The sequence below is a fragment of the Heloderma suspectum genome, chromosome 5 (assembly GCF_057233095.1).
Source record: "Heloderma suspectum isolate Gila_16-S chromosome 5, 16-S_ref, whole genome shotgun sequence".
NCBI lineage: Eukaryota > Metazoa > Chordata > Lepidosauria > Squamata > Helodermatidae > Heloderma > Heloderma suspectum.
The window spans coordinates 117,875,794-117,947,882 of record NC_139462.1 but is presented as its reverse complement, the minus strand read 5'-3'; positions in this window follow the sequence as shown (position 1 = coordinate 117,947,882).

Below are 72,089 nucleotides of genomic sequence, written 5' to 3'. Positions count from 1 at the left end.
TAATAAAGTTTCAAAAATATGCCTACAGACCAGAGGATGGGTCTGGAGGCACATATACAGATCTCCAGCTGAAGTCAAGCAGGCCTGGCCCTATAAGCTGTCCGGATGGAGTGGAGACCATCCAGGAATCATAGAAAACCATTCTGAGTTATTTAGGGTGCAATCTTATGCATGTTTAGACAGAAAAAGGTCTTGCTAGGGCATGGTGTGAGTTGGAGGTCTTTTTCTGCCTAAACATGCATAGGATGGCACCCTTAGAGAATGATTTAGCATCTTTGTGGGGATGTGGTAGATGTGATTGGGGTTGTGCTCCTTAGGGAGCCATCACTGCTCAGCTCAGATTTGTTTGACCCATTTGCTCCATGCTGTGTTGGTCCTGTCAGTCAGAAATGAGCGTGTACAAATTCCTTGCAAAAATCACATCTTTTGCCCATGTTTTGGGAAATAAACACAGCCTCCTATTCTCTTACCTGGAAGAGGAGTTGAGAAGGCCCAGGGCTGCCACTGTGAGACTCGGGTTTTCATGAGAAATGGAAGGTAAGGAAGGTAAGGAAGCTCCTGAAAAGGAAGGAAAACAGGTCAGAGGGAGAGAAGCAGCTCAAGTTCTGAGGGTAATGTGACCTCAGAGTATGAAAAGGATTATAGTGAGCTCTAGGGATGGATGGCTGAGTCTATTTCTAATCTACGTCAATTTCATATCTGTTCATTCCTAAATCCAATCTGTCCCATTTACACAATAATGCATAATTTTAAAAATCTACATGGAAATCCATATATAAATATTGAAAAACATATTTTGAATGCAAAATATGTAAAATAAGCATTTCGAAACATATTTTTTACCAAAACATGAATTTTAAAATGCATTTTATTGAGCCAAGAACTACATCACAGCATTCGAAGAAGTGCAGGGAAGTGGAGGGACATGACATCCCAGTCTGTACATTAGGCCTGGAGGCACAGATAAGGTCAGTTCACATCAGAATCTGCAAAGATCAAATTCTTCAAGTGATGTGTGAACTTATACTAGGGAGCCCATAAATAATTTGAGCTTTTCAAGCATTACTGTCCAACACTTGAAACAACCTGGAGTGGTTTTCTAAACATTCAACAGGAATGGTCAAATAGTCCAGAGAGATGAAGTGAGGCTGCCACTTCCCCTTCCCCAAAATGGCATACCCCATGGAATCAGGCATTCTGGGAAATCTAATATGATGCCTACCATCATGATAGATCTCCAAGAGCTCCTATAAAGTTCAGCACCCCTCAAAAACTCCAGATGAAATGTGGTTTGCCCCCTCTTTTGCCACAACTCTTCCCCCTCACCCCTAAAATTTGTGCTGAATTTTTGAAAGTTCAGCCCAGCACTAGTAATTAGTACAGAATCCCCATTTACATACCAACATCAGCTACGATCCATGGAAAGTTAAGTCACTTTGCTCTTTCCAGTCACTGGGACATAGAAGTGCTCAGCTTTGGCAGAATCATGTCCATTGTGTCTTCAAGCAGGCACTACCAAATCCACCCAGTTCTTAGCACTTTTCCTTCAAGGGCAGGGGTGCCCAACCCTTTTGAGCTGCTGGGCACATTTAGAATTTTGCAAGTGTGTCATAGGCACTGTCACAAAATGGCTGCCATGGAAGGCTTGCCCATTCACAAAATGGTGAACTGGTAATGCTTAAAAAAAAAAAAAAAGTAACTTGCCACAGAATCTAAGTACAACATAGAGAATTGGTCTGAGCTCCAAGACACAAAAAGCACTCCTTTGAACCCATAGTTTTCTGCTCCAACAACTATACATAGAAGGCAAAGTGATGATGCTCAGAGAAACACTAACACACACCAACCCCCAAAGCCAGGCAAACACACACACACACAGCACAGCTAATCCCTCACTCCCCATTAACCTCTCTAGCCCCCTGGGAACCCCCTACTACCACCACCCCACTATTGGCTACAGTTGCTAGGCACAATGGGAGTTGTATGCCAAACCATCTGGATGGCCACAAGTTGCACAATCCTCATGGAATGCATTTGAGAATGGCCATAATGATATAGAGAAAGTTCCTTACTTAAAATCAAGTCAGGTATTTCACTCAATTTCATTCCCATTATTTTGCCCAAAATTCTGCTTGTAGCAATTCCATTTTTGAAAACGTTAACATCTTATCTATAAATACAAATACCTACTTTTCATTCCCTGATGAAATATGTATGAGCAGCAGAATTCTCCTTATCAGGAGAAAATATATAATTTAATTCGGCATTTTTTCCTGCTTTTGCAACACGTGAGTAATTGGCAATTGAGGAGCAAACATCCCTCAGAAGGTTAGCCCAGATAAAAACGTGCAAGTGTTGCTTCAGAGCAACTGCCAAGGTCCATGGTGAAACTACATAGAATATTTCTGTTAACATATTTTGTCTGCAGGGGTGTCTGAGGGGGTAAATGTGTGCTCACCCCAGAATCATTCTCACCATCCCTTTCATCACCCTGCTTATGGGGGATGTACATACACAGGAAAAATATCTGTAGTTAAAGGGCAAAGCAAGAATTAAAATGTACTCTGCAAACGTTAAATAATCACATGCATTAATTGGTACAATCTATCCCGTTCTGCATTCACAGCTGTGTATGCAGGAGTGAATCCCCAGAGGGCTCAATTATGTCCTTTAGCTCCCTACCTCCTCCTGGGCATTGGCTGGGTATCCACAGTGCCATGCTCTATACAGAATGTTCAGACACTACCTGGAATGAGAGGCCCATCCACATCTCTCATGATGAGATCCACCCACCTCACTCCTCCCCAAGATGCACAGGCAGGCTACTCATGCTAAGAGCACAATTTGCCTGTGCTCATCGTCCTGGACAGAAGTCACAGGATTCATATATCATTTATGATATATACAACTTTTTAAATCCTGCTTTTCCATCAAATGCCCTTCCACACCTGGTTGTAGGGATGTACGAAACACTTACCTGGTTTCGTCCAGGGACATCCGTGGTGGTGGGGAGGCGCTCTGTCCCTCCCCCCAAAATCCTCGATGCGGGGGGAGGCGATCTGTTCCTCCCCCCAGGAATCCTGACCGGCCAGCTCCGCTCCATGGCCAGGCCACGGAGCCGCTGGCCAGGCCAACCCACAGCAGGGCCTCCAGCCGCTGCCGGGCTGCTGCGGACACAAATGGCGTCCTGAGTAGGGGATGCCATTTGCGTCCCTATGGTAGCCCGTGATAGGCTACGTAAATATTTATGTAGCCTATGACGGCTAAAACGGGAACGCAAATGGCTGCAAAAAAGGCCAATGCTCATTTGCGTCCCCCAGAGTGCAGGACACGGAATACTGGGCTCAAGTTACAGGAAGCCAGATTCCGGCTGAACATCAGGAGAAATTTCCTGACAGTTAGAGCAATATGACAATGGAACCAATTACCCAGGGAGGTGGCGGGCTCTCCCCACTGGAGGCATTCAAGACGAGGCTGGACAGCCACCTGACAGGAATGCTCTGACTTGGATTACTGCATTGACCAGGGGGTTGGACTCGATGGCTGTGTAGGCCCCTTCCAACCCCACTATTCTATGATTCTATGCCTACTCAGAGGTCAATGCTACTGAGCTCAATGGGATTTATTCCCAGGTAAGTGTGTATAGCAGGGGCGCACAACCTTTTTGCTCCTGAGGGCTGCATACACACACACACACACTTCCCCACAACAAACACTCTCTTACACACACACATGTGCACTTCATCCCATCTTTTTTCGCATATATTGACTTTATTCCCTTTTAATTTATTTTATACCATCCCATCCTTTTTATAAAGAACATTTCATCCTGGCTTGGAAAAGATTGGCTGTAAAAGACTTCCCTGAAATTTGGCCGTAACTATATGGTTCTACTATTCACATGAATATTATGGTTGTGTGGGAACGCAACATGGAGAAGCCAGGATGCATATGAAGGGGGTCTACAATTAGGCCTTGCATCAGGATTTGGCACTGTCAGGCAGTTGTCAACGACTGTAGGCCTCAGAAGGGCCTACCTCCTACTCTGGTGTCAACCCCAAACGCAGGCTATAGTCACCCAGGCCCAGCACTCCTCTCAGCACTGGATCCTGGATAGTTATGTTCTGCCATTTTAATAATTCCTCTGGAGTAATACTACGTCAGGGCCCCAGAGGCATTGTGAGGAAATTACAATGGTGGGTGGAAGCAGCGGCACTTGCTGGCTATGCTGGAATTTTTTGCTGCTGCTGCCTCTGCCCGATTCCAAGTTAAGGTATGAGAGGGGGGTGCCACTGGGAGACCCTCCGGGGTGGGGGGGCTGAAACTGCTGCTGCGGTACTGAGGGTCCTGCCAATCCTGGCACCTGCTCTGATTGAAATAACACTCTTTGCCTTGGTTGACCAGTTTTCCTGTGTTCCGCTGAAATGCCCACAGACCAGATCTATATCTCAGGTTTTGTATCTATGACCCATTCTTAGTTGTTACATTTTACTTTTCACCATTCCTCGAAAAATATATCCTGGTACCAAGTATGTGGTTATTGGCTTTTAGCTCCAAGTATGTGGTTATTGGCTTTTAGCTCCATTATAAAAAACAAAGGCCTTTTCTTCTTCCACTGTACACAAGCCACCTGGCAGCACTATATATCAAGATGATTCCGTTTCCCCTTCAGTATATCAACCAAGCAGAGTAGTTTCTTTTTTTGGCACTGGATTTTATGTGACATAGGTAAAAAATATTTGGGTGATAATATTAAACAAAGTCTTCAGTAATCCACGATTGGAGTAAAAGCTCTAATAAATCAATTACTCCACCAGTTTGCCTGACACGTAGGAAGGTGTTCGATTGGAAAGTTCTTTGTGAGGCTTAGTCAACTGCAAGAGCAGTAATGGCTTCCATTTACTTGGAATACTGTAAAACTGATGCGTTGTACCATAAAGACATGAGGCATAGAAGTTCTGCAGAGTTTTATGTTGATAAAATTCATTACACTGTAATTCCACAAAACTGGCATTTATAAACTAATGTCTTTTCTAATGCACTATGCTTCTTTCCAGATTTAAAAAAAAAATTAGATCTAGACAATCAGTTCCTCAACTTTCAGAGCTGATTGTCTATAGATATAAAAATACTGCACACAACGCATTATGGATGGGTTCCGCTGAGTCTGATTTGCTACTGATCCATTACAAAGGGATGATTTAAGAGCTCATCTAGGTGCTCAAAGTCAATTCATTTTTTAACAAATCAGAGGTCTGTAGGCCCAATGTACTCTTGAATCTTATCATTGTCCAGTGGAGGCTACTATCCTACCACCCACACTCACACACACACACAGCCACTGAAATGACATGGCATCATGACATCACGACATGGACAGCTTCCAGAGGCTTTGCACAGTAAATGGCAGCCTGCTGGAACAACGACTTGCAGCTCCATCACTGCAAGCGGTGACAGTTCAATGAGTTATAAAAAGAACACCAAACCCACTCCCCACTTCCACCACGACCCATCCAGGGAAGCCCCTTCCAGGTTTGGAAGTTATGAGAATTTATCCTACCCTGTTGAAATTTACTTTCTTTTCTTTCTCCTTACCCACCCCATCTTTTTTTCGGTGAAAAAAGCTGTGCCAAAAATTTTGGCACGGCTCTAGAGGTGCTCCCATGTCGCCATTCATTGATCTTCTGCTGTAAGCTCCATGCAGAACAGCAAGTGACTTTCCACACTATTTAGTTTATTGCACATTTTGTGTGCAAACATCCTGCGGTGTTGCTTCCACAGCAGAAGGTGTGACATAGCTGTGTAAGTGGGGAAGGGGTGGGTGGGTTCAAACTTATAAAACAATCCAGCTTCTGTCTCTGCTTCCTCCAGACTCCACTGAGACCCCTTCCGCCCAGAGTGGGCCCAGAATGGGCCACTCATTGGCAGGAAGCCTAGCTGATCACTATGCTCTGCCCAAGGCTGCTGCTACAAGGACTCCCTTCCTTGGGAAACTGGCAGTTTCCTCCTTTCCCTCCTCCCTGAAGAACTACCCTTTTGCTCCATCAGGGACTGAAGAGCAGCAACAAGACAGAGCGGTGGGAAGCACTCAGAAATGCCAAAACAATAGATTTAAAGAGACCACGGCTGCTTCTCCTCCCACCCCCCATCTCAAAATGCAGAACTAGAGTGGAGAAGGCAATCCTCCACCCAGGCAGAGAATTAGCCAGTTGAAAGCAAGCATAAGACAACAGCTTTCTCCTCACACCAGTGCCTCTCCAAACCCCTTATGACTATTACCAGTTAACAGCTTGGTTAAGAAAAAATTATATTTATTTTCAAAATATCAGAATTGTGCAAGTAATATTGGAAATACTACTACCCACCCCCCATGCCACAAAACACACCTGTAGATTGGGCAGCTGCTGCATTGGAAGCCAGAATTTCGGCTTGGGCTTGGGCTGGTCTAACTGGCGGCGGGAGGGGGAGCAAAGAGGAGTTTGGAGGCAGCAAAGACAGACGTGGAAGTGGCAGCCCCATATATCTCCACTCATTTTAAGTCCTGATTCCACAGCACAATAATGTCCTTCAAGAGAAGGGGGTTCCTCAGGGTAGACTCTTCCAGGGAGATGGCAGACAAAGATGGGACAGGGATACTTCTTCTCTTCCCAACAGGCAACCAAGTGAGACAGAGTTGCAGGTGGTAAAGCAAAGGGCAGGGAAAGAGGTATGCAATTATGATATATAGGTTCACTTTCTTGTACAAGACCACACACGTCAAAACCACATTGTTTGGAAAGTCATAAGAATGGTACTAAGACTGTCTATACTTACAGTGATTGTGCTGGTCTTCCATTCTTCTCTTTTTTAATTCAGATCTTCTGCAGCCTGGAAAAATATATAAGAACCATGTAGATAACATAAGGTAAAGGTAAAGGTGTCCCCAACCAGTCGTGTCCGACTCTAGGGTGTGGTGCTCATCCCCGTTTCTAAGCCGAAGAGCCAGCGCTGTCCGAAGACGCTTCCGTGGTCATGTGGCCGGCATGACTGAACACCCAGGTGCACGGAACGCTGTTACCTTTCCCGCCGAGGCGGTACCTATTTATCTACTTGCAATTTCTTGCTTTCGAACTGCTAGGTCGGCAGAAGCTGGGACTGAAGACGGGAGCTCACTCCGTCACGCAGCACTCGGGTCTCGAACTGCTGACCTGCCGACCTTCCAGTCTGCAGTTCAGCGTCTTAACCACTAAGCACTAAGCCACCACGGCCCCTTGTAGATAACATAGGAGGGCACAATTAGTTGCCCCATAAAAAGAGAGTGCACAAAGCATGGCTATTGCAGAGGAAAAGCTTAATGTAGAAACATCCAAGACTGCTGTTCATGATCAGAAAACGAAAAGGGAAAAATCTCTGTACCTCACTACACATCTCCAGAGCAATTCTATAACCATACGTATTATGTATTCATTTCTTTGAAGCATTTTTATTTTGTGCTTCAGCTGAAGAGGCCCCCAGAGTAGCTTACAAAGATCAGAAATAAGACAGTCTTTGCCTGCAGGCTTACAATCTAAGAGACACAACACAAAAGGAAAAGGAATTGGAAGGGAGGAGGAGGAAAAAAACGAACTCCGGTACTAGGCTCTTAATTAACACCAGTAATTCAGTCAGCCATGAAGCTGGATCCAAGCACAATCAAAGGGCTGCTGCTTCCTCTCCTTCTGGTGGCACCAATGATGGCAGCTGGTAGCTGGAGAGAGAGGGGCCTCATCTACATGGCACCGCTTTCACCCTTCACTCTGTTGCAACTGCGCAGCATTTCAGCTTTGAATTAGCTTCTGCTGGGGTACACTTGTGCTTTACTGCGGGCTTCCCCAACTGACTCTGCCGTGCCCTCTTTTTTTGCCATTATACTTTAATGCACAGCTGTGCAGTCCTGTGGGCATGGCGGGGGGTGCAACACTTCAGTGGCTATTCTGTATTTTAGGGGTTCTCTTGTGCCTGTCTGCCCCTTGTTAGGTAAAAAGTGGGTATTTTGTGCTCCTTCATTTTCATGCCATCAGTTTGTCAGTTCCCCAGCCTGAGACTCTTGCGATGGCTTGCATTCACAAGGCGAGAGCAGTATGTGCCTACCCATCACTCCAAAATGGATGGTGGCTGAAGCAAAGCTGGTTTTCCCCCAAGACCTCTCCCCCCACCCCTTGGGCACTGAGCCCAAAATCCCCCATTGCAAAGATACAAAGCTGCAAAAATGTGTGGAAGTGTGATTAAATAAATGAAAACGCCTCTCTGTGCCTCTGTAACTGTGCAGCTGCGAAGGGGGGAGTAAAGGGGCGTCACAGAGTGATGCAAGCGCTATGCATGCCTACAACACACCCACTGCAAAATGCGAAGTTGGTTTGGGGAAGGGACAGATGGCTTGCAGCCGCAGGAAACCCGCAGCAAACAAAAAACATCGCAGCAGAACGCTTCCTTGGACATCTGCATTTTCCAGGAGAAAGCAATGGATGGCTGTGAAGAGGCAACTGCGTCATCTGACCCGAGGGACCTTGACTTGTAGCCACCCTGGAGTAAAAGGCTTGTGTAGATGGGGCCAGGGCGCTCCGCTGAGCTGTATCTAGGGATGTACGAAAGTCACTTACCTTTTCAAAGGGTGACATTCGCGGTGGGGGGGAGGCGCTCTGTCCCTCCCTCCAAAATTCTCTCCGGCCGGCTCCGCTCTGTGGAGATTCCGCGGAGCCATCAGCCAGGGCCGCCCGCAGCCGGACATCTAGCCGCTGGGCAGCCTGCAGGGACGCAAATGGTGGCTGCCGTAGCTGCCGCCATTTGCGTCCCTGTATTTTGCCGTGATAGGCTACGTAAATATTTACGTAGGCTAAAATGGCAAAAAAAAGGAAACGCAAATGGCAGCCGCCGTAGCCGCCACCATTTGCGTTCCCTTAGTTAAGCCGTGATAGGCTACATAAATACTTACGTAGCCTATCACGGCTTCCGCAGGGATGCAAATGGCGTCCCTGCGTTAGCCGTGATAGGCTATGTTGTAGCAGCCAGGGGTGCCATCGGGGTGCCCAGGCCAGTAGCAAAGTGCGTGGTGTAAAATTCCTTTTGTGTCAGGTCAGTGAGACCCCTTACTCGCTGACCAATCCCCTTCCCTCTTTGTGTCCATCTTCATCTTAAGAGGGAGGCTATGGGAGGTGGGGCGCAGACGGCAGCAGGTAGGTGCTCCGTTCCGGGCCCATTTCGCAGGGCGGGGGGGGCCTTCATCCCGCCACGGATTTCGGGGGGCCAAATACACTGGCATTCGGCCTCACTGAGATCTGTGGCGGAATTCTCTGACATCCCTAGCTGTATCCAGGCATGGTGGAGGGGTGTCTGACTGCTGTTTCCTCTCCCTCTGGTTGCCTGAGCAGTAGCAGTTGGCTGCTGGAAGGAGGGGTGGGGGAAGCTGGAGAGAGGGAGGACTTGCTGGGGCTGTATCCAGGCAAGTACTGTTTTATTCTCCTGCCTCTCCCAGTCCCTTTCTAAGATTTCTCCTGTGTCATCCATAACATTCCATGCTCTTTCTCCGCATCTTTCCTTCAGGCTTTGTAAAAGGGATCTATTACATTTTGTAAGCCACTTCTCCCTGGTTTCCAAAGCCTGCAGCAAGCAACGCTGGTCCCAGGCACATAATTGAAACCGTTCCCAGTTACTGTATATCTACAATGACACATTCTGATTAAGGCAAACCCTCATGAATAATCACTGGTAGGGACTTGTTCATCATTGTCACAAGTTCAGAAAAGCAATGGGAATTCAACTGCCTTCCTTGATCTCCATGTCTGACAAAGATGACAAAGTTTCTCATTCCTAAAAATAATTTACACCGCTCAGTGTGAATTCTGCAGTGCAAAATCTGCCCAGGTGACACTCAGGTAGAAACATTATGAAAATGTATTCAGGCTGTATCATTAGTATTAAGATGAAGTTATTTTCACAGCGGCTCTTCAAACTTGTGGCTAAATCACTTTCCTGTATTAATACAGCATTGGTGGTGGGTTTTTTTCCTGAAATATCTGAAAATATCAAGTGCAGAAAGACATTTTTCAGCCCTTTACATCTTCAGTTGTGTGTGTGTGTGTGTGTGAGAGAGAGAGAGAGAGAGAGAGAGAGAGAGAGCAGTAATCTTTTAATTTGATGAATCTAAAATTAGGTGGATCCATCATTTCCTTTAAACAACACTGTGATTGTACCTCCCAATATGATTAGGGTGCATCTCTCTAGGAAATACAAATTATGGAATTCACCACAAGATGTGGTGATGGCAATGAACTTAAGCAGCTTTTAAAAACAGATTACACAAATTAATGGAGGATCAGCCGATTGTTGACCCTTAGATCTGATAGCTAAACTGAAGCCCTGGCTTGGTTCAGATGATCATCTAAACTAGGGATGGGCAGACTCCAGCATGCGTGCTGAATTTAGCCTGCTGGTCCTCCCCATCTGAGACCCCTTCCCTCTCTGACGCCCCTCCTCCAAAGCTCTCACCTCTCAGAGAAGAGAGGGGAGTCAGCCTTGTCATGTGCTGCTGCTTCAACCACTCCTCGCTCTCTGAGGCAACTGCTCAGTCCACTTCATTTGCCCCACATCTTTTCCTTTACATACACAATGCGGAGAATGAAAGCTGCTTTTGACCAAATAAGTTTTCAGTTACATGCAAACTTGGGAAACTACGGTTTATTCTAACGCCAGTTAGCTAACAAACCAGGATATCAAACCTTTGGGCCTAGCTTTCTACAAGCCTTTGGCTGACCAATACTGGAGAAAGAATGCTGGACTAAATGGCTCATTAGTCTGATCTAATCAAGGCAATTCTTCTGTCAGCACGTTAGCTTACTGTCCACTGCTTGTTGTTACCTGGCTTTGCACTTGAGAGTAACAGTCGGAGGCTTGAGGAGACTTTGCCTTCCTAACTAACAGTAAACTATCAGAGTCCCAGAGTGCATCTTAAAAAAAAAAAAAAGTTCTTATGATGCCCTAACTGCTTCCTGGATTGTGCATGGCTTGGAGAATGAGGTAAGCATTGGCTAGCTATGCTTTCCCTAATTTCCCCTGCTTTGTAACCTCTATATTGATATGCAGCAGCAAAAGATACAAATATATCTTTTCCATTTACTCCTCTTTCATGCCATCTTGCCTGACTGCATCTGTTGTATTTCTATAATATGGATTTTATGGTAGTATAAACATCAAACCTTTTATCTAAGGTAACTGCTTCCCTGGGCCTGCGGCCTTCTGAAACCTCTTCCTCCTCGGTCCCTAGGCCATACCATGCTACTGCCAGCAGTGTTAGTGCTGGCAGTAGACAACAAATTGGAACATGGGGGGAGGGGGTCAGTTTTGGATCTGCTGCCCCAGGATAAAGACCCCAGCTGTGTCAACTTGGAACTGGCATAGCCCAGTTTTCTCCATTAATTTCAATGGGGGAACAGATCCTCTAAAAAGCCCAGTAAAGCTACCCCACCCTGGTCAGCATAAGCCATTAGGGCTTTGGAAGTGGCAGACAATTTGCCACTTCACTCCCTACTCCACCCCACTTAGAATTGGTCTTGTGATGTAGGACTAATTCATGCTTTTCTAGTGGGAAAAATAGTTTCCACCTGGCAGCAAAACTATGGTGGTTTTTTAAAAACAACAACAGCAATCCATATTTATTGAGTTTTGTTAATACATGCCAATAAGTACAGCTAATCCAAAGGAAAACAATGAACCAACCAAGCAATTAACCCTGGCAGAAACTACCCTGGTAAATGCTATGCCTACTCGTTGACAATCCCACTTCTTCCACAGGCCCAGGCAGGTAGTAAAAACAAGAAGTATATCAGGTCACAAGTTATCAAGACTTGCTGTAGGAGAAAAGTTAAGCCATTGGCCCAAATTAACAGCTTCTAGAGCTTGTTTTTTTCCCTGTGCAATAGCACAAGATGGTGACACAGCTCTCGGGTTTTGCTCCCCTGACATGATTACATATTAGTCCTTTAGCAGGAGGCTAATTATATGTATTTACAGAAGGAACCACGGAAAAGGTGAGGCACCTTTTCTGTTTGACAAGCCTCACTGACTTTCTGTTTTGTTTTAAAAGAACAAAATCACTTTCCTACTAGGTGCATAAGCTTCTGATGCTGCTAATAGATAACTTAAGCTATTAGAAAGTCTGCAGTCTTCCATTAGCCAAATTCTTGACTGTTCTACAGTAGGTGTGGGAACTACTAAGGTCATTCATACTCGTTCTTTCTGATGAGGACCAGGTAACCATTGTTTATGCCTCTGTCTAGATTGCTGCAAGAGATTGTCCTTGAAAACAGCTGGGAAGCTTAAGCTGGTGCAAAATGTGATGGCCTGCTGCCTAACAGGGACAGGCAACTTGGGACATATTAGACCCATGGTCTGAAGTGTGCATTGCCCTCCTCTTCAAGCTTGATTCAAGGTGAGGACTGTAATCTCCAAATACCTAAGTGGCCTAGGCCCACATACCTGACAAACCACATATTTCCTTGTGGTGCCCCATTACAATTTTGAAGATGCACCAAAGACGCTCTCTTAATGAATGGTTTCACTTTTGTGTCAAGGTCAGTCAATAAAGGACAGGAAGCGATATGTCCTGGGTAGTTACACCCCAGTTATAGAACTACATTCCATTGCAGACTTACCTAAGTCCAAGTCTCAGCACTAGATATACCAGTTTGAGCGGTGTTTTGTAAGTTGAGAAAGCATGGGGTAATTTAATTGATTTTCATGACATTCGTATTACCTTTTGCTGATTTCCACCCTCCTTTTAATACCTACCTTGTGCCTTTGGGATGGGGTGGGCTTTAAATCTAAATAAATGATGATGCGAGTACTGATACTTTTCCCAGAGTAATGACAGCAAACAGATGAAACCTCGCAGGCTATACTGGGTCTGCCTAGAGTGAAATATTGCCAGGATATTTATTATGAGTATTTTTATACCACTGTTCAATCATATGCCCAGGGAGGTTCATTTTGTAAGCCACCCTGAGCATTTGATTGAAGGACAGTATAAAAATACTTCCAATAAATAGTAAATGTCCTTGCAATATTGTATTCTAGGCAGACCCAGTACAGTTTTTGAGGTTTCATTTGTTTACAATTTGTGAAGTTCCTTCATTTGTTGGCCATGAAACTTTGAAGTTGTTGCTTTTTTACACGAAGACAAAAACCTGCCAGTGGCACTTGCAATACATAACTAGTTTATTATGAGAGAGCACCTGTATGGAGAAAATGCATGTTCGTCAGGTAGTTAGCAATACTTTTGAAAAAGCTGGAATTCAGCTCTCCAAGACAGCTGGTAAATCACTTTCCCCTATTAACTGGTGACATTTGAGTTAAAAGTAATGAGACGTATGTCTGCTACAATGTAGCATCCGTTTATTCTTGGAGATTGGTTTTTCAGTATATATGCCATTTCTACAAGATTCTTGGCAACCTTACAACCACATAACTATGCCTTTCATTAAAACCAAATGATTACAGACAGCCTTATTTGATCCAGTTTGGATGGGTTATTCTTCTACATCTGAATATCATCTTCTACTCTTTACTCTCTTTCCACTCCTTGGCTTTCCTGAGAGATGTGAGATAAGAGAAAAATGATTTTATAGCCTTTTAGCTGTTAGTATAACTGAGGATGTGAGAAAGAGAGAATTACATCAACACATTTTTGTCATCCAAGTTGCTGTGAAAATTGAGAATACATTGAAAACTGTGTAATGCTCAGTATGTGGCACATTAAAAGCACAGATCTGAAATTTGCCTCTAATACATCATAGGTTTAATGTGATTGCTCCATAGTTCCTTTCTGAAGGGTTATTCTTTAGTTGCCTTTGTTTTAAATCCTTTTTACCTCAGCAGGACTAGGTACCTAGACAAGGTCAACTTTATAGTCCCTGTGATGGGTTGATGCCTCACAAGCATCAATTTCTATGACAATAGACTTTGGTACATCTATTCAATAAATGTGAGTTTTATTAAGCAGCTTTTGGGCTTTTAGGCTATACCCCCCAAATCTCCCAAAGATCCCGGATTTACATAATGAAGCAGGTGGTTGTGTCCTGACACATCAAATATAAAATCTGTCATAAATGTAATGGGACCTTACAGAAATCAGACACCCACAAAGTGCCCCCACCCTAAATAACTTTCCTAATCAAAACTCCTTTTTTACATTAAAGACCCTTTGATCACCTCATATGGTAAACCTCTGCTATTTGGTGTGGAAATGTTTTTTGACTTCTAAGACCTGACGTGATTTTAGTGACCTGCTACAAGTCAGTTGCCAAGCACCCCACATCCCCACCCCTATCCCCCTGCAAGCACGAAATCTTCAGTTTATGTCTTAAGGGTTATGGCTGAAAGCAATGTTGTTTTGAATTGCACTGTCACATAAAATAGACAATTTGACATGAACATGATCAGCCCTACATAATGGTCACAGCTGACTTTGCAATTGTGAAATTGGCCTTCACCATAGCCCCAGCATTGCATATCCAAATGTCTGTCTGTGGTTCTAGAATATAGAAGAATATTCTAGGGTCCCCTATTAGTATTCCTCTCAGCTCCTGCAGATACTTAGGTGATGATGTGATAGTTTCATTATAAACTGTCTGATAAGAGCTTGATTCAGGCAAAAATAATACAGCAGATACGGTATTGAATTATACTCTTTAGATCCATTCCAAACAGGTTTCAGACCTGGGTATGGGATGGAAACAGCCTTGGTCATCCTGGTTGATTATTTACACCAGTGAATGGACAGGGAGAGTGCAACCCATTTGGTTTTTCTGGACTCTCAGTGGCTTTTGATACCATTGACCATAGTATCCTTCTGAATCATTTATCTGTGTTGGACTTAGGAGGCAAAGTATTAAAGTGGTTCCAGTCCTTCCTAGAGGAGCAGTCTCAGAAGGTGGTACTGCAGAAGTGTTGTTCCACCCCATGGCCGTTAGCCAGTGGGTTGCTTGCTACAAGGTTCCATCCTGTCCCCCATGCTTTTCAATATCTACATGAAAGCACTGGGGGAACATCTGGAGGTTTGGGCTGAAGTGTCATCACTATGTGGATGATACTCAGCTCTACCTCTTGTTTCTGTCTACACATCCCAGGGAGGCTGTGGAACTCTTGAACCAGTGTCTGGAGGCTGTTTTGGGGTGAATGAGGGTGAACAAGCTGAGACTTAATCCAGACAAGACAGAGGTACTATGGGTTGGTAAACCAGCTATTCTGAATGGAGGCTTACAAGTGGTCTTAGAGGGGGTTGGACTCCCCCTAAGAGACCAAGTGCATAGTCCGGGAGTTCTCCTGGACTTTGCACTAACCGAGGAAGCTCAGATGGCTGGGGGTACAGGAGTGCATTTTACCAGCTTAGGCTGGTATGCCAGCTGCAGCTCAATCTGGAGAGGATGGACCTTGCCTCAGTTATCCATGCTCTGGTGTCCAGGATAGACTACTGTAATGCACTGCACATGGGGCTGCCTTCGAAGATAGCTGGGAGACTTCAGCTGGTGCAGAATGTCACTACCTAAGTGCTGGCGGGGGTGAGGCAGTCAGATCTTAAATTGCCTATACTGTGCCACCTGCACTGGTGCCAGTGTGTTTTCTGAGACCAATTTAAAGTGCTGGTTCTGGCGGTTAAAGCCTTAAATTATTTGAGATCAAAGTATTTGGAGGACCAACTTCACCCATGTCAGCCTGCCTACACTTTCAGAACAGCAACAGAGGTGCTTCCCACTTGCCCACCTAATGCCCTCAAGGGTCTTTTCCGCAGTGGCCCCACACCTCTGCAATGGGTTGTCATTGAGGGTCCGTCAGGCCCCAACACTGCAGGCATTTAGGAAGGCTCTGAAAACCTGCTTGTTTGCCCTGGCTTTCCCCCGATTGTGTGTGTGAGTTTATTGTTGTTTTTATGAAATTGTATAAGTTATTTTATTGTTCTAAGCTACCTTGGGAAGGCTCCTGCTCTGACAGGTGGCCTAGAAATATTATAAACAAACAAACAAGCAAGCAAGCAAGCAAGAAAGAGACACGTCTTCAGTCTGATCAGCAGAAGATAGGTGGAACTGGAAAGTAAGTCTGAAGAGTCATGACACATTCATAGACCTATCCAGTGTCAGGCCAAGACATTTTGCTGCCTGAAGCAGAGCTCAAATGCCCCCACCCCTACACACACATGCATGCAAGGCAACAATTGTGTCACCATAGAGACATCAATTCCTATCTTCCCCTATCACCCTAATTGTGCCACCTGAAGCAGATCCCTTCACCCTGCTGCATAGCAGAGATAACCATGGATGCATCTTGTCACCTGACTTCAATTTGCTAAAAAATATGAGTGGAATGGGCAAGACAATTAGTTCATTGCCACTTTCATGCCAAACAATATCTTTTCCTTCTCTTGAATGCACCTTTTTCCTATTTCTAAATTGTAAAATATGTGGCCAATGTTAAACTTTTACTAATATGTAATACATTAACTCAGCGGGTGGTATAAATATTCAGACACATTAGTAGCACATTAACCCAGCACTAAGCTTTTGTGATCTTCTGAACCCCCTTTCTGGTTCTTGTCCACATAGATTTTGTTCCTTTGGGGCAGATTTTTTTTTTCTCTTTTGCAATTCTAATACCACATTCTTGGTGTTAACAAAAGTTATGAATTCAAAGCAGATCCACTGAAACCAATGAGACTTGAAGATCACAACCCATATAAAAGTTATCAAGGAAGAAATGTCAGAACATGGTAAGCTACATTTTAGAGATGATCTTGAATTATTCAGTTTTTAGTTATTTGGGGGGGGGGGACTGCAGAAAAATGTGTCCCGTTGTCATCTATTCTTTCAGCACTCCTTGCAAAAAATGTCTGCTTATCCATTTACATTGATCTGATCTAGCTTCAGTGAAGCCATCACATGATCCAGTTTTTTTGCCTATGGTGCTGTGATATCACCCATTCACTGAGAAATCTGTGTTTGAGCAGGATGATCCATGTGGCTAATCCATGAAGGAGGAACAGTGAGGGGAACAATGGTGCTGAACAGGGTGGAAAGAAGATGAATATTTGAATAATGTAAAAGTTCAAGGAAAAACACTACCCCCACCGAAATGGATAGTTTCCATATGAGGAAAAAAAACCCAAGTGTGACTATTTGCTGTAGTTGTAATAAATTCTGACACTCAACCTGAACTCCAAAGCCTACACTAGATTCGCAAATAGTGAAAAGCAAAGATAGCCATACTGGTCCATGAGGGGGGGCGGGAATCCTAAATCCACAGTTAGATAATACTTCTATTAGGGCCAACCAAAATGGCACAAAAGATTGTGCAAGCTTTTGAGTTCTCCAGAACTCTTAATCAGGTTAGGTGGTAAAAAAGCAGGGGATGGGGGAAGAAGAAATATCCAAACTTTAGGCCAGATGTTGTGGCCATGTGTCCTACAGTTTAGACACAGACTTCTGGACTGAGCAGTAAGTAGGAAAACTATATGATCTGCCCATGGAGAAAGATGCAGCATTTCTGTGCTGCATGTTGTGTGAGTTGCTGTGTGTATGTGTGTATGAAGGAGTGAAGTGTGTATGTGTGTGTGGGCGGAGAGTAGAGTGTGTGTGTGTGTGTGTGTGTGTGTGTGGTTTGGCCCTGCCCTGAGTGTAGCCCTTGCGGGGTGGGATTCCCCACCCCTGCACTAAAGGCACAGATGTCCTGACCTATATCAAATCTAGTACCTTAGTGCTAGTCACATATGTAAAAACAGTGGACAGTACAATGAAAATTACTTATGTCTTCCTAAACGTAGTGATAAGGTGAATGTAGTTCCCTTTTGTAGTGCATATACTACCATTATCTTATGATGGATTGTCTCTATATATTACTTAGTAGTTTAAAACACCAGTGAAACTAATAAAGGCAGACCATTTCATTTTTCAAAACCATGTATGTTGGCTTCAAATGATGTTGGCTTTCAGCAAAGGCTGGAAGATGGGGCTGGAATGAAATGTGTATTCCACTACAGGCTGCATGGCAACGTTTCTTTGGTCACTTTTGTACCAGTGTGGCTGCCACCACTTCCATCACTCACATGCAAATTGAGGGGGCAAGTGTAAAGAAACCTACCTAGTTCATTCTGACAGTGTGTTTACATAACAATGCAGGGGATACAACTGCCAAGGAGTTGGGCATTGCTTGTACATTAATACCACGTTATGAATTTTGCTATCGTGATCACTGCAAAGAAATAGCCTAAGATTTAACAAAGGGATATTAATGATGGCTGGGAATGTCTCCCCATCTTTTGGAATGTAATGCCTACAAGGCCCTGGGAAGACAACACCCTCCCCTTAGAGGGAGGGGGCAGACAAACTGGAGTCAAGTATGCAGTATCAGTTCAGAGGGAATCAGAGGTGGCTGAAACTGAATCATCTTTTGGGTGCACCAGCCCTCTTTGTGGCCCTGATGCAGTATTAGAGGTCGTGCTACCTACTTACAGGAGACGTTTGCCTCCATTACACTCTGTTTGAATATTTGTAAATAAGGTAAATATTACAAAGACACCAAAGGTCTCCAAAGGAAACCAACCCCTGTAGTATTGCTACTGGAACTTCACACCACTCAGGAGAACCGGGATAACAATACCATTAGGATGAACAATGTGAGCAGAAGTTTTTTACACACCGGAGCAAGCATGATGACAGCAGCAATCATATTGTTTCAAGCCCATATAAAGAAGGTTTACATTTCATTAATCTTTGTAATAGCCTATTGGATATGAAGCTGAGAAATGGTGACTAGCCCCCGACCACTGAATAAATCTGGTTGAGATGAGAGTCTGGTGTTTTCTGTGCTAACGCTTTTACTCATACCAAGAATAACGGCTGAAATGCTGTTTTCAATTTGTTACAAAACAGGCTGTTGCTTGCCCAAAGTCATTTCGACAAAGAGAAATATAGAGAAAAGCAGGGGAGGGGGGAGGTTGACTTTCGTGTTTGAGCCTACAATTTTCATAGATTTTAAGTCTAACAATAACAAAAGAAAAAAGAAATCTAGCAGAGAGAAAATAAACACTACTGCTCCCTCTTTGATTTGGGTTAATGTACATAGAGAAGCAATTAAAAAGGGCTTAATGTAAATTGGTTTTCCAAGTGAATGATGGTTTGGATAGCGTTGGTTGGATACATAACATTTATCCCTTGGGTTAATGATCACTCACTTCCAATTCTCCTTAATCCTGTTACAAAGTTAATAAATATTTCTTTTGTCCCACCAGTCTCTCCCAGCATCCTTTGATGAGGAGCTTGGCTCTCTGGTGTTCCAGTAGCTCTGTCTTCAATAGACCTCTAGCTGCTGCTTCTCAAAGGCCCCAGCAAATTTCAAATGTGTTAGTTGTGTTCAGTCATACCCCCACACTTCTCCCTCATCTCCTCAAAAAGGGAAAGACAGAAATATAATTCTAAACTATAGGACTTCCAGAAGCTAAGACACAATGTCTCCACAATTATGGAAAACTCTAGATATTCTTGGAGAAGACCTTATGCAAGATGACATTGGGAGCGGGTTGGCAAGAGAAAATGAAGCATGAAGGTCAACTGGCTTAGTGACTGGGGCAGAGTAACTAGGAACATTGTTAATTAAAGGGATTCAGTTGAGATGCCAACAGATTTCACCTATGCAAACATTTCTGGCAAATGTTGGCATAGTTTGCTCAGATGAAATCTGTAAGAATCTCAAGGGAAGTTACAAGTTCAACAACAATATAAAATTTTCATTTTTTTCTAAACTGAAATGACGTTTGAAGGTCAAACATCAGTTGGGATCAATGGTGCAGCTGAGTAATTTTAAACCCTGGACTTATTGGTCTTATGGGTGGCTCCTGTTAGACAGCCGTTTTGTATCACTTCAGTTGTGAAGCACACAGCTAACATTTCTCTTCTCCCCCCTTCCCTTCCCACCCCCACCATGCCATGCTTAGAAAGTCTTCTACATTCCTGATAAGTTAGAGGGGGCGGGGGGGGAACCCTTCCTGACAACCCTGATAAAAAAGAAATACTCTGAGCATGTCCAGTTCTGCATTTTAAACTCTCCTACATGACAGCATCATTGTAACTACAGGAACAAGATGGAGTTTTGCTTCTCAACCACATACATGCTGGGCTGGCTGCCCCCTAACTGTAAGAAGAAAGTAAGGATGCTGTGGTGAGCAACATCAGCCCCAGTGGGCCCCGGGATGCCCATGCTGGCCCACATGCTGATACTGATACCAGGCCAGTTTGCTATGCCTCCCATCGCCTGCTGCTCTCTGAGAGGTCATTTGGAGGGGTTGTGGGGCCCTGGGCTTTGGCTTGGAGGTCCAGCCTGGCTGCACCATTGGTTGGGATTAGAGATCAGTGAGTTCCCCCCCAGGTATGGCTGACACCATCAAGCAGCCGTACTCTTGGTGGGCCAGCTCACATGATCACCGCAGCCCACCATGGCTTATTTAAGGGCTGTTTTGGGGTTATGCTAGGGTTGTTTAACCCTCACGGAAGTCACTCTTACTGGGTTCATACAGCAGCATACGCCATGGTGACTGCCGCCATGGCTTGAATGTTCAAAAGGGCAGCTGACACACACACCACAATCCACCGTGGCTTAAATAAGTGGGTTGAAATGATTGTGCAAACCTGGTCTGTGTCTCTATTTACCATGGACAATTCCAGTTGTCTGACACCCATCCTTGGGAAATCATTGTCCCTATTTTGCCTCCTGGAGAGACTTTGGAGATGACTTTTTAAAATGTTGTTGCTGTGATCTTCTAGAGTTGCCATTCTTCAGGTTCGAGACCCATCTCTCAAGTCTCTCAGTTAAATCCCGGGATGAGGCAGGGCAGGAGCATGTAAATGCAGATACATGAACACGCAGGCATTCCTGTCGACCATTTAATGGGGTACTGCTGATGTAGTTCATTTTTGACTGTTGATAATGTATTATAGGACAACTATATTTTTAGTATATCTTTAACCAATAAGCTTTTAAATTGGTGCAAGACTGGGTATGGAAGAGGAAATGAACACAGAAAGTGAATAGCAGCCTTCAGCGATCTCTAATGGGGGCAGTTGAAGTGTGTGCCGCTGTTTTCATCTGTTATATGTTGGAAGGTAGGCAAACATTAGAACAGTATTGTAATGGGTGTGAAGGGAAAACTGGGCTCAGATGTTAAGATCCTAACCATTTTCACAGGTGAACATTTCTCTGCCCTTCTCACTTAATTTTGAATTGCACCAGGTGTCTGAGATCTGCCATCCTGTGTCCTGCATAGTCATTTCTAGTAACTAGTGCCTCTTTCAGCCACTTGTTCATCAATGTCTGGAACTACACATTATGCGTGCCACAGGAATGCAGCCTAAATCAGCATCCCTGTGTTGAATTCTTCCCCCTCCCTGGATACATAGGAACACTTTACCCCATGACTTGACATCATTGTGCTTTGAGCTTCCCTGCAGCCTGCCCACCTCCAGCTACTTGTCTGCCTCCTCCAGCTGCGTTCACTCATGCGGAGCAGGGCCAGAGAAACTCACACTGTGATGTCAGAGTGTGTTTCTACACATTACAAGGGAAAGTCGGTCAGTCAATTTTATTGTAATATAGCAATTAGCTATAATACACCAAGAAGACAACAGCAGACAGCAACCAATGTTACTCCCCCCCCCGCCCCCAAACAACTAATTTTCTTTCACATAAGCCCTTTTAAACTCTGCATGCCTCTTCATGGCTCAGACAAGAAACACCCTAGGTATACAGAGGTCTTCGGAGCCAAACTCTATTGTTCTTAGGGATGCCCTTTAGATGATGTCCCATTCTGCTAGGGGAAGAATATTTAACTGAGCCCAAGAAAAGGCTGTTCTCATTTTAATATTAGGTAAATCAACTGGATATCTCAGGGATATACAATAAAGAGGAGTTAAATAGTCACACAGCTTAAGCTGCTATAACAACACAGACATATCTCTATCATGACGTATGGATAATAAAAAAAGATGTAGAAAGCCCCATCTTCAAAACAATCAGCTGTATCATTTGAATCGAGGATGTTCAGCCCATGTCCACAATTTCAGTCAGTATAAATTCTGATATCTGTTTGAAAAAATGTTCAACCAAAACAACAAGGCTAATTTAAGAGCCTCAGCCTTTATCAATATTTCACCTAATTCAGTGTGAATCGCTTCTAATTTAATACAGGCTGGGACTGATAATAATCCACATAGAATTTTATTTGGGGCCCTTTCAAGTGAGTCCACATTAGACACAGCCCATAGTGGGACCCCATAAAATAGCTGTGTCCTTATACAGTTCTAAGGTAGGTTAAACCAGTTTACCTCCCTCTACATGACAGCATCACGGATGCAATGAATATGAACTTGAGCACGCTCCGGGAGAGAGCACAGGACAGGAAGGCCTGGCGTGCTATGGTCCATGGGGTCACGAAGAGTCGGACACGACTGAACGACTGAACAACAACAACAACATGACAGCAACACAACCATCCATTAAGTATGGTATCAGCCAACGCACTTGAGAAGACAACGTACCTGAATAATGGAAGACAATCTCAAGGTATATAAAGAAGGAAACGTGTTCCAAAGTTTTCCCATCCAATGTTCATTTCTATACCCATTTGGATCTACCAAATACCATTATGTTAAGTCTTGTCATAATTGTTGGAAAGCTCTTCATTCTGACATTATTGACTAAACTGCTACAACAATCTACATAAGCCTATCTGGGCATATCATATGAAAACAGCATCTGCATTGAAAACTTATTCCCCACCTTAACTGGGAAATTAGTCACCTTTTCAAAAATCTACTACATCATTTTAAAATAAATTAAAAAGAAGAGGAGCAAACAAACATCCTTGTTATCCCTTGTTGTGACTGGCACAGTGTTATACAGTTGCCTACCATTAACAGTTCTAATTTGTAAAGATGTCCCAGAGTATAAACTCCTAATACAGTTTAGTAACTGCACATCAACATCAAGACCCAAAGATTCTTATTTATTCCACCAGCAATGCCAAGGAATAGAATCTAAGGCTGCTTTTAAATTGGCAAAAGCCATGAAGACATGCGTAACAAGACTGGCAAGATATTTATCTAGGATGTATTTCAGCAGGAAACAATGATGAAGGGTTGACTGTCCAACACAAAATTCAGCCTGTTCCACACCCATCCACCAACTTTGTCAAGAAGATATATAGTATAGATCTTCTGCACAACACCTAACAGACTAATAGGCCTGTAATTAGCATTGGCTCCTTTTTTAGAAGTAAGAACCACAATATCTAAAGATCAGCCAGGAGGGGGGAATACCTGTTCTGTCAATAAAACAGAGTAAGGATGCAAATATAAGTGCCCACCGATGTGATAAAGCAGTAAATAGATCAGGCAGAATACTTTTTTCCAGGAACTTTCCTGTGTTTTAACCAGAGATCAGTGCTTTATCCTTTCTGTTGTAATTGGTCCCTGACAAGTGTCTCAGTTATATATTTAGACATTTCATAAGTTATTTGGTGATCAGAATAATTAAATACATCCCTAAAGTAACCATATGCTGCAGGGATTAAAGACAAGCACTTTTATGACAGCATCTAAGGATTTTCCCCATCTGTCTTTTCAAATGCTTACAATCCCCATCAAACCATTAATTACAGGTGAAAGGGAAAGTATTTGAGAAAATATGCCATTTTTTAAAATACCATGGGGACTGAAGCATGAGTCCTGTAAGCCAAGCAATAACTCCCTTCTGTCTGTGCCACTTGGGTGGGAGCGGGAGCCAGGTAAATACAACTGGGAGCCTAGCACAACAACTCATAATCCTCCTGATCTGGGAAGTCAAGGGATATGGTTGGGCCAATCTGGTGCTAGTGACAACTATCGAGACTGGCTGCTGCCTTTCTCAGCCCTAGGCAACTTGTTGCTGGAATGACACCCGGTTCTTCCTCTGTGCACCAGCAGCCTACTAGTCTTTCACCAGCTTATTTCCAGCCTGTCTGCCTGAAACCTATCTCTGGATTGCCTGTCGGTAGTCTGCCTTTGGTCTTCTACCTCTTATCTGGATGCCCTCGAGCCTGACAGCGTAATGTGCAAGTTCTGGCAAAAATGTATTTTTAAAAAAAGAAAAGAAAACATGTTCATTATGCCACTTTCCATACCATTTATGCAATCTGCCTCTAATTTCCCCCCAGTTTGCATTTCCTTATCTGTGGCTCTCTTCTGAACTTTGCTACCTCATTTGTTACACCCTGCATGCTCCTCTTTTTAATCCTTGATTACTTTTTGCATACTCCAATTGCAGAGGCCTCTCTGAGCTCCTAGAGTATTAATTGCTGGTGTTACTCTGAGAACCCTTGGGCACAATAGCATTTTATATTTTCTCAAGTACAATTGCTTTTGCCCTGTTGCTCCAACTAAATTTCACTCCTGATTCCCTGCCTAAATACCATGGAACATGGAACAGTCAGAAGTGCTGTTCTGAAATATTTATTTCTTCATTCATTCAATCTATCAGTCATTTAAAAAATAATAATAATGCCCCACTCATTTTCAAAAGAAATCAAAGTATTTTACAACAGCAAACTCATATCTGCAAATAGCACTATCAAAACAAAAACAAAGAACAGCACCATAAAATAGCAAAAGAAACAACCATATTTAATAAGAAGAAATCACAAAAAGGCCAGTCTGTATTTGATGTATAAAAATATTCAGTGTAGGGACTAGGCAGGCCTCCCTAGAGAGGACATTTGACAAGATTGGCACCACAACTGAAAACGCCCCACTCTTTGCAGATGCCCACCATACTTTAGCCAGTAGCAGAGCCTCAGATGCTGAATGGTTCAGGAACAGCATATAGGGGAAGCCAGCTTTCAAGGGGCCCAGATCCCAAGCTGTTGAAGGCTTTAAAGTTAAGGGCCAGAACCTTAAACTGGGCCTGGAAACAAACAGATAACCAGTACAATTAAAATAGTACTAGGTTGATATGGTCCAATTGGGAGTCCAATTGACCATATCAGGTCAATTGATATGGTCCAGCAATCCAACTGGAAGAAGGGCAGTATATAAAGATTTTGTAAAAAAAAAAAAAAAATCCCATTCCAATCATTAGTATGGTAGCAGCGTTTTGCGCTAATATATACATTTCCATTTTGTTTAAACTTGGCTGGTACAGATAGGATTGTTACCTGTTCATAATTTTATGGACTGTCATATTGTGAGAACTCTGCCTATAATAAATAGAAGATTTATTATGGTTATAGTTTGTCTGTATTTTATGTGAAAGCAGAAAATATCCAAAGACGTTTCAGCCAAAGTAAACCTGCTTAAATTTTCCCATTAGAATCACAGAGATTTAAAAGTGCTTATTCACTTTTTACTAACTGCTGCAGTCTGATACTATATATATTTACCCAGACATATGTCCCATTATAATCAATGGGTTTTATTACAGGTCATGTGCCTAGGACTGCAAACTTAGGCTGGATTGTGCCCAATGTTTATTGGGAAAAGTGCCTCCTGCAGACAGCGAAGACCAACAAGAAATACACTTTTTAAAAAATATAAAAGGTAAGTTCTTTTGTAGAAATATAATGCATAGTGTTGCTTTGTCATCCCTACTCTGAAACCTCAAACTGTTGTATAGTATAAGAAGAGGCTATGATAATTTAAAGAGAACTCTGTCATGCTAGAAAATGTTTGTTTCAGGTACCCACAGACAGATGCCACCAGCAATTTCAGTGCTACTTGAACACCACCATTCTTCTCTCACCCGCCCCCAGAAACTTCTGTGTTCTTTTTGCTACTGTTAGAAGAAGCCAGTCCCTCCTTGTTGGAGAGAAGTCAAGGTGGAAGGGGCGCTGTGGCAGTGGTGTCAACAGTGCTGTAAGGATGCACTCTGGAGGTGTTTGTAACTATTCTTTTTGAAAGCTGCTGCTACAGTCACCTGGAGGCTTCTGTTTCACAGGCAGCTCTGGGAACCAGACACTTTATGTCATTTGTTTTCCAGCCCTTCGGTTGTAGCCTGTATTAGTCCTACTCAGAGTAGACCCATTGCAATTAATGGGACTTAAGCTAGATTAACATTGGCTACAGCCCTTTGTCTATTTTTCCCCATACATGCTGGAAACTCATGAAATGCCCTGCACTTTTGGCAACAATATGCTGCATAAAATGTGTAGCGATCTCAATAAGCTTAATTTTTATACTTACTTCCTCGTTGTAAAATTAACACTTTATTATTATAATGTTTTCTTTATTTTCTTAAAAGCAACAATAATTTATTTCAGTAAAATCAACACAAAAATATTGAATAACTCTGAAACGATAATTAAATGTTTGTTTGTTACTCCAGCAGACAGCATGCTCATCAACTGAATCAAGGACCAATGGCCTGATATCCCAAAACAAAATTCATTTTGTTTGTGAACTGTGCCCTATTTCTTAAATTATGTTGTACTTTGCTGCCTTGTTTTCAGCCCATGGCCTAATAAGGTAGATTAGCTTTGCAAGGAAACATCATGATTTCTTATATTCCATCTGTTTATTTATGGCGAGATTTGAAATTTCATTCTCGTAGTTACTAGTAGATTTAGTTGAAATGGAAATCTTTTGTAAGAGAAAGGAAAAAAGAAAATTCTGCATCTTGCTCTCATCCTAGTTAACACTTCACTATTAGGAGATTTTTGTAAGAAGAAAGGAAAGGGAATATGACGCATCTTCACTATAGATGCATAATAGATTATCCCAGTTTTCTGGCTTTGATCTCCATAAAATCACCAAGGCCAGATAATGCCCTTCCTTTACATCATATTCTTCCTTGCATGGAGTCCAGGGTGGCTACTGATCCATATAAAAACAATACAACACGTGAATACCATTAACATCATAACTCTAAATGTACAAATACACAATGAAATGCAATAAAAACGATGGGCAGTATCCAATTCGGCATGAGCACTAACGGAAATTCTGCTGCACTAGCGTAAGTGACCTCTAGTGCAAAGCCAATAGCATTTGCGACACAGTCTTTCTTCAGGGAAAACAGTCATGCCAACAAATGCTACTGGCGTTGTGCTAGTGGTTGCTTTTATCCTGTGTTGAGACTTCTCCTTCATGGACATTTGCGGGCTCTTTACATGACGCAGTGATCATCCCAAGCATCTCCTGCACTAAATGCCCTTTGTTCCGTTTTTAAATAGATCACAGATAATGAGCTATCAAATTACCCCATTGTGTTCTGCTTGAGTTCCCTCCGTGAAAAGAGGAAAAGCGGCAAGAAGAGGAGCGAGATCAATGAAAGATAATGGAAGACTCAGCTACGGGGAGAAGGAGGGGAAAGGGGGAAAGGAAGTGTGTGAAAAAGGGAGTTGTGATCCTGCATTTAAAACAAAAGCAGAATGCCCTGTTTTAAATGCAGGATTTTAGGCTGGTTTAGAGATACCCATAATTTATGTTACCACTAGTGCCAAATTGATAAAGAGGTGGCTGTAGGGTGGGGCACTGGCCCATTTGATTCCCCCCCTTTCCCTGACCTCAGGGTCTCTCCGTTGGGCATTGTGCCAAAGAAGGCAGTGGGTGAATACAGGCTGATCCACAACCTGTCCTTCCCCAAGGGTGGATCGGTGAACGATGCCATCCCTGAGCACCTATGCTCGGTCCACTACACGTCCTTTGACACGGCAGTATCCATGGTGAAGGTGCCAGGCCCCGGTGCCCTCATAGGTAAATGCGACATTAAATCTGCCTGCCAATTTGCCCCGATGACTTCGACCTCTGGGATTCAGTTTTTTAGGTCAATTTTATGTTGACAGGGCCCTACCTATGGGATGTTCGGTATCCTGTGCTATGTTTGAAAAGTTCAGTTCCTTCTTGGAATGGGCCTTGATTGATAAAACTGGGTCCCATAGTGTCATGCACTACCTGGATGACTTCCTAAGGCCCACCCAGCATCCCCAATGCGCTCAGCTAATGTGGGAATTTTCTGCCCTTGCTGATGAGCTGGGTGTACTACGTAAATATTTACGTAGGCTAAAATGGCAAATCAAAAAGGGACGCAAATAGCGCCCGCTACACTATTTGCATTCCCCTTTATTTTCACCGTCATAGTATATGTAAATATTTACGTAGATTAAGACGGCAAAAATAAGGAACACAAATGGCGGCGGCTGTAGCCGCCGCCGTTTGCGTACGCAGTTTTTTTTTTTTAACCCACCCAACCATGATAGGCTACGTAAAGATTTATGTAGCCTATCACGTCGTGTTTTTTTTTTTTAACCTAGCCATGATAGGCTACGTAAATCTTTACGTAGCCTATCATGTCTTTTTTTTTTTTTTACAAGCCTGGAAATGGCGGCGGTGGCAGCCGGTCGGAAGACCAGCCGCCGCAGCCGCCGCCGCTGGAGCCGCCGCCGCCGGAAATCCGGCTGCGGATGGCTCTGGCCTGGCTGGGCCTGGCCGGCTGCTCCGCGGAGCTGCCGCGGAGCACAGCCGGCCGCGGAGGATTCTGGGGGGAAGAAATGGAGCGCCTCCCCTCCGGCAAGGATTCCGGGGAGGGACGGAACGCCTCCCCCCCATCAACATAAGCCGCGAAAGGTAAGTGACTTTCGTACATCCCTACTTATTTCTGAGGCCAACCCTCCTCACCCACTTGGGTTCTGTGGCTCGAGGGGGGGTGACAGGGGAAGGTCTCCCAGCCCAGAATTGGGTATGTCTGATTGGGGGCGATGGTGGACACCTCGCCCCAGATGACGAATGCCTCACTCTTTACCTGTGATGATTGACTTGTTTGCTGCGTGCCCGCCGGTGCTTCCTTCACAGATTGTAATCTATCAATAAATGTGGCCCTGTTTTATCCCAAATTTATTTGTGTCGTCACATCATTTCTCCCCCCTATCCACCCGCAACAGACGTTAAGCTAACTGGCCTGTAATTTCCCAGATCCCATACACAGACTGCCTACATTTAGAAAGAAAGGTCTTTGGTACAGGGACTCTTTTTTGCTACTCTGTAAAATGACATACCTATCAATGACATTAGAGAAATGATAAATTAATAAAAATTAAAATATGCTTCAGATTTTTGAATAGTAATCTTAGCAGATAATTAAGGATGGACGAAAGTGCCTTACCTGGTCCCGCAGCTGTTTTCGGTGGTGGGGGGAGGTGCTCCGTTTCTCCCCACGAAATTCTTGGTGGATGGGGAGGCGCCCCGCCCCTCCCGGCCGAAATTCAGGCCGAGGGGGAGTGCCCCGTCTCCCTGGCCGCAAAAGAAAAAAGTTAGGTAAAAAAAAAAAACGTAATAGGTTGTTGTTGTTGTTCAGTCGTTCAGTCATGTCCGACTCTTCATGACCCCATGGACCATAGCACGCCACGCCTTCCTGTCCTGCGCTCTCTCCCGGAGTGTGCTCAAGTTCATATTCATTGCATCGGTGATGCTATCTAGCCATCTCATCCTCTGCCGTCCCCTTCTCCTTTTGCCTTCAGTCTTTCCCAGCATCAGGGTCTTTTCCAGAGAGTTTTCTCTTCGCATTAGGTGGCCAAAATATTTGAGCTTCAGCTTCAGTATCTGTCCTTCCAATGAGCACTCAGGGTTGATTTCCTTTAGGATGGACTGATTTGACCTCCTTGCAGTCCAGGGGACTCGTAAGAGAATTCTCCAGCACCACAGTTCGAAAGCAGCAATTCTGCGGCACTCAGTCTTCCTTATAGTCCAGCTCTCACAGCCATACATTACTACTGGGAAAACCATAGCTTTGAGTAGACGGACCTTTGTCGGCAAGGTGATGTCTCTGCTTCTTACTATGCTGTCTAGGTTTGCCATCGCTTTCCTCCCAAGGAGCAAGCGTCTTTTAATTTCATGGCTACAGTCACCATCTGTGGTGATCTTGAAGCCCAAGAAAGTAAAATCTGTCACTGCTTCCATTTCTTCCCCTTCTATATGCCAGGAAGTGATGGGGCCAGATGCCATGATCTTCGTTTTTTTAATGTTGAGTTTCAAACCAGCTTTTGCACTCTCCTCTTTCACCCTCAACAAGAGGCTCTTTAGATCTTCTTCGCTTTCTGCCATTAGGGTGGTATCGTCTGCATATCGGAGGCTGTTGATAATTCTCCCAGCAATCTTAATTCCGACCTGTGATTCATCCAACCCGGCGTTTCTCATGATGTACTCTGCATAGAAGTTAAATAAGCAGGGCGACAATATGCAGCCTTGTCGTACTCCTTTCCCAATTTTGAACCACTCGGTTCTTCCATGTCTGGTTCTTACTGTTGCTTCTTGACCCTTGTACAGGTTTCTCAGGAGACAGGTAAGGTGGTCTGGTACTCCCATCACTTTAAGAATTTGCCACAGTTTGTTGTGATCCACACAATCAAAGGCTTTAGCGTAGTCAATGAAGCAGAAATAGACATTTTTCTGGAATTCTCTTGCTTTCTCCATGATCCAGCGAATGTTGTCGATTTGATCTCTAGTTCCTCTGCCTCTTCTAAACCCAGCTTGTACTTCCGGTAGTTCTCGGTTTGCGTACTGCTGAAGCCTAGCTTGTAGGATTTTGAGCATCACCTTGCTGGCATGTGAAATGAGCGCAATTGTGCAGTAGTTTGAACACTCTTTGGCGTTGCCCTTCTTTGGAATTGGAATAGCGTTGCCCTTATTTTCACCATAGTCTACGTAAATCTTTATGCAGACTACCCGTGCCCAAATAAGGAACACAAATGGCAGCGCCCATGGGCGCCGCCATTTGCATATGAGCTTTTTTTTTTTTCCAATGTCAGCCGTGATAGGCTACGTAAAGATTTACGTAGCCTATCACGGCTGACTTTGAAAATCTAGCTGTGATAGGCTACGTAAATCATTATGTAGCCTATCAGTTTTTCTTTTTTTAAAAATTTTACTGGGAAATGGCGGTGGTGGCAGCCGTGCCGCCGCAACGCCGCAACACTGCCACCGCAACGCCACCGGGACCCGCTGCCGAGAGGGACATTCGCACGAGGTAAGTCCCATCCCGGGGGGGGCGGGGGGTGTCGGAGAATTTCCCCACCAATTTTGGGGGGCCGAATGCGTTGGCATTCGGCCTCCCCGAGATTCGTGGAGAAATTCTCTGACATCCCTACAAGTATCCTTGCTGATATTCTTGTTTTATTTATGTTTTAACTTACAATGTTACCTTAAGAACATCCCCCTGAGTAACAAATAAATATTTATGATTCAACAGGATGAATATTTTGCCTTCAAAGAGCAGTTAATGGGCTCTGCCAAAATGAAAAGTTGAAGATAATTGCTCTTCAAGTGCTATTGTTTCTGAATATATAGAAAGTGTTTTGATTCTAGAACCAAATACACTGGAAAGGCTATTGAACACAAAAACGTAATGTAAAGGGCTCTGTCTTAACTGAATACTGATGGCGCATGACTTGTAGTCAGGTAAAAATGCAGGCAGCCACATTGTTCCATTACAACAAAATCCAAATGGCAAAAAGCAGAAAAGTTGGTCTTTTCAGCAGGCCCAACAACACCTCTTTCTCTTCCTGTCCCCCTTTTTGTATAAAATCCAGCCAGAACAATAGTTCTCAAATAGTGAACAGTGAGCTCTAAAGCTAGCTACTTTGTGGCTTTGTAGATGGTCCCAATAAAAGTATTACGCCTCTGATGCTGTTTGCAATGAGGTATTTAAGAAATTAGTGATGCTTCTCTAATAGGAATGTCATTTTCAAAATATTCTGTACTGAAAAGTCAGAGCTACTTAAAAAAAAAAAACACTCTTCAGGCCTTGCAACAAAGATAATATTTATTTAGAAAACACATGACATCATTCTAAAAGGCTAGTGATGAGTATTGTACATGTGGCAAATAATTACAATTTTCTGAAATACTGTAAGCATTGTTGTTAAAAGCTCTCTTTACATCTATCCAAATTAAAATGTTAAAAATTCATTGAACTGTTACTAACAGCTAGATCTAATTTTCTGTTTTGATACAACAGGCAGCTTAGAAGTCATGTTGTACCTTATGTCAGGGTGGAAACTGAGCCAATAGAGCCCCAGAGCAGTTCTGATTCTGAGGAGGAACAGCAATCCATGGGAGAGGAGCCCGCTCATCCCTCACAGGCACAGCAGCTGGCAGAGATTCCTCCTGCCGGCATTGCTGAGATAGATAGTGACCCTGGCCACGAGAGAGCGCTGGAGGGGGGCTTGCTGGACGCTCGGCGCAGACGCAGGGAGCGACAACAGATGGAAGGCGCGGAAAGGAGGCGTAGCACTCGTTTGGCGCGCAAGCAACGGTCGCGTCCCGAGGTCCCAAGGGAAAGAGGGAGGATCTCTCCCTAGCCCATAAGTTCAGGGTCTTCCCGTGGTTCTCCTTCAAACGGGGACCAACTGCCTTACCTGGAGCTTAGGCTACTCTGCTATCTTTCCCCAGTGCTGTTCCTTGCTATGTCGCTAGTGATTAGTATCTGAAAGAGTCATAAAGGAATAAAGGAATAAAGTCTTGGAAAGACTGCATTTGGTGGGGACTGCAAGAGGCAGCTAGGGTGCTCCTGACACCTTATTCCTGTCAGAGGTGAAAATATTATTTAAATAAAAAATGGGTACAGCTGTAAGCATGGGGAAGTTCAAGTTAGTGGGAGCTGAGCAAGACCTTGTGCAATGGGGCTGCACTCCCATGCAAACGTCAGAGTGCATTGCACCCAAACTAAAAGTAAACTAGGGGCAAGACATGCATAATCCATCTGGGGCTCTTTTCCTATCAATACAGTATCTAACACCTCACTCAGAAGAATGTTTTTAAAATAATAAACACAGCTGAAATGAAATGTTATTCCCATACACCTTTCCTTCATTCAATGCCTATGACACTGTCATCCTACGTTCCCCACCCCGCATGTTCATGTGTGAAGCCCGTGGGCAATTTGTCACCAGAGGAGGCCATTGTGTCCTTCCTCTGCCCCTGACAGCCACCCTTTAGACAGCTGCCTTTGGCTTGCATGCTGCACACCTGTCACCCAGGTTCTTGCCTGCTCTCAGGCCTGAGCACAAGCAGAACTATGGGACTGAGGACTCCTTCACACTGAGCTTTTATCCTGCGATTGAGATTGCTCCCTCATGGAAGTTTGCAGGCTCTTTACATCATGCCGTGATCATTCAAGGTGTCTGCTGCACTAAATGCCTGTTGTTCCGTTTTTAAACAGATCACAGAGCTATCAAATTACCCCCTTGTGTTCCGCTTCAGTTCCCTCTGTGAAAATAGTAAAAGCGGCAAGAAGAGGAGCAAGATCAATGACAGATAATGGAAGACTCAGATACAGGGAGAAGTATGGGGAAGGGGGTGGGGGAAAAGGAAGCATGTAAAAAAGGGAGTCATTGTGATCCTGCATTTAAAACAGAAGCAGAAAGCCCAGTTTTAAATGCAGGATTTTAGGCTGGTATAGAAATGCCCTGAGAAAACTCCCTAGAGAAAACTACCAATCCCATGACCCCAGCTGGAATTTCTGCTTCTGATGAGGGGCGCTGCTAGGTTCTTAAAAGATGCAGGGCACAGGACCATAATACAAATTTTCGCATATATATATATATATATATATATATATGTCTAAGCGCACATCTAATATATGTGTGTGTGTGTGTGGTGTGTGCAGACAGTGTGCTTGAGTGTGTGTATACATTACATACATACATAAGAAGTGTGCACTGACACCCCCCTCCCTTCAACTCAGACCCCTATTCAGCATTTTGGAAAACATCCCGCTTCTGCTCTGGCCAGTTTGTAGTCAGACCACTTCAGCTCAGCACCAAACTTGAGTCAATGTTTGGAAAAATGAGTCTTTATGCTTCCTGTTGACCACCATTTAGGGATGGCGGAGAATTCCGCCACAGACTCCAGTGAGGCCGGATTCTTTAGAATCTGCCCCCCCGGAGTCCATGGCGGAACGGAACAATCCCCCCCGCCACCCCACGAAACCTCCCCAGGACAGAACCTACCTTTTGCCGGCCGGCCGCAGGTGCAAATGGTGGCCCCGGTCTGCGGCTACCATTTCCCTCACTCCGTTAGCCATGATAGGCTATGTAAGTATTTACATAGCCTATCACGGCAAAGAGCAGAGACAGAAATAGCGTCTGCTAAGCCATTTGTGTCCCTGCGTTGCCATGATAGGTTACGTATATATTTACGTAACCTATCATGGCAACGCAGGGATGCAAATGGCGGCCACTATGGCAGCCGCCATTTGTGGCCATGGCCCAGCAGTGGACAGAGGTCCAGCTGTGGGCGGCCCTGGCCGGCGGCTCCATGGACTCGCCGCGGAGCGGAGCCAGCCAGGGAGGATTCCAGGCAGAGGGATGGATTGCCTCCCCCCAATGCAGATCCCCGGAACGGAGCCAGGTAAGTGATCCGCCCACCCCTACTACCACTAGGGATGTCAGAGAATTCCGTGACGGATCTCGGTGAGGCCGAATGCCAGTGCATTCGGCCCCCGAAATCTGTCACGGAACGAAGCCCCCACCCCCCCAACCCATGAAGGGCGCATAGGACGAAGACCCCACTGCCCCCAACCCACAAAAGGCGCGCGAAACGGAGCACTTACCTGCTCCCATCTGCGCTGCTTTGCGAATGGCAGCCGTCCTGCAGCCACCATTCGCTTCCTCCTCTTCATAGCCGTGATAGGCTACATAAATACTTACGTGGCCTATCACGGCTAACGCAGGGATGCCATTTGCGTCCCTCCGGAGGCCATGATAGGCTATGTAAGTATTTACGTAGCTTATCATGGCGGGGGGGGGGAGCCCAGCGTACGCAAATGGCGGTGGCTACCGCCATTTGCGTATGCTGGGGTTTTTCCCCCTGCCGTGATAGGCTACATAACTATTTACGTAGCCTATCATGGCTCAATACAGGGACGCAAATGGCGGAGGCTACAACAGCCGTCATTTGCGTGCCTGCAGGGCTGCCCAGCGGCCGGATGTCCAGCTTCGGGCAGCCGGGCAGGATTCCGGGGGGGAGGACCAGATCGCCTCCCCCCCGTCGAGGATTCCGGGGGGAGGGACGGAGCACTTCCCCCCCACCGCAGATTGCCCGGCGCGAAGCCAGGTAGGTGTTTCGTAAATCCCTAACTACCACTGGCCATTTAAAAAAAACCTGTAACTTTTTTCTCTTGGTCAGAACTGGATGATAATTTCAGGCATAGTGGCCCCCTAGAAGGAGATTACACCTGCCCAATGTCAGAAAAATAGGTGCAGGGTTTATATTTTGATTTTCTTTTAAAGGGAACTACCAATAATATTTTAATTCCTTGGAAGAATTGGATAAAAATTTCAGGATTCATTGCCCCATCAGAGGAGATCACATCTGCCAAATTTCAGAATGATAACTACAAGGGTTTTTGTGCAAGGGTGGCCTTGACATTTTGAGGTCTCCAAAAGAGGACATACTTATCTCCCTATGTTCCTTGTGGACCATTGTTCTGAAAATTACAGACAGCCTACAGTTGTCCCTAAGTAAGAAAACAGCAAAGGTTCAGAAGGAGAGGTGCAGCCGTTCATGTGGAAGGGAAGTTCTCCAGTTTGGGGGAGGGAGTGATTTGCTTTCCCTTCCCTTCACCCGCTCCCCAATAGTTTTTGGGTAAATCTGTATGAAAATGCACAGGTCATTACAGGTGTCCCCCAGGCAAGAAACCTGCAAAGTTTCTGAAGGATATACATGCATGCAAATTTAGAATTACTAGAATGTATTTACATTTCACCAATGTTAGCAGCAGGGGTAGGAAGGTGCTATTGCACTCATGTCCTGCTTGTGGGTTTCCTATAGGCATCTGGTTGGCCACTGTGTGAACAGAATGCTCGACTACATGGACCTTGGTCTGATGCAGCATGGCTCTTCTTATGTTCTTAAATATAGAGTGCCCTTGAGCATGTGCAGAATGTTTTTCTTTAACCACAGAGCACTTACATTTCCCCCCTACCAATTCTATTCCCCTCCATGCAACCATCCCTCCTCATCCTACCATCCTCCAGCAACTCTTCATAAAAACAGATGTCTTGTTTTGTGCAACTGCTCTCTACCTCCTCCTTCTTATGCACAAGCTCTCATTGTATCTTCCTCCTCATAACTTCATTTGTGCCAAGACTTCACCAGGATTCAGCCAATGAGTCTGTTTTTAAAACTAGGGCTAAATTTAGGGGTGTACGAAACCTCACTTACCTTGCTCCGCTAGGGTCCACAGGGGGGGGGGAGGCGATCCAGTTCTCCCCCCAGAATCCTTGATGGGGGGGAGGTTATCCGTTCCTCCCCCCCACCCCCGGAATCCTCCCCAGCTGGCTCCGCTCCGTGGCATGTCTGCAGAGCCGCCGGCCAAGCCGATCCGCAGCCCGGCTGCTGCGGACACAAATGGCGTCCTGCATAGGGGACACCATTTGCATTGCTGCTGTAGCCATGATAGGCAACGTAAATATTTACGAAGCCTATCACGGCTACAGCAGGGACGTAAATGGCATCCCTGAGTCCCCCCTAAATAGGATGCCATTCACGGCCACACACCAGAGCAGTGGCCAGCAGTGGCCAGATCCGGACTGCCAGAGGCAGGTAGGATCCGGTCCGCGGGGACTTCGTGGAATGGTGGGGAGGATTGCTCCGTTCCGCCACGGACTCCTCACTGGAGTCCATGGCAAAATTCTCCACCATCCCTAGCTAAGTTATGGAGAACCTCTGAGCATGTACTAAGTAGCTTTTCCTCTCTACTGAAGCTAGAGTTCATGCAAAAAAAATCCAAACCCACAAATGACAAAACATGCATTGGACTGAGCTGAAAGGGTAGGCAATTCATTAGACGGAATTGGGTAGGCACTGTATTAAGCTTGCAGTACCATGCTCACAACTCAGGACTTATTTCTGAGTAAACATGCAGAACATCAAGGTGCAAACCTCCCTGCCAAAGTAACTTGTGCTGGAATCCTATGCACACTTTCCTGAGAGTAAGCCTCATTAAACATAATGGGACTTCTCAGTAGGCTTACATAGGATTGCATAAATTAGCAATATTTATCTCCCCTCCACTTAAAAAACAAACTAAAAACTCCTATTTATATTTTATTAAAGATTTCTGTTCATAGGAACACAGGAAGCTGCCTTATACTGAGTCAGACCCTGCCTGGGTCCATCTAGCCCAGTATTGTTGACACTGACAGGCACAGCAGCTCTCCAAAGTTTCAGGCAGGATTCTTTCCTAGCCCTACCTGGAGATGCTGGGGATTGAACCTGGGACCTTCTACATGTCAAGCATGTGCTCTACCACTGAGCTCCAGCCCTTCCTATTGCTGGATAATGGCAACTGACAAACAAAACAGCCCCAGATTTGTTTCTCTGCAACCATATGAACCCACTTTTCTCAAAGACTTGAGTGAGGAGAAGGAGAAAAACCAACCCTATTGTCTGTTTGTATAAAGTCAAATACAGTTCAGAACTTCTCTTGCCCACCAGAGAGAATTCTCTTTAAGAATTCCCCAAGATATGCTCTGGGTGGAATAAAGGAAAGAAAGGATAGCAGAGGGAACAAAAAAAGAATGGTGATTGGAAATGTGCATTGGGAGGGGGGTAGAGAGAATTCCCTAAGCCAAGTGGCTCCTTTCAGAGAAGCAGTACTTCAGAGGAATTTAGGAGACTGTGCAGGGTTTGCAAGGAATTCACGTACTTAAATGAATTTTATCAGGTGAGGTGGCTGAGGGCTTTTTCTAGCTTTTTTTAAACTGTAGAACCTATTTAAAAGCCCCAGCAGTTTCTCCATCATGATGTCACGTACTCCTAACCCTCCCTTTGGGATTATTTAAGTCCTACAGCTATTTAGGAGAAATTAAAGTGGAGGGGGAGAAAGAAGTCTGTGGAGGCTGATTGGATCCTTTGCTGTACTGAAGCTACTAAACTTCTGCAAAAGCCAAAGTTTCCAGTTCGGGGCAGTAAAATCTGATGCTGTGTGAAATACCAGTATTTCATATGGAGCTCTTCCTTCCCTTCTTTCTCCCTCTTCAAAATTTCATTGCAGGCAAGCTCACAACAGTGGGCATGTAAGAGCAGAAAAGAAATTAGGGGGAGAGAAGTTTTTTTGCAACTCAAAAAAACCCTACACCAGAGATTAGGGATAGTGACCTCCTAATGGTCACCTTAAACACCTTCTGATTAGGATCTCTAATCCCTGGGTGACTTGACAGTTTTTACTTTTTGTTCTAGACTTTTAGAAAAGGACATGTTATGCATGGCTAGTGCAAAAGCCCCTGGACCTAGCTGTCTGAAATTTGGTAGGTCCAGTCAGCTCCATAGGGCCTGCTAGTTCCCCAAATTCCATGAATGTATGTGGAAGCACAAAAAAATTATAGCTCTTTACTTTGACAGATTTTCTTGGAAAAAGCAAATTTTACCTATGGCTAGCACAAAGTCACTAAGCCTAACTGTCTGAAATTTGGCAAGCTCAGTCAGCTCTATGGGGGCTGCCCGGTCCCCAAATTCCATGCATGTATGTGGAAGCACAAAGAAATTATAGCTCTTTGCTTTGGCACATTCAATTAGCTCCATGGGAGCTACCAAGCCTCCAAATGTCATTAGGGATGTACAAATTGTATACCTTCCGTGCCACTTGACTTCCGCAGTTTGCAGCCAGTGCTCCATTCTGCCGTTCACAAGCCCCTGGAATTCTCCTCTTTTTTTTCCACTCCGAAAATTACGAAGATAAATCCGTACCAACAACCATAATTCCCGGTGCCCAGCCATGTCCGTGAGTCTGCATAACTTCCGTAAGAATTGTTATTTTTGGTAAATATTTATTTATTTATTTTAATTGAAATCCTCCATCTCTGTTTACTTTCAGCCAAAACACTTCCTCTTCCTAAGGGCTTCCCAAAAGAAGGCTGTCTTAGGTGTGCCTGAGTGATAAACTACTTGTTTAAAGCAACGCTGTTTTAAGAAACAGCGCTCCAGGACCAGCATGGTCATTTTAAAAGGTTTTTTCTTTCTTTAAAATGGTGTTGCTTTAAACAAATAGTTTATCGCTCAGGCACACCTAAGACAGCCTTCTTTTGGGAAGCCCCTAGGAAGAGGAAGTGTTTTGGCTGAAAGTAAACGGAGACAGAGGATTTCAATTCAAAAAGAACACTCACAAACAAGATGGTGAGCACAATTCATTTTTTAAAAAAACATACGTATTTATTATAGGAATATACTACACTGCATTTTTATTTATGAAAATTTCGTGACTCCTTGCGGACAACGAAAACAAAGCCGCATGACTGCTGGCTCCACAGGACCTCGTGGTGCCATTCCGCAGAGAATTCCGTGGCACGGACTGAAGGGAATTCGATCCCATTTCATTCCGTGGTGGAATTCTCTGACATCCCTATTGATCATACAAACTAAAAAAGTTATGGCTGTTTTTGTTTTCCAGTGCAAGTCAATGGGAAAAGGTAAAAACAAAACAAAAAAAAAACAATTAGGCAGCTCAAAAGATCCAGGACACAGCTCAAACAAAATCCAGGGCCCATGCCCAGGTAGGCTCTCCGCTAACAACACCCTTGCTTCTGATGGTGAGAAGCATCATTTCACCTGTCTGTCTGTCTCTGGGGAGTTGGGCTCCCTCCCATTGCTGCTTGCTCCACTTCTTCAGAAAGGCAAGGTGCTTTTGCTTGTGAAGGTCCCGTGATCATTCCTTGACAGTATTCACAAAAATCCTCAAGGTTTTCTGAGTACTCATAAAGAATTATCACAAAACACGGCTGATTTTTGCATAAAAGAGGGAGGTATTTGCCCATTCCTAGTGCAGTGTGACCTGGGAACTCAGAAACTCCAAAGGATAAGTAGAATGAACCTGGACATTTTTTTAAGAATGTAAAAATAATCTTCCCAGAACATCTTAAGTTGATCTCTTGCCTCTCAGTTTGAATTAGAGTTCAAGAGGTGCGGACATGGGAGGTGAGAAGATAGAATAAAATAAAAGGCCTTTTTGCAGAGCTTGTAGCTGTTTTTAGAAGGTGACTTCGAATTGATTAAAGAATGGCTCAGTGGGATGGCTGACATTCAAATGTATAGATGAAGGAATTCTACTTGGAGTGAATCCTTTTGAAATGGAACAATAGGTCTGGTAAATAGAGTTCATCTTGTGAAAGTGCTAAAAGGCACTGGGGTAAAATTAACAACTCCTTTGTGAAAAATATGATGTGGTCCCCTGGTTGCTTGAATTCAGACTTAAATGTCAAATTATTTGTTAGGCAAGTGGATGCATTCCCAGCCTAACACATCATGTTTGCAGTGTGAGTTAACTTTTGCTTTCTTTCCTGCTTCTGATTTTTGTCTCTTGAATCATTCAACACATTAACCAAACAATGAAAGGCTAAGCAGAAACTATTCACTTTGTACTATTATTTGCAATTCCTGGCCCTACAGAGCAAGCTTCTTGTTCTCTAACCAAAACACAGGCTTGAAACATAGTAAATAATTAATATAGGTATAGAATATAAATATAGATATAGATCAGGGGTCTACAGCCTGTTTGACCCAGTGGGCACATTTGGAATTTTGAGAGTGTTATGGGCACTCTCACAAAATGGCTGCCATGAGGGCATGGACAGTCACTAAGCACTCATTTTCCAGAAGGCAAAGTGGTGAGGCTAAAAGAAAAGTGACTTTCCCAAGAACCTAAGTACAAAGCAGAGGTAGGGTCTTAGCTTCAAAACACAAAACCAGTCTTTTCAAACCACAGTTTGAAAAGCTCCAGCTCCCATTTTACAGAAGGCAAATTGATATGACTCAGAGACAGGAAACTTGGCCAAGAAACTGAGTTCAAGACAGAGGTGGGATCTCAGCCCCACAAACCAAAACACATATTTGTCCCCACAAAGCACAACAAAATACCCATTTCACAGGAGGCAAACTGGTAATGTTCAGAGAAACGCATACACATGGCACAGACACTCTCTACCACCCCCTCTAGCCCCCCAGGATACTCCCTATTGCCCTCACTTTACCTTTCTCTTTTAGCCGGACGAGGCATGCTTTGAAACAAAGGGCTGGGCTGCAGCCACCTGGCATTTTTATTTTCTACGAATGCCTCTGGGACCCATGTGGGGCTCAGACATCCCAGCATGCCAGTCTCCCCGTTTTGTTCTTTTAATAAATTAAAACATCTGAAAAACAAAATCAAAATCAAGAGTGTTTCTCCAGACACAAGCACCATGTTGGGGACCCCAGTGATAGTCCAACGAAGGGTCTCTCTCAAAACTGCATGAAGCACAGCAGGCATTTTTTAAATAGACAGCCATATTATGCATCGTGTTTGTTTCAATGATGGTTTTCAGGAAAGGATTAAATATATTACACTCTAGTGTTCTTAGACTGCCTACACTGAATGAATGCCCTACTCTGTGGATCCTTAAACACAGTCGAATGGTGCACATGTTCACACATACACACGCACCTGTGTGTGAAAATCTGCATGCTTTACCTACAGAACAGGTAAGTTGGTGCTGGGTTGGGAGGCCCAAGCATACAGTGAGGTCTGAGCTAATAGGTCTGAGCTAATCAATCAACAAACCCGCAAAAATAACAGCATTAATATTTACATGACAATATATAGGAAGTGGTGTGATTAAGGCCACAATCCTTTGCATGTTTAAACAGAAAAAAGTCCTACAACTCCCAGCATTCCCCAGCCAGCCACATTATAGGACTTTTTCAGTCTAAACATGTATTGCACCCTAAGTCTTTCAATACTGGCTAACTAAATGATTGCATCAAGTTGAAGCAACTCCACAAGGAATTTTTTAAAATTCTTTGTGGAGAATTTTTCTTAGATCTGTATTGGCGTTTTGCATGACTACAAAGAAGTACTGAATGTAAAAGCTACAAGAGCCCATGACTTCTTTGCTCTTCTCTGTTCCTTGTACAGAAAACAGTACATTAAAAAAAACCCTACATATGTATTTTATCTTTAAGCTTTACCCAGCAAAAGGCTTGTGAAAGTATCTCAAAAACATGCTGTGTTCTTTTATTCAGGCATAGTTGATAGCCTGCACTTTCAATTATTTATAGTAATTTGTGAACACACACATCAGCAAGTCAGCTGCTAAATAACACATCTGAAAGGAATTTGTTGCTAGTCTCATAATGAATCAAAGATATGCAGTATCTAGATAAGAAAGCTTATTCCCTTTCAAGTAGCATTTGCAAATGAACCTTTCATTTTCTAATGACTTCAAAGTTACTCTAGGGTTTTAAGCACACCACTACCAAAAGAGCATTCTACTTTTTAAAATCCATTAAAGATCCTCTGGATTTATGTAGCAGGAGTTCATATCCAGAAAAAACTATACTGCATTCAATCACTTCCAAATGTTGTGGCGAAATTTCATTTTCTGACTATGGAGCATTCCAGATCCATTACTTTGTTTGCTCGCATATGGGAACAAATCAAGTTGTTTTTGAGTTCCCTCAAAGGAATGAATATAAAGGATGCATCCTCAGTAGAGAAAACTCTTGTCATTCTGGAAGCTTCCAGGTTGTATCCCAACTATTTTGTTATAATGGATGCAGTCTGTATTTCATCCAAATAAGTCCAGTTAACTGGTGTAACCACATAAACCAGCCTAGCACAACCTGGTGCCCTCCAGATGTGTTGGACTACAACACCCATCATCTCCATATCTGGAGGTCACCAGGTTGGAGAAGGCTGTCATAAACAATAATGCAATTTGTATCACATAAATAGTTAATAGACCCCAAAACACAACTGCTACAATAAGGAGCTATATTGAAAGTGTATTATCTTCTTCTGTGCCATTGCATCTCTGGACTAATTTTGCACATTAATGGACAAAAGGATGTGTAACACATACTTCTGATTATTATTATTATTATTATTATTATTATTACTACACTGTATTTGTACCCTGCCTTTCTACCAAGAAAAATGGCACTCAAGGCAGCTTACAATCACTAATAAAACCTGATAAAAACAATAATAAAACAAATACATTAAAGCACAATTAAAAACACAACAATAACAGAGTGAAAACATACCTTGCACACCAAAGGCCTGCCTGAATAAAAAGGTCTTTGCCTGCCAGCAAAAGAAAAACGGACAGGGAACTAACCCAGCCTCCCTCAGCAGCGAGTTCCAAAGCCAGGGAGAGGCCACTGAGAAGGCCCTCTTTCGTGTTGCGCCTCTGAACACCAAAGCGCCTCTGAAGGCAGCAGTCTGAAAAGAAGGGCCTCTCCAGAAGACCTTAAGGCCCAGGCAGGGTCTTATGGGAGAAAGCGGTCCTTCAGGTAGCCTGGTCCCAAGCCATACGGGGCTTTAGAGCACTTTGAAGGCTGCCCAGAAACAGACTGGTAGCCAGTGGAGCTGCTGTAACTAGGGATGTTAGAGTTAGAGAAATCCGCTGCGGATTCAAATGAGGCCGGATTCTTTGGAATAATGCAATTTGTATCACATAAATAGTTAATAGACCCCAAAACACAACTGCTACAATGAGGAGCTATATTGAAAGTATATTATCTTCTTCTGTGCCACTGCATCTCTGGACTAATTTTGCACATTAATGGACAAAAGGATGTGTAACACATACTTCTGATGATGATGATGATGATGATGATGTATGATGATGATGTATACACTGTATTTGTATCCTGCCTTTCTACCAAGAAAAATGGCACTCAAGGCAGCTTACAATCACTACTAAAACCTCATTTTATTGAGGAATCCGGCCTCATTTGAATCCGCAGTGGATTTCTCTAACTCTAACATCCCTAGTTACACAGCAGCTCCACTGGCTACCGGTCTGTTTCTGGGCAGCATTCAAAGTGCTCTAAAGTCCCGTATGACTTGGGACCAGGCTACCTGAAGGACCGCTTTCTTCCGGAATCCGCAGCAGGACGGTCTCACCTACCTCCACTCCAGGAGGATGCTGCATGGAATGACTCAGATGATGCAAAACCAGATTATCTTAAGCTGAGCTAGAGATGGAAACCATTCTAAGTGACCTTGTGGAGCCTGAACTCATATTTCTCTTAACTACTTTAAAATGAATGATGTCAAACACAAGTTTTATTTTCCAGTAGTTCTGTAAATTGCTGTTTCTAAATTTATCTCTGAGTCATCACAGCATACCTGCAGGTGTAAATTAAACTGCATTGTCAGACACTATTTGAAGTGTTGTTTTAGTGTCACCCAAAGAAGGCAAGCAAAGGCAGCTTCGGGCGTAAGAAATCGCTTACACATCTGCAGGCATAGTCCAGAGGAATATTGCCATGTGCTCCATGGGATATCAAAGAGTACTCCAAAATGTCAGCAGAATGTAGATGCTAGATTGCTAATGAGACCTGGCACATTACACCCATGTTCAGGGCACTATGCTGGCTTTCAGTTAATTTCTGGACCCAATTCAAAGTGCTGGTTTTGACTATTAAAATCCGAAATGGTTTAGTTGTAAGGCACCAGAGATTTCAAACCAGGACTCCCAGCAGACAGTGTCCAGTGCCTTATCTCCTGCACCACCAAAGTAGGGATGTACGAAATTGCCCTTACCTGTCTCCGCCAGGTTCCGCTGGGGGGGGGAGGCGCTCCGTCCCTTCCCCCAGAATCCTCGCCGGGGGGGAGGTGCTCTGCGCCTCCTCCCCGGAATCCTGGCCGGCCGGCTCCGCTCTGCGGGGATTCCACAGAGCCGCCGGCCAGCTCCGCCAGCAGCCGGACATCCAGCCGCTGGCTAGCAGGGACGCAAATGGCAGTGGCCGTAGCCTCTGCCGTTTGCGTCCCTGTAGTCAGCCGTGATAGGCTAAATAAATCTTTACGTAGCCTATCACGTCTGACTTAAAAACAAACAAACAAACGCGCGTATGCAAATGGCGGCGGCTACGGCCGCTGCCATTTGTGTTCCTTATTTTGGCCCGTCTTAGTCTACATAAATAGTTACGTAGACTAAGACAGGCCAAAATAAGAAACGCAAATGGTGGCGGCCGTAGCCGCCACCATTTGCGTACACGCATGCTTTTTTTTTTTAAGTCAGACGTGATAGGCTACGTAAAGATTTACGTCGCCTATCATGTCGTTTTTTGTTTTTTTTTAAACCTAGCCATGATAGGCTACGTAAATCTTTACATAGCCTATCACATCTTTTTTTTTTTTTTAACACTGGAAATGGTGGCAGCGGCAGCCGGTCGGAAGACCAGCCGCTGCAGCTGCCTCTGCCGCCCAGAAGATCCACCCCAGATAAGTCTTGTCCCGGGGGAGATCCGCAGGGGGGCAGGGGGTGGCAGGCCGTTCCGACACGGAGTTTGGGGGGCCGAATGCACTGGCATTCGGCCTCACTGAGATCCGTGGTGGAATTCTCTGCCATCCCTACACCAAAGTAGCAGGTCTGCTGAAGGAACTGCAGGTTGAACTGTGTTACCTGGAGTTGCCAGTGAGGCAGCAGCATTACAAATCCTGCCAACCAACTCAGCACCTGGCCAGGTGACCCAGGAAACCAATGCAGCTCCACCTGGTTCTATACAGCATCAACCCCAGGTGGTGAGCATGCCAATAATTCATGTGGTACAGAATTTCTGGGAGTGTACCATTTTAGTATACAGGTGGGGAGTTGCTTGTTTGAAAGCTCCTCCTAAAAGTCTGCCTACCACTGAAATATAGTTTAATACCTTCTCTCTCACATACTACTCTTCCATGAGCAGGGAGACCTTTTAGGAAGGGAAATATTCAAACATTTAGTCTCCACTGTTTGACCTTGGGGCCCAAGTCCAGGGCCCTGTAGTCCAGCCCTCCCCACTCCCAAATGATCACCCAGAGAGCATCAGGCGATGTGGGGTATCAGAGCAGCCGATGCAAACTCCATTTTGTTTCTGTAGTCATAATGGTGCTATGATTCTCACTCTCCAATGCAGGATGGGCGGAGCGCAGAGGAGAGGATCCCCTCCGCGCTCAGCCCACTCTGCATTGGAGAGTTGGCTGCCTCCGAGTTCTGAGGTGGCCAACTATCCTCATAGGACTGCGCCCTTACCGGGGCTGACTTCCAAGAATGTGTGCCTAGGATTGCTGCCCTAGGGGGCATCTCCATGACAACAGGAGGAGAAGTGATTAGAGGATTACCGGATTTTCCAGGGAATCAGCTTTGGTCCACGCAGGGCTCCAGAAACAAGTGCACCAAACTTTTCTAAGTCGCTTCACAGGAACATACCCCCGGGTGGGGTGGGGGGATTGGAGTGAACTTCATCAGACTGGCAGGGGCAGCTCAACCAATGCGAGAAGCTTCCCCACCCCCCTGCTCCTTCCTTCCTTCCTTCCTTCCTTCCTTCCTTCCTTCCATCCATATAGCTGACAAAGCAAACATTAAAGAAAGCCTTCTCCCTCCCCTGAAGCTCCCATTATGTGAAGCTGTGACAGATCAAAGCTGCAAATTAATTACTTCTGAAAAGCAAGGAAGCAAACACCAAAGACACGCAGCTTTGACATAGCTTAAAGGGGATTTCGGGAACAAGCCTCATTGACCACGATGGGAGTTACTTCTGAGTAGACACACATATGTTTGTGCTGGGAAAGACAGGGACAGGAAACACCCCTTGACCGGGGCCACGGTGACAAACACACCCCTGGGCAGGGCTAGCATACCTGAGGTAAATGCAGGGGTTGGGGCACACAGCAACTATAGAACTCAACTTAAGGTAAAGAATTGGACCTTGAGTAATCTCTGGAAATCCAGTTTTTCCGTGAAAAGCTCTGGGGTGGCTATGGGACGGCCACAACATCATGTACCCCAAACAACCTCCAAACACAACCAGCTCACAGGAAATCGCCTGTGGAGACACCCCCTAGTCTCTCTTGATCCAAATGGCATATTTACATAAGGTCTGACATGTGCAACCACACTGTTTCATTTGCAACACAGTGAAACTATAAGCTAGAGAATCCAAACAACAACCCAGGAGCTGAGCTGGATGTTTGTAGGGTTGGTGGAGAATTTCTCCCCAAAACTTCGGGGGGCCGAGCGCCAACGTGTTTGGCCCCCCGAACAAGTTTTGGGGAGAAATTCTCCGCCCCCCCGCCCCCCGCACCCCCCCCCCCGGGATGGGACTTACTTTTCCCGAATGTCCCTCCCGGCGCCGGGTCCCGGCGGCGGTTTGTTGGGTCTTCGTCAGGGGCGGGGGCGGCAGCCGATCTTTTGACCGGCTGCCGCCACCGCCATTCCAATAAAACTTAAAAAAAAACAACACGCCCCCGTGATAGGCTACGTGACGATTAACGTAGCCAATCACAGCTAGATTTGCAAAGTCAGCTGTGATAGGCTACGTAAATCGTCACGTAGCCTATCACAGGTGACTTTAAAAAAATAAAAAAGTGCGTACGGATAATGGCGGCCCCCATAGGGAGCTGCCATTCCTGTTCCTTATTTGGTCGCTGTAGTCTACGTAAAGATTACATAGACTACAGCGAAAATAAGGGCAACGCTATTTGCGTTGCCCTTATTTTCGCCGTAGTCTACGTAAAGATTTACGTAGACTACAGCGACCAAATAAGGAACGCGAATGGCGGCTCCCTATGGGGGCTGCCATTTGCGTACGCGCTTTTTTTTTTTTTAAGTCACCCGTGATAGGCTACGTGATGATTTACGTAGCCTATCACAGCTGGCTTTGCAGATCTAGCTGTGATAGGCTACGTTAATCATCACGTAGCCTATCACGGGGGCGGTTTTTTTTTTAATTTTTTAGTTCGCGGCCGGGCAAGGCGAGGCGCCTCCTCCCCGGCCTGAATTTCGGCCGGGCGAGGCGGGAAGCCTCCCCCCCCGGCCTGAACTTCAGGGGAAGAGCAGTGAAGCGCCTCCCCCCCACCGTGAAAAGCTGCGAGACCAGGTAAGTGACTTTCATGCACCCCTAGATGTTTGTAAGGGAATTGCCATTATTGAATAGCCATATACAGATGACCACTTGAACAGTTACAGTTACAGGTAAGCAACCTGCTTTTCTTCTTTGTTGTCTCTGTGCATCACGCATATGGGCGATTAACAAGCTCACTTACTGGAGGTGGGTGGGCGTCAACAGATCGATGACAGCACAGCTCACCCAAAGGCACAGACTGACATCCAGTCTGACATCCAGTTTGTAGTGCTTTACAAATGTCAAGGGTTTCAAGCATGTTGCCGCTTTGCATAAGTCTGACAATGGAACACCTTTGCCAAAAGCTGTAGAATGCACCCAGAAGTGAGGCAGATGCTCCAAGCCTGACAGCTCATAGGCTAAACCATTTGTTTGTACAATCCATGAGGCTATCCTTTGAGACAATACAGGAAGACCCTTCTTAGGACTCCCATAGCAAATGAAAAGTCACTGTCTTTCACAGAAGGATGCCGTTCCATATACCACACTGCCACTAGTTTTGCGAGTACGTAACTTTCAGACACTTGTGTCTGAATGGTGCAAGCTCCACCCCCAGAGCTTGGGAGGTGCTACATACCTATAGCAGTGTGAGCATATGGTTGGGGAGGCCAGAGGGTTTGCCCAGACTAAAGCAGCGCAGCAGATCTTGCAGCAGTGGTGCAAGACTGAATCTTCAAAATCATCTGTTTCCCAGGCTCAGGATCAACCCTGATGCCAGGACTGCTGGCCTACATTGAAGCATGTGTCAACTCAGGATGGTAAGGAAGCACCTGAAACCATGGCATATAGGGAAAGTGCTTCACCACCAATAGTTGTCAAATTCTAAATTTATTGCATGCCAATAATCAAACACCGTAACAGACTAAATACTACCGCATATCACTTATCAAACCACCTGTCAAATCAACCCTTGCCATCTATCCAATACTGACAAACGTCAACCTCTAGTTTAACCTTTAGTTAAATCTGGAGGGGAAAATAATATTTCACAAAAGTCAAGCTCCTCATTATTTCTCTCTCTCTCTCTCTCTCTCTGTGTGTGTGTATGTGTGTGTGTGTGTGTCTCAAATGTGCAAAAGTATTTTCCACCTGGGGTCTTAAAACATGCCAAATGAAAAAAAAATACCCCCCCCCCCAGTATTTAGGTAAGAAAATGAGTCTAAAAGGTAGTGAAATGTGTGGGGAACAGAGTAATCTGTGTTAGTTACAGTGTTTAGGGCTGGTCTCCTTTCTCCCTGTTTTGGGGTCCAGGGAGGACATCTTGCATAAATCCAGGAACAGAGACAAGGGGCAGAGCGATGGAGAAAAGTCACTTACCTGTCCTCGAAGCTTTTCGCGGTGGGGGGGAGGCACTTCGCTGCTCCCCCCGCAAAGTTCAGGCCGGGGGGGGAGGCTTCCCGCCTCGCCCGGCCGAAATTCAGGCCAGGGAGGAGGCGCCTCGCCTCGCCCGGCCGCGAACTAAAAAGTTTAAAAAAAAAAAAACGCCCCCGTGATAGGCTACATGACAATTAACGTAGCCTATCACGGCTAGATCTGCAAAGTCAGCCGTGATAGGCTACGATAATCGTCACGTAGCCTATCATGGGTGACTTTAAAAAAAAAAAAAAGCGCGTACGCAAATGGCGGCCCCCATAGGGAGCCGCCATTCGTGTTCCTTATTTGGTCGCTGTAGTCTACGTAAATCTTTACGTAGACTACGGCGAAAATAAGGGCAACGCAAATAGCTTTTTTTTTTTTTTTAAAGTCACCCGTGATAGGCTACGTGATGATTTACGTAGCCTATCACGGCTGACTTTGCAAATCTAGCCGTGATAGGCTACGTTAATCGTCACGTAGCCTATCACGGGGGCGTTTTTTTTTTCTTTTATTGGAATGGCGGCGGCGGCAGCCAGTCGAAAGACCGGCTGCCGCTCCCGCCCCGGACGAACACCCGCCGAACCGCCGGCCGGACCCGCCGCCGGGAGAGACATTCGCCAAAGGTAAGTCCCGTCCCGGGGGGGGTGCGGGGGGCGGGGGGGGTGGAGAATTTCTCCCCGAAACTTGTTCGGGGGGCCGAACATGTTGGCGCTCGGCCCCCCGAAGTTTCGGGGAGAAATTCTCCGCCAACCCTAAGAGCAATATGATTCATTCACACCAACTTCTGGGGGTCGAGGAAGGGAGCTTACCATGGTGGATTCATACATTCCTCCTCCTTTCTCTCAACTGTAAAAGCCATTAGCCCTGTCAGAGGCAGAGCGCCAAGAGCCATGGCGAGGTTTCCTTCCCAGAAGCACTTGGGAAAGGAAGAAGGGTGGTAGCTGCTGCTCTGCTTCTGAAAGTAAGAAGCCCCCTGCCTCCATGGTAAGCCCGCTCTATTCTCCCCAAACCATTTCAGGGGTTGATTTGCAACACCCAAATCAGCCACACCCACTTTGCCCCCTACTACTATTTTGGTCCTCCTTCAACATTCATTACAAACCTTTCACTTTCTGCCATAATCAAGCACGTCTAAATCAGAAAGATATACTAACAAACAGCACAACTACAGCAATCTTGCTTTCATGTAATTTTCAAGGGTTCGGGTAAAATGGCTTTTTTGATTACATGCTGTAAACAATCTGGGGCATGTGGGAAGCTTTCATTTAATAGAACAATATTGCATTGTCAGCTCATTGTAATCAGGAAAGCAACCCAAACCAATCAGACTTCCTTGTGTCCCTTTGAATTTGTGATTACAAATGAGATTTCCTGCAGTTTAAATTCCAGTTTATGGAGGCTGCATGTTGAATCATTAATTACCCACACAGGTACCACATTCCTGCTTCCTTCTGTTCAGAAATAAATAAATAAATGAATGAATGAATGAATGAATGAATGAATGCAAATGTCTGAGATGTGTGTTGTATCCCCTTTTAATTTACAAACACCATCTGCTGGATTCTGCTCCAGAAAACTCTAAAATGACTTGTGGTGAAAGAGGGGGATGAACAATCTTGATGAGCTGTAAGTGGATGGACTAAATTTCTTTTGTATTTCAGATTCAATAAAGAGGAACCAGACATTACACTGAACATGTCATCAAAAATGATACTGATGTGTGTGTAAAATGCATGAGGTGATGATGTCATGGGGAGAGGCCAGGTCAGGAGATAAAGTCAATACAAATAATTCTGCTTATCTAAGGCATACATCTATTGCATGAGTTTACAAACAGCTTACAACTCTCCTGACAACATGCAATACCATCCACACAGTATCAGCCCCACCTGCAGAGCAAGGCAATCAAGATCAGAGGTCAGAAGGTAGATCTCGAAGTGTTTTGGATTTCAACTCCCATGAGCCCCTGCCAACATTGCTAATGCTCAGAAATGGTGGGAGCTGAAGTCCAAAACATTTGGAGATCTACCTTCTGCCCATCCCTAATCAAGAGATTATGGGCTCCTTCACACCAGGCTTTTACCCTGCGATTGAGATTGCTCCTTCATGGAAGTTTGTGGGCTCTTTACATGATGCAGTGACCCCCCTGCACTAAACGCCCTTTGTTCTGTTTTAAAATAGATTGCAGATAATGAGCTATCAAATTACCCCCGTTGTGTTCTGCTTCAGTTTCCTCCGTGAAAAGAAGAAAAGCGGCAAGAAGAGGAGCAAGATCAATGACAGATAATGGAAGACTCCGATAAGGGGGGGGGGAGCACATGAAAAAGGGAGTAATTGTGATCCTGCATTTAAAACGGAAGCAGAAAGCCCCGTTTTAAATGCAGGATTTTAGGCTGGTGTAGAAATGCCCTACAAACTGTGCCACAGTCAGACAGCAGGGAATAACTTACAGAGTTGATATCACAAGAAAGTGAGCCAAGCCACACATGTCAGACCACAGTTGCCCAGGGGTTGCACACTCTGGCCTCTTCCATCAGAGGACTAAAGGCTGCTGGAATCTGTGTGTGTGTGGGGGGGGGTGGCCGCATGTTTTGTTTTGTATAATTGCAATCTGCTGTAAGCTCTTTTGAGGATCATGTGGGTTCAAAAATAAGGTGGAAAAATGTGTTTAAAAGAACCTACCTGGCTGTGCATATTGAAGTTGATTTAAAGGTTTTCTGTATGTGGAAGAAAGTTGCCTTTTTCAATAGGGTTGTGCCAAACATTCCTTTATGAACATTTGATTTTTGGCACATTTCATGTAGGGAGGTCAACAAAGAGGATGAAAACCCCAGGAGGATGCTCAGAGCACTTTCAAGGGTCGGCAATGGAGTTGAAGCAGTCCATGAGTCAATTGCAATGGCTTCTCTTTATTGTTTACTTTCTATTTATTTTCTAAAACAAGGTTTACTGCTGTGGGAAAAAGGCCTCACCCCCTTGAGCTGGGCCATTGTTGCCTGTATCTGAGGAAGGAAACTACATCACAACACAGCATACTTCATGCAGTAGTGGGGGCAGCTATAATTCCTCCCTGCACCGTTCCTATGAGGAAAGGCTAAAGCATCTGAGGCCATGTCCACGACAATGGAAGGAGAAGCTAATGGAGAAGGACCAGATTTTTTAAAAGGAATTGGCTTTGCTGTGATGTGGTCCATGCAGGGCTCCACAAGCAGGTTCTTTGCAACAGTAAAAATCGCTTCACAAAACATACTTCCTGGTGGGGGTGGGAGTGAACGTCATCTGACTGGCTGGGGCTGCTCAACCAATAAGAGAGGCTCCCCCCCCTCTCTCCTGAAGGTCCAGATGCACCTGCATTTCAGGAGCAAGCCCAATGGACCACAGTGGAAGTTACTTCTGAGTAGACACACACATGCTTGTGCTGGGAAGGAGCGGGGGGAGGGAAGAACACAAAGACGGAAACCAGCCCCCATTTTAACCCACAGGACCTCATTGACCACAATGAGAGTTACTTCTGAGTAGGAATGTCAGAGAAATCCACTGCGGATTCAAATGAGGCCGGATTCTTTGGAATTTGGCCTCAGGAATCCGCAGCGGATCAGGACCACTTACCTCTGCACCAGGAGGACTGGAGGCGGAATGGCACTCGGCTGCTTCTTGCCAGCCAGAGCCATTTGCCTCCCTGTCCCTGCTGAACGCCATGTCTTTTCTTAAAAAAAATATATTAAAAATGGCGTTCGGCAGGATGTGCCCATAGACTTATATGCAAAATAGCACCGTGTATCTTGCGTATAAGCCTATGGACACATAGACTTAGACGTAAGATTCATGACTCTATTTGCGTCTAAGTCTAGGGGCACACCCTGCTGATAGTCTTTTTCTTTTTTTAAGAAAAGACATGGCAATCGGCACGGAGAAGGCCAACGGCTCTGGCTGGAAGGAGGGAAGGTATGCGGCCCCCAAGCCGGTTCCCCCCCCCCGAAATCCTCGCAGAGCGGAGCCGCTCTGGAGGATTCTGGCGGGGGGGAGGAAGAGATCGCCTCCCCCCCCCCACAAATTCCCCACCGGAACGGACAGTGGGGAATCCGTACACCCCTACTTCTGAGGAGACACTAATGGGTTTGTTGTGGGAAAGAGATGGAAACCAGTCCCCATTTTAACCCACAGGATCTCTATAAGGAAGCTGTGAAGTAGTTACTTCCTAAGGCAATGAAGCGGACTCACAAGATCGTGCTTAATCGCACTTAAGGAATTGGGCTTTAAAATTGGCCATTTCAGGTGAGGGGGATCTCTGTAATTTCTGTGGTCACTGAGGCCTCATTCAGCACAATGGGAGGAAACACCCTTTGACTAGGGTTATGGTGAAAGGCACACCCCTGGGCAAGGCTAGCATACCTGAGCTAAATGTGGGGGTGGGGCACACAGCAACTATACCAGGGAGAACCCAACTTGAGGAAAGGAATTGGACTTTAAGCAGTCTCAGGAAATCCGGGTTTTTTTTAGCAATAAGCTCCAGGGAGCTGCTGGATGGCCACAATGTCATGTATCCCTAATGACCTCTGCATGCAGCCAGCTCAGAGTAAATCGCTGGTGGAAACACCTGCTGGGGCTAGGGATGTTGGAGAATTCCACCACAGACTCCAGTGAGGCTGGATTCTTTAGAATCTGGCTCCCTGGAGACTGTGGCAGAACGCCCCCCACCCCCCCTGAACCCCCCCTGAAGCGGACCTACCTGGTGGCAGATGTGGCGGCAGTTGTGGCGGATGCGGCGGCAGCTCCAGCTCGTCTTCCGGCTGCTGCCGGGCTGCTGTGGCTGCAAATGGCAGCCGTAGTAGCGGCCGCCATTTGTGTGCCTGCACTAGGCTGTGGCAGGCTACGTAAATACTTATGTAGCTTATCATGGCAAAGAGCAGGAGTGCAAATGGTGGCCGCTAAACCATTTGCATCCCTGCCTTTTGCCGTAATAGGCTACGTAAATACTTACGTAGCCTATCACGGCCTAATGCAAGGACGCAAATGTCAGCCGCTATGACGGCTGCCATTTGCGGCCGCAGCAGCCCAGCTGCGGCCGGAAGTCCAGCTGCAGCCGGCCCCAGCTGGCGTCTCCGCAGCCTTGCTGCTGAGCGGAGCAGGCTGGGGAGGATTCTGGGGGGAGGGACAGATCGCCTCCCCCCACCGCGGATGCCCCGGAACGGAACCAGGTAAGGGATTCGTACATCCCTAGCTGGGGCTACTTAGTGTCAAAGAAAAAGAAGAAGGGTGGGAACCATAGTTAATGCTTAGTTAATTTCTGGCATTCACCAGCAAGGTGATGGCTTAGGTGACTTTCACATGGGATTAGACAGATTTATGGAGGACAGGCCTATCAATATCAGGCCTATGCTACCAAGATAGCATAGAACCTTCAGGTTCAGAACCAACTTCCCTTTGACCAGTTGCTGAGGGTGCAAACAGGAGGCCTGTTGCCTTCATATTCTGTGGCGGGCTTCTGAGAAGAATCTGCCTGGCCATTTTGGGAAACAAGATGCTGGACTAGACAGGCTTCTTGTCTGATACAACAGAGCTTATGTAAGTCTAAAGTCTACCACACACATACCTTGAGGCTGTTATGCTTATAGCAACTGTCTAGGTCCTACAGTCACCTTTGCTACGTTCCACTCCTGAAACAGCACTGCACTCCAGCAAACTGCACTGGGGGAAATGAAGTCCAGCAACTCCCTTTTCTTGCAAGCTGCCACAATGGTGGAGACAGAAGGTGCCTTATATGTAGGGAGAGCTTTACATTCCTGCCTCCCAACTGAACACACTGTGTGTACAGCTTGAGCAACCTAGAAAGCTAGGGGGGGGCTATTGACTTAGGAAATTCTTTCACAACATGGTTTTGGATGAACCAGCAATCATATAATCAAGCCCCACCCAAATTAAGGTGCCCTTCTTTCCTCAGCTGAGAGTCATTGCACAGTTCTCAGCCCAATGCTATGACTCACCACCCTCAAAATATAGGCAAAGGTTCTGCCGCCTACTCTGGAGGATCTTGAGTACGTTCCACTCCTTTAATCTCCCCATAAAAAATAAATTATTTCTATAACATTTCTTAAAATTTAATTGAGCAGTTCGATTAGACACAGAGGGTCACATTTTGGATGCACTCGCTGGATGCCAACCTGCAAGCAAAATTGTTCTCGTTCAGTGTACAGATGGGGGGAAAAATCCTCCTACTTTTAGAAGAAAGCTAACTATGTAAAGTTTATAGGGACTAGTAGGAGAATAAATCAATTTAAGCTTGTGTCACCCCATTCTTTATAGTTTTGTAACAAGGTGTGCGTTGTTAGATTTTAATCTGCATACATTTGAGACCGCAAAAGCTCTTCAAAAAATCGTCTTTTAATGGCATTGCAATTTATAGACAGTAACTAATTTCAAACTTCATAGCACTTGGCTTTTATGATTATTTCAAATCATTTAAATGCAAATGAATTTCCAGAGAGAGAAAACATCGAAATGCCCTTGAGTGGCAACATGTAATAGAACTGCAAGCCAAAATCACAGTAGGAATTGGAAACAGCCTGATGGGGTTTGATGGGAGGTCTGTATAAAAAGTGTTTGCTGAAATCCAATTTACATTTCATTTCACATTATATTCTATTTACCCATTTTGTCATTTTAATATGACTTATTTACTTAATCCCATGCTAAAACCCAATTCTTTATCAGAAGAGAATGTCAAAGCTAGGAAAGAAAGAACTTAAAGTTTTAAGCATTTTGGAGGAAATAGGGCTTAATCCACCAGCAAATTCTCTTGAGCAAACCATATAGTCAAGCAGCTTCTGTTCACTTCAATAAGTTTGCAGAGGACCGCATTCCACTGAACTGGTTCCCAAATCTCCAGAAACAGCTGGTTGTCAATACCAGGACCGAGATCTGCTGGTCTGCACTGAGGCATGTGTGAGTCCAGGATATAAAGAGCCTGGAGCCACAGCATAGAGGGAGGGTGTTCCACCACCAATCCTTGTCAAAATCTATTGCATGCCAAATATCAAAGGGAGTATATCCTATGGCCACTAGTCAATGGCTAGACAGCCATAGGATATCTTGTTTTCCGGGAACCGACCTCAAAGCCCGCGCTCCGAGGTCGGTTCCTAGAGAACTGACCTTCCCCCTCTTCCGTACTGCCTTGCAGGCAGTGCAGAGAAGCCCCATGCGCCATGCTTGCAAGAGAAGCACGGAGTGGCTGAAATGGGGCATTCTGGGGGGCATTCCGGGGCGGGGAGGGCAGAAATGCCTGTATGACACATCCTATGTGTCGTACGGCAGCCTACGTAAATATTTACGTAGCCTATCATGTCTAAAGCAGGGATGCAAATGGCATAGGGGATGCCATTTGCGTCCCTGCTTTAGCCGTGATAGGCTAAGTAAATATATATGTAGCCTATCATGGGTAAACGTAGGAATGTAAATGGCGGCTGCAGCAGCCCAGCAGTGGCCGCCACCGCCGCTTCATCTGCCACCGCATCTGCCACCAGGTAAGTCTGTCCCAGGGGGATTCCACGGTGTGGCGGGGGGGAGGCCGTTCCGCCACGGACTCCGGGGGGACGGATTCTAAAGAATCTGGCCTCACTGGAGTCTGTGGCGGAATTCTCTGACATCCCTAGCCTAGCCAAAAATACAGGGCAGTAACAGTGCAGCGGGAACAATCCCCTCTGTGCTTCTCCTGCCCTGCTTTGGATAGGCGGTCACCTCTGAGTTCGGAGGCGGCTGCCTATCTGAATAGGATTGCGCCCTTAAATACTAAATTCTGCAGCATATAACTTATGAAACCAGTCAAATGGTGGATGTTGCACTCAAATCTTACCCCAGTGTCTTTAAAAAAGTGTTTTGGCAGAACATTCATTTTCATTGCTAAAAGCATATAAATTATTCATTAAAATCACATTTGTTTTATTATTTATTTGTGACAATCACATGTATTTCAGTATTTACATTTGTCTTTGTTGTGTTTGTGTGAGTTTTCTTTGACATTTGTTATTTGATGGCACATCAGGGTAGACTTGCCCCCAAATCAAGAGCTTCTGATAATCTATACAATTAGTTTACGGAGCAATCCTGTGGTCCAGAGACAGCATCTGAGGAGCCATAGGATAGTCTGGATTCCCTGATCCAAGGTCGGAGACAGCACTCTGACCTCGGAGGGGGGAATCAGAGATCCCTGCCCCACCCCCTTGCAGCTGGCGCAGAAAGAACTGTGCAAGCTAGCCTTGGAGCTCGGGAACTCGACCTCAGAGATGGGGGAAAGGGGTCACTTTGGTGGGTGGGGAGGGAAGGAGACTGGAGAGGCCAGGATACAAGCTAATCTGAGCCTCTGCCAGCTTCCTTCCCTCCTCCTCTGAAATGCCTTCACTAGATGGGCAAAAAAGCCCTCTAGTAGGGATGTACGGATCCCCTTACCTCGCGTCCACGGGGGGGGGGGTCCGCCGGGGGGGAGGCAATCCGTTCTTCCCCCCGGAATCCTCAACAGGTGGGGAGGTGATCCGTTCCTCCCCCCCGGGAATCTGAGCTGGCCAGCTCCTTCCTGGCTCCTACAGTGCTCTCTGGACACAAATGGCGTCCACTATGCCATTTGCATCCCCATTTCTTCTCGCAATAGGCTACACGTCTCTATTTACATAGATAATTACGTAGCCTATCGCATGAAAAACCAGGGACACAAATGGCATCCACTACACCATTTGTGTCCCTGTTTTTTCACGCAATAGGATACATAAGTATCTACGTAAATAGAGACGCGTAGCCTATCGCAAGGAAAAACGGGGACGCAAACTGCGTAGTGGATGCCATTTGCATCTGATCACTTACTTCCAGGTTCTGCACAGATGGCGGAATGGAACCGGCCAGGGGCGGATATTCGGTCCAGAGAGGCACACGTAAGTGCGTTTGTTCCACCGCGGACTTCGGGGGACCAAATTCACTGGAATGCGGCCTCATTGGAGTCCGCAGCGGATTCCGCGGACATCCCTACCATCTAGTGCAAAGGGTGGGAGGACGGAAAGGCAAAGATCACCTCCACCGCTCCTCCCACTGTGCATAGGATGCTTCTAAGCCTCCGAGTTCAGGGGCTTGTGATCATTGAGGACGCAACCCATAGGATTGCTGCCTCAATGCTAACTATACCTTACCTTCTAATGCACTGAATATTTTGCTTTCACATTTGGATGGAGTGATTTAAAATGAACCTTATGAATTAGTTTAAACTGTATTAACTACAGCAAAATATGAGGTGGCCTAGGAGAGCCAGTATATGCAGGAGAAGCCACCACCCAGGGAAGAGGGAGTGCCTGCCACTGCCACTGCCGCCACCACCACCATCACCACTGCTCTCCCTGTGGACTTCTGCCTGGCAGTATTTATTTTTTAATTGTTGGTGGGGGGTGGGTTTTGGGAGGATTCTGTTGTATTTTTAGGGGTGGGTAGCCTGCCTGTTAGGTGGAAGCGAGGGGGCATGTGTCCACCTGATGGAGGCAGTGGGGGGAGTGTTGGGGGCCAGAGCATACCGAGGCTGGGCGGCAGGTGCTGGCGGAGCGCTAGGGGCAGGCCATGCCAGGTAAGGGGAACAAGAGAGAGATGTGTAATACCTGTCCCCTGTTCCGGGCCTGTCCAGAGCCAAAGGATGGCTGGGGGAGGTGTGACTCCATTTTCTGGCCTTCGTTTGCTGCTCCGCAATGCCAGGTCTGTTACCCAGAAAACATCTGCCATTCATGGCATGATCCGGGATGAGGGTGCAGACCTGGCATGTATTACGGAGACCTGGCTGGCTGAGGCTGCTGCTCCAACTCTTGCGGCCATGTGCCCAGCTGGATTTTCATATGCACAGCAGCCGAGGGCTGGGGATCAGGGAGGGGGAGTGGCTGTTATGTACCGGGAGTCCTTGGTCTTCACCAGACCCATCTCTGGGAGACCAAAGTTGCTGAGTGTATGTACTGGAGGTTGGTCCTGAAGGGCAGTCTGGGAATTCTGCTTGTGTACCGCCCACCCCACTTCACGACTGACTCCCTGGCTGAGGTGCTTGAGGTGGTCTCTGATGTGCGTGTATAGTCCCCTAACTTATTGGTGTTGGGGGACTTCAATGTACATTCAGAGGCTGTCTTCACGGGGGCTCCTCAGGACTTCATGGAGACCATGGCTTCCTGGGAGCTGTACCCTATTCCAACTGGGACCACCCATGTAGCCGGTCATGCGCTAGACTCTGTGTTTATTTCTGGAGAAGTGGAGAGTGATCTGGAAGTCGGGGGTATATCCACCACCCCCTTGTCATGGTCAGATCACTATCTGGTGACGATGGACTTCTCGGTTCCACAACCCCTCCGCGGGGGTGGAGGACCATTAAAATGGTCCGCCCCAGGCATCTTATGGATCCGAATGGATTCCTGAACGTGCTTGGGGATTTTCTGGAGCACCCAAACAGCCACTCAGTCAAGACCCTGTTGGATGGCTGGAATGCTGCAATCACTGGGGCATTAGATTGGGTGGCTCTGGAATGCCCTCTCCCCCTGAACAGGGTTTGAACTGCACCATGGTTCAATTTGTGGTTACAAGCTCTGAAACAGGAGGTGAGACGGCTAGAGCGCCAGTGGCTGAGGTTTCACTCCAAAGACGATCAGACACGGGCTAGAGCTGTATCTTCAGCCTATCACCCAGCGGTGAAGGCAGCAAAAAAGGAATATTATGCTGCCTCTATCACGTCTGCAGAGTGCCGTCCCAGGAGGCTGTTCCAAGTGGTCCGGAGCCTGGTCAGTCCAGTTACTCCAGAACCGCTGGAGCATTCTAAGGCCTCCTGTGAGGCCTTGGCAAGGCACTTTTTGGATAAAATTGATCAGATTAGGAGTGTTATTCCGTGTGCCGTGGATACAGTTAGCAATGGAGAGATGGTCTGTGGCAAACCGGTTTTGTGGGATCAGTTCCAGCTTCTTCCTTCTCATGAAGTTGACAAGGTGCTTTCATCTGTAAAGCTGACCACCTGCTTACTTGATCCTTGCCCATCTTGGCTCATTATGAGCTGCAGAGAGAGGCTGGGTGAGGGGATCAGGGTGGTGGTGAATGCCTCCCTTGAGGAGGGAATGATGCCATCAGCTCTCAAGGAGGCAGTGATAAGTCCACTTTTTAAAAAGCCCTCCTTGGATCCCCAAGTCCTGAACAACTTTTGCTTTGTTTCGAATCTGCCATTTTTGGGCAAGGTGATTGAGCGGGTGGTGGAGACGTAGTTGAAGGCACACTTGGAAGATGCCAATTACCTAGATCCATTTCAATTGGGCTTCAGGTCTGGGCATGGGACAGAGACAGCCTTGGCCGCCTTGGTGGGCTTTGATATGAGGTGAATGCTCCTTCCTTGTTCTCCTCAACCTCTCAGCAGCTTTTGATACCATTGACCATGGTATCCTCCTGGACTGCCTGGAGGGGTTGGGCACTGGAGACACCGTATTAAGGTGGTTCCAGTCCTTCCTCTCTGGCAGGTAGCAGAGGGTAGCACTGGGAGAGGAGGTTTCGGACCCATGGCTGCTCACTTGTGGGGTGCCACAGGGTTCCATCCTCTCCCTGATGCTATTTAACATCTATGTGAAGCCACTGGGGGCTATCATCAGGAGGTTTGGGGTGGGGTGTCATCAATATGCGGATGACACGCAGCTCTACCTCTCATTTAAACCTTCACCAAGGTTGGCCATAGAATCCCTGCCCAAATGTCTGGAGATGGTGAGTGGCTGGATGGGGAGGAATAAGCTGAAGCTGAACCCTGACAAGACTGAGGTACTTTTGGTGGGAGACAAGAGGAGGTTGGGGGATGTTGACCTGGTGTTGAATGGGGTATGTTTACCCTTGAAAGACCCGGCCCGCAGCCTGGGGTTCATTTTGGACTCCCAGCTGTCCATGGAGGCTCAGGTGTGAGCTGTGAGCCGGACAGCACTCTACCAACTCCATCTGATACAGCGGCTGCGCCCCTACCTTGCCAACCATCTGCTCCCATCAGTAGTACATGCCCAGGTCTCCTCTCAACTAGACTACTGTAATGCGCTTTACATGGGGTTACCCTTGAAGACGGTTCGGAAGCTGCAGCTGGTGCAGAACACAGCAGCTCACCTGATTAAAGGCAGCTGCCGGCATGATCACATCACTCCGGTGCTGAAGGAGTTGCACAGGTTACCAGTTGTTTTCCAGGCCAAATTCAAGGTGTTGGTTTTGACCTTTAAAACACTATATGGTTCCGGCCCAGCCTATCTTAAGGAGCGCCTCCAGCAACACCAGACAAGCTACTTAACAAGATCAGCCTCGGATGGCCTTCTCTCTGTCCCATCAGCCAGGACAGCTAGGCTGGTGAGGACGATGGAGAGGGCCTTCTCTGTGGTGGCCCCCACTCTGTGGAACTCCCTCCCTAGGGAACTCTGCCATGCCCCCTCTTTAATGAGCTTCCGCCACGCATTAAAAATGTGGTTTTTATGCATGCATTTGGGGTGGGTTAAGGTATTTTTAGAAATACGATGTTTTAATGTGGAATTTTATTGTTTTAAACTGTTGTATTATTGTACATCGCCCAGAGTGGCTGGGTGACCAGCCAGATGGGCGATTAAGAAATTTAATAAATAAAATAAAAATAAAATAGGGATTGCGAGCAAAGGGCATGACCATAAATCCCAGCATTAAGGAACGGCTAAGTGGTTAGAGCAGGGTAAGCAATCTCTTTGGACCCGTGGGTACATTTGGCAATTCAAGAAATTGTCCTGGACACTATCACAAAATGGCTGTCATGGGAGGCAGGGCTAGTCGCAAGGGACCAGTAACCTGGCCCAAAGACTTGAGTACAAGGGAAAGGTGGGTCTGAGCCCCAACAAACTAATTTTATTATTTATTTATTCATTTCATTTCTATACCGCAATAGTCGAAGCTCTCTGGGCAGTTCACAAAAATTAAAACCAAAGGGCACATAATAAAACAATATAAAATATATAAAACATTAAAACCACAGTATAACAATACAACCAGAATAAAACCTAGCAGCAGTGCAGTGATTTAAAATACAGATTTAAAACAGCAAAGCTAAAAGTCTAGAAAGCTGAAATGCTAAAATGTCTAAATGCTAAAACTAAGCAACTCCTTTGAACCCACAGTATTCAGCATCAAGAGAAACCTATTTCACAGACGGCAAACTTTTTCACTCCCTGACCCCTCTACCAGCCAACCCATTCCCCCCACTTTTTTCTCTTTCACGCTGGATCACCAACCACACACTTGTTTCCCCCTCTCTCACCCCAGCTTACCACCCATATACATGTTCTCGTTCGTTCTCTCTCTCTCTCTCTCTCTCTCTCACACACACACACACACACACACACACCACGCCCTCAGCCATTCACCCTTCATCCATTCCCAAACACACACAGTACCTATCCATCATTCATGCATACACACACTTCCCTCCTTTCTCCTTACTGCAAGCACACACAAAACACACTCGTGCTTTTTCAGGATCCATCCAAAATCCCCCTCTAAAACCTCTCTCTCTCTCTCTCTCTCTCACACACACACACACACACACATTTAGCCCTCTTCCATTTAGACATAAAAGTACACAACTGTCTCCACTCCCCCAGGTTGATCCCAGCTGACTCCACCAGCCCCCACTGGCTTTCTGCTGTCCTTCCTAGTCCCCCGCAGCTCTCTTTAGTAGGGATGTCAGCGAATTTCGCCACGGATCTTGGTGAGGCTGAATGCCAGTGCATTTGGCCCCCCGAACTCTGTGGCGGAACGGCCTGCCCCCCCGCCCCCCCCCCCGCCCCCGGGATGAGACTCACCTGGGGCGGATCTTCCGGGTGGCGGCAGCTCCAGCGGCGGCTCCGGCGGTGGCTTCAGCGGCGGCCGGTCTTCTGACCGGCTGCCGCCGCCGCCATTTCCAGGCTTGTGTAAAAAAAACAAAAAAGAGACGTGATAGGCTACATAAAGGTTTACGTAGCCTATCATGGCTAGGTTTAAAAAAAAAGAAAGAAACGACGTGATAGGCTACATAAATCTTTACATAGCCTATCATGGTTGGGTGGGTTTTAAAAAAACAACTGCATACGCAAATGGCAACAGCTACGGCTGCCACCATTTGCGTTCCTTCTTTTTACCGTCTTAATCTACGTAAATATTTACGTAGACTATGAAGGCGAAAATAAAGGGGAATGCAAATAGCGTAGAGGGCGCTATTTGAGTCCCCTTCTAATTCGTTGTTTTAGCCTAAGTAAAGATTTACGTAGGCTAAAATGGGGAATCAAAAAGGGACGCAAATAGCGCCCGCTATGCTATTTGCGTTCCCCTTTATTTTTGCTGTCATAGTCTACATAAATATTTACGTAGATTAAGACGGTAAAAAGAAGGAACGCAAATGGCGGTGGCCGTAGCCACTGCCATTTGCGTATGCAGTTGTTTTTTTTACCCAGAGCCCTCCGCGGCCAGAAATCCGGAGCTGCCGCGGAGCACAGCCAGCCATTCGAGGATTCCGGGGGAAGGAACGGAGCGCCTCCCCCCCGGCCAAGATTCCAGGGGGAGGGACGGAACGCCTCCCTCCCACCATCAACATAATCCGCGAAAGGTAAGTCACTTTCGTACATCCCTACTCTTTAGCTCCTCCTGCGACCAAACTTTTCTCCCCCCACTCTCCTTCTTTTCTTGATTGCTGGGTGCACTGCAGAGAAAAGCATCGGCCTGCAGCTGCCCACCATCTTCATTTCCAAAGAATGTCACTGGGCCCCATGTTTGGAGGCCTTCACTTTGCTTTGAAGCCATCCAAGCTGCTGGTAAGAACATTTGCCAGCTGTTTTTTAAGTGGGAGGGGTGAAGCATCTTAGTGGGTGTCAAGAAAGGTGTCCAGGGTGCATTGGTGCACCGGCGCTTCACATTGCCCACCCTTGGGTTAGAGTGTTCAACTAGGACCAGGGAGAGCCATGTTCAAATGACAGGAACATGCAGCCTAGAAAGCTGGCTCCTAGGGAGTCCATCTGACCCACTGCTCCATCTGGCCCAGTATTGTCTGCTCATTCCAGGGTCCCAGATCGCCTGCTACCCGATAGAGATGCCAGCGACTGAAGGTCCCTGTACAACCTTAAGGCTTAGTGGGTGAACTTGGCCCAGTCAATCTCTCTCACCTAAACTCTCTCATAGGGTTGTTGTTGTGAGGATAGAATGGGTAGGGGACCATGCATGCTGTCCTGAGCTTCTTTGAAGGAAGATGTGCTTTAAGAGATCATTAATGAACAATAATAAAATTGACTGTGTGTATCGAAGAGATGGCAGTCAGTGTCTGAGAAATCATGCTCTCCTATTCACTCTGTAATAACACAAGATACAATTTGGGTATTAACACGTATAGTTTTCTCCCTGTTGGAAACCTATTGTTTTTTTCCTGCCAATTCCAAAGTTATTAATTGTTTAAAAAGGAATATGCTTACACACATGCAGCCTGGATTGCTGAATGCCATGTGAGCAGAGTGCTGGGTCTCTGGCTGCTTTCCGGTGGGCTGCTAATTTGCTGAATGGAAAGCCTAGCAGGGGTTTCCACCATGCCACCTTCGGAAAGGAGTGAGCAGGATTGACTAGATGTGTAATTTTTATTGCAGTTTTATTTCTAGTGTAGTTTTTGCTTAGTTGCCTTGAATGCACAATAGGCAGGTTATACAGTTTACAAAAAACAAATAAATAAGGTTAGAGCCCAGATATAATGCAGCAAAAATTACTCATATGTGCCTTAAATAATTACATTATTTCACATTAAGCCATTGTTTGCCCACAGTGATGGAGTAATGCCTGAGAGAGACTGCTAAGCTACAGTACATATGTTAGGACAGAGGAGACCAAGAATGATTGGCAAGATTCTTCAAATGATTGGCAAGATTCTTCAAATGACTGCATTCAATGGAATGGGGCTATATCAGCTGCATGTACATACAATGAAGTACTCATTAATGTCACTTTCATGTTTCCAGTAAACCTAAATGAACACAAGACAACAAAAGCTCATCTGGGCACTCTGCGGCATCCTGAGAGTTTGTGAGCAGCAAGCAGAAAAGGACTGAACAATACATCCTTCCTGCAGATTCTGTCTCTGCCCTTCAGAGATAAGAGCAAAGCTTTTAAATTTGGATTGCACTGGGAAGTCTGATTAAATGTAATCTCAGTTTTTCACATCTGCCCCAGTATAAAACAACTTCTTGAGCTGTGTTGTCTAAACAACCTTCATTAATTCATGCTTAATGTTTATAAATGAGCAGTAAAAACATTACTGTACTTCTCTGAGGCAAAAAAGAAGCTGAGGTTCAGTGCATTCTGTGTAAAAGGCCCCAGATTAATTCCCTAGCATCTCCACATCATGCAGCAGAGCTAGGGGAAAGCTCTGAAATCTGAGAGATGCACTGCCACTTAGAGGAGACAAGACTAGGCTAGGTGGGCCAATGGTCTGGCCACCATATCCCTGGAATGATGCCAGGGTGAACATGGTGGCTGAGCTCTGTTCTGGCTTCTGCCATAGGCAATGTTTTACAAAACTTTCTTTTAAATCTGCCACTACCACAACCAAAAGCATTTTTAGAAATACAAACTGGGGTCAGTGGGTGGGGTATGCCTCCTGTTAGAGGACTGCATACTGGTCTTCCAGTCTAATCTTAAGACTTGAAGGTATTCTCTCCCCAATAGGCACAGACCTTGGCCCTGAAATAGCAGGAAAGATCATCTAGCTGTCTGGGTGCTATAGGAGACACCTACTTCCAATGAACCCCAAACTGGAATCTTCTCACCACTTTGAGGGTAAAGATTGCTGTTATGGGTGCCAACTGATGACAAAATGATCCTTAATCACAAGCTTGTATAATGGTGTTTCAGTGGAATTGCACTTCTGTATATCCAATGTTTCCCCTTCATGGATCACTGCCTTGTTGTGGCGAAGGGGCTTGCGTAACTCAGTGAAGCCATAAGCTATGCCATGCAGGGCCACCCAAGACCGTGACAAAATGTGGACCACTGGAGAAGGAAATGACGACCCACTCCAGTATTCTTGCCAAGAAAACCCCATGGAACGTATCACAAGGCTAAAAGATATGACGCCGGAAGATGAGCCCCTCAGGTCGGAAGATGCCCAATACACTACTGGGAAAGAGCAGAGGGTATTTCCAAGTGGCGCCAGAAAGAGTGAAGCAGCTGGTCCAAAGCCGAAAGGACGCTCAGCTGTGGATGTATCTGGTGGTGAAAAGAAAGTCTGATGCTATAAAGAACAATATTGTTTAGGAACCTGGAATGTAATATCAATGAATCAAGGTAAGCTGGAGGTGGTCAAACATGAGATGGCAAGAATGATGGCAACATCAATATCTTGGGAATCAGTGGACTAAAATGGACAGGCATGGGCGAATTTAATTCAGGTGACCATTATATCTACTACCGTGGGCAAGAATCCCTTAGAAGAAATGGAGTAGCACTCATAGTCAATAAAAGGGTGGGGAAAGCAGTACCGGGGTACAATCTCAAAAACGATAGAATGATCTCAGTATGAATCCAAGGCAAACCATTCAACATCACAGTAATTCAAGTCTATGCCCCAACCACTGAGGCCGAAGAAGCTGAGGTTGATCAGTTCTATGAAGACCTACAACACTTTCTAGAACTAACACCAAAAAAGATGTCCTATTCATCATAGGGGATAGGAATGCTAAAGTAGGAAGTCAAGAAATCACCGGGATAACAGGCAAGCATGGCCTTGGTGTACAAAATGAAGCAGGACAAAGGCTAATAGAGTTTTGCCAAGAGAACACGCTGATCATAGCAAACACTCTTTTCCAACAGCACAAGAGATGACTTCACACATGGACATCACCAGATGGTCAATATCGAAATCAGATTATGTACTTTGCAGCCAAAGACGGAGAAGCTCTATACAGTCAGTAAAAACAAGACCTGGAGCTGACTGTGGCTCAGATCATGAGCTTCTTTTTGCAAAATTTTGGCTTAAATTGAAGAACGTCGGGAAAACACGAAACCATTCAGGTATGACCTAAATCATATACCTTATGAATATACAGTGGAGGTGAGGAATAGATTTAAGGGATTAGACCTGATAGACAGAGTGCCTGAAGAACTATGGACAGAGGTCCGTAACATTGTTCAGGAGGCATCAACTAAATCCATCCCAAAGAAAAAGAAATGCAAGAAAGCAAAGTGGCTGTCTGATGAGGCTTTACAAGTAGCTGAAGAAAGAAGAGAAGTGAAAAGCAAGGGAGAAAGGGGAAGATATATACAACTGAATGTAGAGTTCCAGAGAATAGCAAGAAGAGACAAGAAGGCCTTCTTAAATGAACAATACCAAGAAATTGAGGAAAACAATTCCTCAATAGAATGGGAAAGACTAGAGATCTTTTCAAGAAAATAGGAGATATCAAGGGAACGTTCTGTGAGGACGGGCATGATAAAGGACAAAGAAGGCAGGGACCTAACAGAAGCAGATGAGATTAAGAAGAGGTGGAAAGAATACACAGAAGAACTATACAGGAAAGATCTTAATGTCCCTGAGAGCCATGATAGTGCGGTCACTGAACTTGAGCCGGACATCCTCAAGAGTGAAGTCAAGTGGGCCTTAGGAAGCATTACTAACAACAAAGCTAGCGGAGATGACAGTATTCCAGCTGAGCTATTCCTAAAAGATGATGCTGTTAAAGTGCTGCGCTCAATATGCCAACAAATTTGGAACACTCAACAGTGGCCACAAGACTGGAAAAGATCAGTTTACATTCCAATTCCAAAGAAGGGCAATGCCAAAGACTGTTCAAACTACCGCACAATTGCGCTCATTTCACATGCCAGCAAGGTTATGCTCAAAATCCTAGGAGCTAGGCTTCAGCAGGATGTGAACTGAGAACTACCAGAAGTACAAGCCGGGTTTCGAAGAGGCAGAGGAACTAGAGATCAAATCGCCAACATTCGCTGGATCATGGAGAAAGCAAGAGAATTCCAGAAAAATGTCCATTTCTGCTTCATTGACTATGCTAAAGCCTTTGATTGTGTGGATCACAACAAACTCTGGCAAATTCTTAAAGAGATGGGAGTACCAGACCACCTTACCTGTCTCCTGAGAAACTTGTACGAGGGTCAAGAAGCAACTAGGGATGGCGGAGAATTTCTCCACGAATCTCGGGGAGGCCGAATGCCAATGCATTCGGCCCCCCGAAATTGTTGGTGAAATTCTCCGCCAACCCCCTGCCCCCCCCCGGGATGGGACTTACCTCCCTCGAATGTCCCTCTCAGTGGCGGGTCCCGGCGGGAGTTCGGTGGCGTTTCGTCGGGGGCGGTGGCCGGTCTTCCGACCGGCTTCCGCTGCCACCATTACAAAATAAAGTAAAAATAAAAACACACCTGTGATAGGCTACGTAACGATTAACGTAGCTTATCACGGCTAGATTTCCAAAGTCAGCCGTGATAAGCTACGTAAATCGTTACGTAGCCTATCACGGGTGACTTTGAAAAAAAAAAAAGTGCGTACGCAAATGCAAACGCCCATGGGCACCGCCATTTGCGTACGCGCTTTTTTTCCCCCATAGTCACCCATGATAGGCTATGTACCGATTAACGTAGCCTATCACGGCTGACTTTGGAAATCTAGCCATGATAGGCTACATTAATCGTTACGTAGCCTATCGTGGGTGTGTGTGTGTGTGTGTGTTTTTACTTTTGTTATTTCATGGCCGGGGAGATGGGGCGCTTCTCCCCGGCCTGAATTTCGGCCAGGCGAGGTGGGGCGCCTCCCCCCGGCCTGAACTTCGGGGGGAGAACCGAAGCGCCTCCCCCCCACCGCGAAGCAAGCTGCGGGACCAGGTAAGTCCCTTTCGTACATCCCTAGAAGCAACAGTAAGAACCAGACCTGGAACAACTGATTGGTTCAAAATTGGGAAAGGAGTATGACAAGGCTGCATATTGTCGCCCTGCTTATTTAACTTATATGCAGAGTACATCATGGGTTGGATGAATCACAGGTTGGAATTAAGATTGCCAGGAGAATTATCAACAACCTCCGATACGCAGATGATACCCTAATGGCAGAAAGTGAAGAGGATATAAAGAGCCTCTTCACTTGAGGGTGAAAGTGGAGAGTGCAAAAGCTGGTTTGAAACTGAACATTAAAAAAACTAAGACCATGGCATCTGGCCCCATCACTTCCTGGCATATAGATAGGGATGGGGGAGAATTTCTCCCCAAAACTTCGGGGGGCCGAGTGCCAACGCATTCGGTCCTCCGAAGGTTGTTCGGGGAGAAATTCTCCGCCCCCCCTGCCCCCGCCCCCCCCGGGATGGGACTTACCTTTGACGAATGTCCCTCCCGGCGGCGGATCCCAGTGGCGGTTCGGCAGGTCTTCGTCACTGGCGGGGGCGGCAGCCGGTCTTTCGACCGGCTGCCACTGCCGCCATTACAAGAAAAGTAAAAAAAAAAAAAACGCCCCTGTGATAGGCTACGTAACGATTTACGTAGCCTATCACGGCTAGATTTGCAAAGTCAGCCATGATAGGCTACGTTAATCGTCACGTAGCCTATCACGGGTGACTTAAAAAAAATAAAAATAAAAGCGCGTACGGCTAATGGCGGCCCCCATAGGGAGCCGCCATTCGCGTTCCTTATTTGCTCCCTGTAGTCTACGTAAAGATTTACGTAGACTACGGCGAAAATAAGGACAACGCAAATAGCGTTGCCCTTATTTTCGCTGTAGTCTACGTAAATCTTTACGTAGACTACAGGGACCAAATAAGGAACGCGAATGGCGGCTCCCTATGGGGGCCGCCATTTGCGTACGTACTTTTTTTTTTTTTAAGTCACCTGTGATAGGCTATGTGACGATTAACGTAGCCTATCACGGCTGACTTTGCAAATCTAGCTGTGATAGGCTACGTTAATTGTTACGTAGCCTATCACAGGGGCGTTTTTTTGTTTGTTTTTTTTCTTTTGAAGTTCGCGGCCGGGGAGACGGGGTGCTTCTCCCCGGCCTGAATTTCGGCCGGGCGAGGCAGGAAGCCTCCCCCCCGGCCTGAATTTTGGCCGGGCGAGGAGGGAAGCCTCCCCCCCCCGGCCTGAACTTCGGGGGGAGCAGCAAAGTGCCTCCCGCCCACCACGAAGCAAGCTGCAAGACCAGGTAAGTGACTTTCATGCATCCCTACATATAGAAGGGGAAGAAATGGAAGCAGTGACAGATTTTATTTTCTTGGGCTCCAAGATCACTGCTGGCGGTGACTGTAGCCATGAACTTAAAAGACGCTTGCTCCTTGGGAGGAAAGCTATGGCAAACCTAGACAGCATAGTAAGAAGCAGAGATTAGGGGTGTACGAAAGTCACTTACCTTTTCGAAGGGTGACATTCGTGGTGAGGGGGAGGTGCTCCGTCCCTCCCCCCGAAATTCTGGCTGGGGGGGAGGCGCTCCGTCCCCCCCCCCCGAAATTCTGGCTGGCCGGCTTTGCTCCGCAGGGATTCTGCGGAGGCGCTGGCCAGCTCCGCCAGCGGCCAGACATCCGGCCGCTTGCTAGCAGGGACGCAAAGGGCGGCGACTGTAGCCGCTGCTGTTTGCATCCCTGCAGTCAGCCGTGATAGGCAACGTAAATGTTTACGTAGCCTATCATGGCTGATTTAAAAGAAAAAAAAACGCGCATACGTAAATAGCGGCGCCCATGGGCGCCGCCATTTGCGTTCCTTATTTTGGCACGTCTTAGTCTATGTAAACATTTACGTAGACTAAGACGGCAAAAATAAGAGGAACGCAAATAGCGTAGCATCTAAACCCTGACTGCTCATTGGAAGGACAGATACTGAAGCTGAAGCTCAAATATTTTGGCCACCTAATGAGAAGAGAAAAGTCACTGGAAAAGACCCTGATGCTAGGAAAGATTGAAGGCAAAAGGAGAAGGGGACGGCAGAGGATGAGATGGCTAGATAACATCACCGATGCATAGGGATGTACAAAAGTCACTTACCTGTTTGCGGATTATGTTGATGGGGGGGCGTTCCGTCCCTCCCCTTGGAATCCTCGCCGGGGGGGAGGCGATCCGTTCCTCCCCCCTGGAATCCTCCGCGGCCGGCTGTGCTCTGCAGCAGCTCAGCGGAGCGGCCGGCGAGGCCCAGCCAGGCCAGAGCCGTCCGCAGCCGGATTTCCGGCCATGGAGGGCTCTGGGTAAAAAAACCCAGAACACCCCGTACGCAAATGATGGCGGCTACATAGCAGGCGCTATTTGCATCCCTTTTTGATTCCCCATTATAGCCTATGTAAATATTTACGTAGGCTAAAACGGGGAATCAAAAAGGGACGCAAATAGCGCCCACTACGCTGTTTTGAGTTCCCCTTGATTTTTGCCGTCATAGTCTACGTAAATATTTACGTAGATTAAGAGGGCAAAAATAAGGAATGCAAATTTGCGTACGCGGTTTTCTTTTAACCCACCCAGCCATGATAGGCTACGTAAAGATTTACGTAGCCTATCTCATCGTGGTTTTTTTTTTAAACCTACTCATGATACGGTACGTAAATCTTTACGTAGGCTATCACGTCTTTCTTTTTTTTTACAAGAGTGGAAATGGCGGCGGCGGCAGCCGGTCAGAAGACCGTCCGCTGCCGCCGCAGCTGTCACTGCCGCCGCCCGGAAGATCCGCCCCAGGTGAGTCTCGTCCCGGGGGGGATCCGCGGGAGGGCGGGGGGGGTGGCAGGCCGTTCCACCACGGAGTTCAGGGGGCCGAATGCACTGGCATTCGGCCTCACCGTGATCCATG